Raw genomic sequence first — 71809 nt, forward strand, 5'->3', positions numbered from 1 at the left:
TGTTTTTTACTCTTTTTAATGCTCAGCAGTACCACAGTGTGGGCTCCAGTGCCCAGAGCTAGCAGCATCAGTCAGACAGATGGCACATTTGGAGCTCAGAGGAGGTGGCAATTGGTGTCCTCATCAGACTGCTTCTTAGTTTGATTTAGGACATTGTTCCTGACTGGTTAAAAAAAAAAATCTTGTGTCATGATTAGTCTCAAGAGCACATTGCTCAATAATTTTCAACGCTAAGAAATTATGCAAAATTTCCTCTGGGTACTGTCTTTTGTAACATTTAGACGCCAAAAGTACACAGTGTTTCTCCCATGTGAAGGAATGCTAGGATAACTCCTGATTGGTATGATCAAGATCAGTCTTTAATTTATCTTGTGTAAGCCTTAAAATTATTAAGAAAAAGCATCTTAATAAAGGGGCAGTAAGTGGATTCGAGTAAGCAAATAGACAAATGGGCAAAAATTCGTGAGAAATGTTTAATTTCGGAAACAAATGAAATGCAGATTTAAGATAGTTTTTATTCATTTGGGTTTAAAAAATAATTATAGTTAACATTCCTTTAGGCTCTGGCTTCTCTATTCTTCTACTTAAGTCATTTCTAATGATCTTATAATAGACTTGTACATTTGCATCTTCAAATGACACACTGAAGTCATCTTTGAAAAGAAATGCCAAGGGTCAAGGTATAGTTTTTTCCAATTTTGCTATCTAATAAAAAGAGGACAAGGCAGCATGGCACGTTATAATCTGGAGAACAATTGGAATAGCCTTCAGTGGGCATGGTGCTAATCCCAGAGGCAGGAAGGTTGCAAGTTCGAGTCCACACTGGACTACATAGTGAGACTCTGTCACAAGAGAGAGGATGGCATGGAGAAATGAACACTTTCCATCTGGGAATGTGGCTCTGTGTTTTTTTAGCATGCCTGGGCTCTGGGCTCAAGTCCAGAACCACCAATACAAAAATCAAGAATAGAAGCCTGGTCTGTAATCCAGGCTACTCCAGAGGCTCAGCAGGATGATTATATATTCAAAGCCAATCTGGGCAACTTAATGAGACTCCTATGTTATAATAAAAAGTAAAAAGCAGGGGTGGGGGGCTGTAGACATAACAATGTTTGAGACCTTGCTTAGCATGGTCACTTTGTAGACCAGGCTGGCCTCGAACTCACAGCGATCCGCCTGCCTCTGCCTCCCGAGTGCTGGGATTAAAGGCGTGCGCCACCACGCCCGGCTTGAAATGCATTGTTCTTTATTTGATCTTTCCGCCATTTCACACAGCTACTCCTGTGTCTACCAGGCTCAACCCTCTGAAGTGGTTCTCACACCTTCTGTGATTTCTGATCCCAAACTCCTGTTTGCTTACTGATTGGGCTCTTTCTTATTCCAGTTCTCATAATATTTTTCTGTGTGTGTGTGTGTGTGTGTGTGTGTGTGTGTGTGCGCGAGAGAGAGAGTGTGTTCGCATACACACATAATTATGTGCAGCTGCACAGACTCAAGAGTGTGCATGGATGTGGAGGGCCAGAGAACAGCCTCGGAGGCTGTTGTTCCAGGACTAACTACCTTGGCTTTTGAGGTAGGGTTCTCACCTGCCTGGAGGTTCTGCATAGCTTAGGTCAGGGTGGCTGGCCCCAGGGATCTCTCTGCCTCCTCAGAGCTGGGATGACAAGCATTCCGCCACATCTGGCTTTCTAGGTGGGTTTGGGGAATTGAATTCGGGTCCTTGCACTTACAGGGTGAGCTTTTTTTGTTGACTGAACTTGCTCCTTGGTCGTCTTGATTGGATCGAGGAGTGCCTAGCATATCTCTGAGTGTCCCTGTGAGAATATTTCCAGATTAATAAGGAAGGAAGGGCTGCCCTGGAGAGGAATAGCACTGTCTCACAGCCTGGGGTCTAGGTGGAATAAAGAGGGAACAGAAAAGCGCCTACTAGGTACAATCATCTTGCCTTGTATCCTGGCTGACCTGACACTAACTGCTCTAGGCTGTCCTGAGCACCCTCCACTGTGGTCTCAAACACGAGGCAAAATAAATCTCTCCTCCCTTACATTGCCAGGTATTCTGATGCAGTGAGAAATGAGACTGACACAGGCTGTGGAAGGGGCAGCTGAATTGGAAGATTATCCCTGTGTGGGATGAGGAGCCTTCATTGTCAGTGATTATGGGGCCCAGTGACCTGCAGCATGCCAGAGCTGCATCTCAAAAAAAAAAAAAAAAAAAAAAAAGGAGCAAGTTGTTTCATTCAACAGTCTTCCCTGTTTTGTGACTCTCTCTGGGTTCAGGGCTCTACTTGGGCACCCTATTCTCAGCCACTAACAGGATGAGCTGTAAAGCTCCTGGTTTTGAATGGAGCCCAGAAGGAGCTCTGCAGCAGATTCAGGCTACAGGGCTAGCAGTTGTCAGTTATGTCTCTAACAGAATTGAGCCAGTGTCCTAGGTGTATGTGGTGCATAAGGGTGAAGCTTGGGGTCTTCTGCAGGACTTTGGCAATAACTGCAGTGAAGACTCCTAAGGCTCTCACGTATGGGAATACCTTCCATGACAGAGGACAATTCTGCTCTGAAGACAGCTGAGCATGGCTAAAACCAATTCTATGCGCTGGGCGTGGTGGTTCACGCCTTTAATCCCAACACTCAGGAGGCAGAGGCAGGCGATCGCTGTGAGTTCGAGGCCAGCCTGGTCTACAAAGCAAGTCCAGGATAGCCAAGGCTACACAGAGAAACCCTGTCTTGAAAAACCAAAACCACAACCAACCAAACCAAACCAAACCAAACCAAACAAACAAAAAACAAATCTACTCAAACGGAGCTGTCCACTGTACTCTGCAAAGTCAGAAGCACTGAGGGCTGTGGTAAGGTAGGCTTTAGCAGCTCTAAGATGCTAGTGAGCAGCAGCAAGAGCTGATAAAGGTCAGCTACAGTGTTGGCTCGCTTACAGCACCCTGAAGGCTAGAAGCTCAGGGTCGACTACGTAGTACATGTTATGAACCAATGGTCATAAACGGCTTCACAGCTAGCCTTCCTGAGCCGAAGGACCAGCAGTATGACTTGTCCCTTTTGCCCCCATGGCGGTGGGACAGGACATGTGCTTTCTTTCCCTGTAAGTTTTCAGTTTACTTTTCTCTCTAGAGCTAGGGATCAAACCCAGACCCTATACCACTGAGCTACATCCCTGATCTCCAATTTAGGTTTTTCTTTTACATTTATTTGTGTTTGTAGGCAGGCGGTGTGCTACATTGCACATGTACAGATCAGAGGAGAAGCTGTAGGATTCAGTTATCTCCTTCCACCATGCAGGCTCCAGAGAGTAAACTCGGTCATCAGTCTTGAACGCAAGTGCCTTTACCCCTGAGCCACCTCACTGGCCCAGTTCAGGTTTTGCTAAGATATCCTGATTCACTGTGGGGTACGAGAAGCCTTCTACCAGGGAAATTATAATCTGATAGATACCTTAACCAGGTCCAGGCCATTTGGGTTTTTGGGAGTCAGTCAACCAAAATAACTTAGCACTTTGGCAGCACTGACTCAGGACAGGCAGCTCTGATAGGCGGTTACAAGAGGCTAGTGTTACTGCTGCACAGTTGAGGGCAGGGAGGGCTGTCTGGCAGCCATGGCACTCACTAGGATATCTTGGTACTTCCAGGCCAAGGCAACTGTAAATATGTGATTGCTGTGGCAACGGCCTAGAGTAACCAAGACTGTCTTTAAAACGAAGGTGGTGGGGATTCCATCAGTCAGTCTACATCGAAAGTGATGGCCAACGAAGGGACATTCACAAAGCGTGATTGAGACAATGACCACAGCTACAGCCCCAGGCCAGTTGTAGCAGCGTGCACCGTGGCTTGTTCCACTACCCCTCCTCTGCTGTTTTGCAGACTGTAGGTAGCCGCCACCTCGAAGGTGTTATTTAATGTGTGAAGGTTGGAGTTCTGCAGGGTACAGATGCAGACATGACAAACTTCTTGTGCCACCTTTACGTCCTCAGTCCTGTTGCTGCTAACACATACCACACTTGCTTTTTGCCCTAAGGGCCTTCTTCTTCCATGTATGATGAAACCAGCCAGTCACTCTGAAGCATGCCCACCTGGGACGTACACAGGTATTGTCTGGCTAACTCTTGATCACTGGGATAGGACATGTGCTCTTCCCATGTTTGAAGGGGAAATTCTGTGTACGTAGGTCTTCAGGATGTTATGGGGCCCACTACTCAGTAGCACACAGTGCTGGGCGTCTCCCTCCCGGCATTTCACTCTTGCCAGGCTTTTAGATTGGGACGTAAACTACCTGCACACAAGGCCTTCCAGGCTTTGCTATCTGTGGTATGAAGGTTAATGCTAGAACTGATGAGAGATTAGCTGTATATGCTTTCAAAGACCAAAGACCCGTGTGCAAGTCCGCCTGGAGAGCATGCCGTCCACCCAGAGCTCACGACTGCATTCCTTTGTGGATGAAACTGTCACCCTATCGCTTCAAAACTGACCTACAGAGCAGAGTGGTGGCTGTTTTTATTGGTGAATATTATATCTCCTCACTATAAAACAAAAATGGAGATCAGCATTCTAGCTGCTAACTCCCAGCTAGCTTTCATCGCAGGCTGCATTTCCAGCCTGTGCCCTTAGCTGTCATCCTTCTGTTCCTCAGCAATGACCTCTGTCCTCACTTTCTTACTCCAGGGGCGGCCGGGTCAGACAAACCCAGCAGGCCTTGCCCTTTCATGTTCCTGTTCGGCCTGCAGGCTCGGGAACTTCAGAGACCAACTCAGATGCCATCCCCCGCCACCCCCCAAACTTCCCAGAGAGAACTACTTATCAGCACTTCATTTCTCCAGTCTCTGTTGTGTGTTTCACAAGGTTGTTAACCTTCCACTGTGCTTACCAATAAGGCTGGGCCCACACAAGGGCTCTGGTATTTATTAGAGTCCAGACACTGAGCGCTCGGCCACTCAGTGAGCCACCAGACCTCTGCACACTGGGTCTCCAAGCGCTGTTCCCTCAGCACATGTACCCATTGGACACGGCTAACACTCATTTGCTGAATGACAGGTTAAGCAAATGAACGGATGCTTCTTCGTCAAGCTGGGCTCTTAGAAAGGATTCTACAACACCCAGCAAACACTGGCCTTCACTGTGATGCCCAGATGCCCAAAACATGCTGCTCTTGCTTCTGTTTTTAACGGATTAACATGCTTCAACAATAAGCCCAAGATTAAAAGAAACTGTTCAGTGCTTAATAGAAGGTTTATTTATGGAAGTATAGAGTCATCCTTGCCAAGCTTAATAGGAGATGTTAAATTTTCGGTCCAATTTTCCTTCCTGGATAAGTCTTTCCTTTCTGTCCTGTATAGATAAAAACAAAAACAGACAAAGTATTAAAAAGCAATGCATTTGGCATGGCCAAGGAATGACTCTGCAAAACAGGAATAAAAATTCTCAAAATGTAATTGCAACCCCATCCCCTAAGGCCACAGGACTCCAAGGAAGCAATAAGAAGCTAAAGGTAGGACAGTAAGAAAGCACCACCACTCAAGAAGGGCCTTGGCTGTTTTCAGGGATCGGAAAGGAATTGCCCCAGTTTGTTTTGAGGCAGATTTCCATCCTACAACCCAAGCTAGCCTGGAACTCAGTCCTTAGCCTAATTGGCCTCAAACTCATGGTGATCCTCTTACCTCAGCCTCCCCAGGGCTAGGATTACAGGCAGGAACCACCATGCCCAGCTTCAAAAGCAAACGGTGAGAACAAATGCAAACTCCTTCTGGAGAAGCACAGGTGACTGGCCAATCACAAGATAAGAGCTCGACAGAAGAAGAGCAGGTGGCTGGAGTGACGGAGACCGGTAAATGGCCTCCAGTCTAGATGGCTGCACAAGCTCCGGGGCTATGCCAGGAACCGAGAGCCTGAACCGGGCAGCCTTCCCTGTGATCACGCAGCCAGGCCTCTGAAGACAGTGAGCAGCAGACTGCTTCCGTTTCTGCTGTTAGGGTTTAGTGTGTCTGAAGAGGAGCTCAGCAACAGAGAGCATGCTAAGTGAGCCAAGAGCTCTGTTAACACTCAACCAACAAACATCGCCTCTGACAAACACACCAGCAAAACTAAAGAATGTCACCAGGACATCTGACTGTCAATCACAAAAGGTTAGTTCTAAGCCAGACACGGTGACTCATTCCTGTAATCCCAATGCTCAGGAGGCTAAGCCAGGAAGACCTTAAACTTGAGGCTGGCCGGGGGGTGGGGGTGGAGGGCGGGGGGGGGGGGGTTGGAGGGGGATGATGACACAGTAAGACTGTCTCAATTTGGTCGCAGTAATACAAGTGTCTATGCAACATCTAGTGATAAAATTAACTTAAAAAAAAAAAAGCTATCATGGTATTCATTTGCTAAATAATAACACTCTAATTTCTTTATATTATCTGGGGAAAACAGGAGAGCTTTCATGAACTATATTCTAATCTCAGAAATTTAAACTGACCATTACTTTTCAAAATGGCGGAGTAGACATTAAATTAAAATCTCAAAGACCCATAGGCTGCCGTGGCTTTTTTAAAAGTATCAAATAAAACTGAAAACCCAACTCTTCCCAGAAAGGAATAAAGACACAAGATTGCAAGACAGAAAGGGAAAAGAAAGAAGCGTTCCAGTGGGAGGGACACTGGGAGCAGTCACCACAAGGAACTGCAGCTGGCACCTGGTGCTCTCACACCAACGCTAAGCATCTGGCCCTAATACTTACCCTGTCTGTTTTGAAAACATAAAACCAGAAGATGAGGGGCCCAAGTGCCGCCACAGCTCCTATAAGTGAGTTCTTGGGAGTGGGTCTGAAATTAGGATAAACATTTGCTGATCTTGCATAGGTCCAACGAAGCAAGGCAGGATCTTCCTGAAATTAATACAAACAAAGAATTGTCAGCCTGAAGGAGGACGTGTTGAGGAAGGAATTCATCAGGGCTGTTGTGAGGGGCACAAGGAACACCTTGGACTCTGGCCTTTGACCTCTGCCTCCCCAAGTCTGCACCACCACTCCCACCTGACCGGTTTCTTGTACTCAAAAAACTTTTTTTCTTTCTCTCCTCCCTCATTTTTCCTTTTCCATTTTGATTTTGGTTTTGGCTTTTCTTTTCTTGCTCTGTGGCCCTGGCTAACCTCTAGGCCAAGCTGGCCTCAATCTTCCTGTGTCTCAGCTTCCCAAGTGCTGGGATCACAGGTGTGAGCCAGCATCAGATCAAAGCCTGTCTGGTGATCCTGTTCAAATCCTGGAAAACTTCAAGGACTCGTCTGTACCCCTCCGGCTCTCTACTTACCTACGATTTAAGATCCCTAACTTTAAACTGGCGGAGAAGCCACCTCTCCCCTCCATCACTTCACGCGTTACTTCTGAGACTTAGTCCTGCCCTCCTTGTCTCTCTCGCAAGTGCCCATCGGAACCACATCACAGCCCTGATGCAGAGCCACTACAGCTGGCCTCCCCCTGCCAAGTCAGTTGCAGGAAGATGAAAGCAGGCTTACTCTAACTCTGAATCATATGCTTTTGCTTTCTCGTGGGCCTGAAGATCAAACCAAGGGCATTGTGTAAAGTAGCCACAAACTCTACCATTGAGCTATACCTTTCACCATGAACTGTAAATTTCTAAAAGTAACTTGACTGATGTTTGGAAAACAAACTATTACCTTCCACGCTATTAAAAGTCATTCCCCTTCCTCCCCCAAAAAAGCTGTCAAAAAACAATCAGTTTATCTTGGTTAAGAAAAAATAATTTAATATACTTCCACTAAAATAATTTCCTAAGAATAGCAAATCTACCCCAAACACATAATTAAACTTAATTAGCTAAATCCCCAAGTGATTCTACAAAATTATTCTCTCCAATTAAGTGGCAGATTAAAATAAGCAAATAAAATCAGCTTTAGTCTTCAGGATGCAGCAGGAACAGCCAAGGTCTTAACCAACACCGCCCAGCCACGATGGGCAAGACTGAAATAGCTTCCACATTTACATTTCAAACTAGATGAATTATAGCAATTTGACCCTGAGCTGAGTGAGCTGTAGCTCCAAGGTAAGGAAACCCTGAGTGCAGGAGATGCTTCCAGAATTCTATCAGCTTGAAATTCCTCAACCCTGTGGACGATTGCTCGCTACCAGTCAGAAAGGCTAAAACTGACCTGCTGCTGCTCTGGAAACAGTTAATTATATCACCCAGGCTAAGGTGGAAGGTTCTGCAGTGCTGTTTATTATTCCATAGTGCAAATGGCAACAGCAGAGTGAGGCCAGGAGATGAAAGCATCGATCGGGGTGTCTGCTTTCCTGCTAAAGAACGTTTAACTGACTGCCACACTATGAGACTTCTCAACGCTCTACACCTTAACATCTTCCAGAGCTGCCTCCTGGAAACAGACATTTCATTTCACAAAAATACCAGGAACTTCATGATCAAAACCAGGGGAAGGAGGCTGGAGAGACGGCTCAGAGGTTAGGAGTAGTGAGTTGTTGCTCTTGAAAAGGACCCGGGCTCAGGCCCCAGCACCCACACGGCGGCTCACAACCATCTAACTCTATTCAGTGTCTACTTCTGGCATCTTCTGGTACACACACAGAAAAGCAGACGAACACTCATACCAGTAAGTTAAGTAAATAAAGGGGGAAGGGTACCTTTCTGGGACATGTTCGTGAAATGCCAGCAGCCGCCAGTAATGGTGAAGCCCTCAAAACTAGCTTGTGGGGTTTCCTGAGTCCACCTCCAAGAGGTTTTCCTCCTCTCTGCTCATTCTCTGTCTCTCTTGTTCTTTTCCTTCCATGTTCCCCCCAATCTTTTAACATTGGGCCTCAGCTTTTGCTGGGTTCTTTACTATATACTAAATACTACTATAGCCATTAAAGACCTCATCCAGTCACATGACTTTAAGCCTTATAGGCATAGCTGTCAACATTAGACCTCTAGCCCTCAACCTCCATGTTAGTATCTACCCACCTGAGCATGGGCCAACCGTCTCACAGGCACCCCTAAGCACCCCAAACCAACAGGTCACTATCCTTTCAATCCACCACCATGCGCGATCCTCTCGCATTCCTCTAGTGAGAGGAACGTGTTGTTGGCCTTGGAGTCACCCTCCACTTCTCTCTCATCTCTCAGAGCACATCCACCTGACGATGAACATGGCTGGATCTACTTTTGCTGCCTATCCAGTACTTGCCACGTCTAACCCTCTTACAACTACTGTCAGCAGGCATCAGCTGAGAGACTTAACTGCTGGGAAAGCGTCCTAGCTCATTCTTTCCTGTCCTCCCCTCCTTCCCAGGCAATCCTTGAAGAAATAAACAGAGATTTGGTTAAGATGGAAGTCTCCATTATGTGACTCCCTTTTCCGTAAAGAAAAAAAAAATCTTTACAATGCCATACAAGGCCTAGTGTGACCAAGCCCTAGAGACTTCTCTGACCTCATTTCGTTTTGTCACTCTGCCCTCATCTTTCACTGTTTTACGCATAGTGGTCTCTTCAAAAACAAAAGTGTATGCGTATGCCTATGAGGGCTTGAGAAGACTGCTCTGTGGCTCCGACTTGGCCCAGCCTCCACAGTCCTAGGACTGCTAACTGAATTAGCTCTCCGGTATATTTTGAAATATACTAACTACTAGAGCTGCCCAGCACAGGCCTGCCCTCACACTTACAATCTCTTCTAATGGGCGTCCTATTTCCCTCCCCCAAGCTAACTCCTTCACTTAAATGTCATGCTCCAAGGCTGGGATTGTAGCTCAGCGGCAGAGCACTTCCCTACTGTGTGAGATCATGGATTTGACCCCAAACACTACAAAACAAACAAATAAAAACAAAACGCCCAATGCCATGTTCCAAACAGGTGCTTCCGTCCCTATTACACACACATCGCTAATCCCGCCTTTACTTTCCATATGATTTATCACTATCTCACATGCAAAGTGGGTAAGATTGTTTAAACCTACTTAATATTTGTCATCCCCACTAGAAAGCCAGCTGGTCTACAAGGCCGAGACTTCAGCTGGCTTTACACTCTCACCCCAGCATCTTACACAGTCTCACAACAGACCCTGTGCAGTTATTCCTAAAGATTAGACAACGGGATTCACATGTTTTGGTTGGTAAATGAATAACGGAACAGCTAAAGACGCAAGTATTATTATCTCTACTAGAGATGAGAAACGGAAACTGCCCTGGGATAGAGATTAAGAAACAGACGATTGGAGCTTCAACTTCATGCCTGACTGAGGCCTCACTCTATTTTCTTTAAAAAAAAAAAAAAAAAAAGAAAGAAAGAAAAGAAAAGAAAAAAGAAAGAAAGAAAGAAAGAAAGAAAGACACAGCCTGGGTACATGCCTGTGGTACATGCCATAATCCCAGCACTCGGGAGGCAGAGGCAGACGGATCTCTGTGAGTTCAAGGCCAGCCTGGTCTACAGAGTGAGTTCCTATACAGCCAGGGCTATGCTGCTAATTAATTAATAACACCATACTATTTAGTGCCTCAAAAGCAACTATGTGTATAGTGTAGGACAGGTGCAGCTCTTTCACCCTGTAAACAAAGACCTGCTTGGACATACTCTATTCAACCAGGTAGAAGACAATGCTATGAGTCACTCAAACTGAGCACCGTGTATAATCTGGGTCTATCTGTATGCCCAATATGCCCTGTCCATTGTCTTCTCTTCTAGAAAGCCAAGAGAGTACCACAGCTTACTTCTGTAAGTGGTCGTGACCAAAAAAAAGAAAAAAAAATTTTTTTTTAAATGTGCTGGAGAGATGACTCAGAGGTTAAAAGCACTGGCTGTTCCTCCAGAGGTCCTGAGTTCAATTCCCAGCAACCACATGGTGGCTCACAACCATCTATTTGTTCTGCCGGGCAGGTATACATGCAGGCAGAACACTGTATACATAATAAAATAAAACCTTAAAAAAAAAAAAAAGTTTTTCAGGCCAGAAATAGGTTTCACATGGCAGGGGAGCCGTGGCTGGGGGACTTGGACTTGTGAGCCACTGGAGACTAAGTCTTAAACAAAACAAAGATTTAGTACCGTATCTGGCCACGTAGTGTAACTTTCTCTCGGTGTTTCCATAACTTTCAAAAATTACAGAGAATACCTATGCAATTGTTGGAAAGTCCTCATTTTTAGAAAAAAAAAATCCTATTTGAGATAATTAGACAGCTTTCGCAAAGGAAATTGTCTAAAAGCACATTTGTTAAAATGTCAGTTACTGACATGTGTTACTGATGCTACGTACTTTCTCATTTGACCTCACAACTCTGTGGCGAACACACGCCAATCCCAGGAGAACATTAATGAACTATATTTTAAGAGAGATTATGTACATTGCCCAGAGGTCATAGGTTGTTAGTATATGAGGCCATACGGTCTGATTACAAAGCCGAATGCTGCATCAAACTTCAGGCTCTGTAGCACACTTACTTTGAACAACCCTACATTCTCACGAGAAAGAAGTGTCCTTGGGAGTTATGAACCGAAAAGCTCAAATCAGCCTTTTATGCTGTACACTTGGTAGCACCGGGCCTGAACATGCCCTTTACAAGGAAGATACTGTGCTAGATCACGTGCTAATCCGCCTCAAAAGATACGGAGGGCCATATTATGGCAACGCTTCAGACAAATAAGCCGAGACTATGCAGAGTTTACCAATTTTCTCCAAATCAGGGGGTAAGTTGTCAAGCCAGGACGCCAAGACCACCTGGGTTTGCAGCCTCAGGCCAGCCCCTTGGCCAATGGACCCACAGCCGAGGTCAAAGGGCCAAGGGCTGTGTGGCGAGGGGCCCGTGTCCAGCCTACGGATCGGAGCTGGGCGGCCCCGCGTGTACCCACGCGAGATGCCCCGGCCCAGAGTCCCGCCCGGCCCCACTCACGATGAGCGTTTGGCGTTTGGGGTCGTTGTACTGAAGCAGATACTCCCGTTTTAGCCGGGCCCTTATGCTCGAGCGCTCGATCTGCGCCTTTCGGGTCTCCGGAGACAAGTCATACTCAGCCGGGTCGAGAGTACTGGGGAGAGTGGCCAAGGGAGCAGGCTTATACTTGGAACCCGACATCTTGCCTACCGGCACACATCTGCGCCTGCGCGCACAGGAAGACTGCCCTCTTCAGTTTGACCTTCAGGCGCAGGAAGTGCGCCTGCGCGCGCATAGCGAGCTCTACCCGGAAGGGGCGGAATGGGTGGGGCCAGGGGCGGGGTGGAACCTTCCTCCACGCCCCTCGTTACCCTAATTCCGAGCATACAGCCTTGTTATGTGTTAGCCACCTCTTTTACCGTGTTACACTCCTTTCTCTCTATGCTGCTGATTTCTTGCTGGTCTAGTTTCCTGAAGTTTTACAGACTAGGCGAGACTGGGAAACCGGGTTGGCCGTGGCTTTCAAAGTTCAGTGTTCGTTCATCCAAACTGGGTGACCTTGGGGAAATGACCTTGACTCGGCACTCCTAACAAAGTTTTGGGGTTTAAATGAGACAATGAAAAAACAAAAATGCAAGTGCTTTACAAACATTCTCTAGCTTCACCCCATCCCCCAAACAAGAAAGAGTATAAGCTTTTCAGCAGATTACCACATTAGAGCCAGTCGACTGTTAGCCCAAAGATGGGAGGAGAAATCGACTACGGACCCAAACCATCATGGGCAAATTAATTAGAGCAAGGCTTCCCTCCCCCTCCCCTGTGTACTCGGGTTGCCTGCCCTTAAGGCCGGGTTCAAGAAGTCAGCGCTGGATGAGAGGAAGGTTTTTATAGCTCGGGGGTAGGGGATCCCTAAATGGGGGATTTGGTGGGCAAGATAGGCGGGGTTACAGGAGAGGAACGAAGCATAAGAAATAGTCTTCTGAAATAAAGACAAGATTCCAAGGTGATATAACAACAGACAGTCCATAACAAGATATCTGTAACAGTCCTTCTGAAACAAATGATAGGGCTGCAAGATTGATATTAGCTTTTTGAAACAAAAATGTAATTGCCATTCTCAGAACTGGCAGCGCAGAATTCTTTGTAGTAAAGGTTACGGGTTTAACCATAAGCAGGAATGAACTTAGTTTGTCTTTACTATCTGATGGCTTGTAAGCGTAAGATGGAGGCAGATTGGTTCTTCACCACCTGAGTATAAGTCTATATTGAGTAGATGTGAAATACTGTTGAATAGGAGACTGGTGTTACAGGGCAAGTGTGACCTGGCTGTGGTGGATCAGAAAATAATGAAGACTGAAACTTCTGAAGAAACATCTTAGTTAAAATACAAAAGCAAAAACAACAACAAAGGGTATGGGCCATACCCATAAACCCAAGGCTGGGGAGGCCGGAGCTTTGAGCTCAGGGCCAGGCTGGGGTACACCACAAACCTCTGCTTCGAGAGAATAGAAACAGGAAAGATGATTTGGAAAGGCAGCACATGTAGCCCTCAGCATCTCTGCAACACTCTGCCCCATCCTCCACTATTAGTAAAGGGGAAAGCAACTTCAAGGCACACAGCAGGGTCTTTAAGTGCCCATAAAACACTCCTCAGGAGGCAACAACAGAAACAATACCATCATAATTCCAGCTAGAAAAGCTGAATCAAAAAGAAAAAAGAAAAAAAAGCTTCTTCCTGGCTCAAACTTCTGGGGACGTGTAGGTATGTGGGGGAAATGGTTGCTAGGCAGAGACAGGACTTAGAAAGTGTTGGCATCGAAGTGATGAGCAACAGCACTGCTGTCAAATTGATTCAACACTTTAATACTGTTTTAAAATATTTATTAAGCACCTCTGCATGGAGCATACCTCACCCCATTCAGTCTTAGTCAAATCTTCTGGGCTGCGGAGAGGAATTACACAAGAGATGGAAGTTGGAGCCTTGTTATTTTTTCCTCCCAGTAGCTGACAATCATGCAGAGAACAGACGGAGCAGAAAAAGTACTTCCATGTCCAAATGAATATAAAGTAAATTTGACCCATGAGAAAGCAGGCTTCAGGGAGGTAGAAAAAAACCCACTTACACTCAATTTCAATGGGGACGGGAAGGGAGAAGGGAAGGGAAAGGGAGAGAGGAGGAGAAGGAGGAAGAAAGTTGTTCTCAAAGATGTTTTAAAACAGAAGAAAATAAATCAGTGTGAAAAGCAGGTTCAGGATGTAAAATTCTAAATACTGCATAGATAACATTAAAAAAAAAACCTTTTAGGACTTCGATGTGTGAAGAGAAGAAGGTAAAAAGAATAAAGAAGTGCAGCTTACAAAGTTGAGAAGGTGTGTGGTGGGGGGCTTTATTGAAATGAAATATTGGCATGAGTTTAAGTAGTTCTTCCTATGCTTTTTTTAGTTATCATCAACACGACTGGAGATGCTTGCTAAATACATGACGTCCTGTTTTACAGGTACATAGAACTCACTGAGTGCTTACTGTGTCTCACGTGCTAATCTGTTTCACATATTTCGATCCACCAAATACTGACTATTCCCACTGATATCATAGTGGGATCCTTTTTCAGTTTCTCTGTTAACATCAATTATACATGATAATGGGTCTCACAGCAACAGATTCATACACGGATATAACATAGTTTGACGATGTTCCCCTACTGTCACTCTCTCTTGTGACCCCTCTATTCGCACTGATTCTTGTCCTCTTCCCAACTCATCCCCCTTCTGCTTCCCCGGTCTTTTTTTTTTTTTTTTTTTTTTGGTGTTCTAGTGAGTTTAATTAGGGATGCTTACCAGAGTAGTGGGGAGGGGTTGTTTGAAAGAGCACGGACAACCTACCAGTGGCTACGTCACTGAAGAGCATGTCTACTCTTCCCTCAGCAGCCATAGCTCATCTGAGAGAACAGGAGACTCATGAGTTGACCCCCTCCCCCAGCAGTAGTTGACCACCTATAGATCTTCAGGGAGAGATCGGGCCTCAAGAGTATTTCTCCAAGCCGTGCTAGAATGCTGACAGACGGGCCCAGTCTTGTACAGGCCTTGAGCTGGTGATCACAGCTTCTGAGCTCATGAGTGAAATGCCATTTCATGCCCAGAAGGCACTCTAGATCTTCCTCCAGCTCTTACCTTCCTCCCACCCTCTCCTCTGAGATGGTTCCTGAGCCTTTATGGGAGGATCATAGGTGTCCCATTTAGTGATGAGCATTCAGCAATCAGTAACATGCTGATGAGTTACAAGTCTCTACATTAACTACTACCCACTGGGGGTTGGGGGAGAGAAATAAATTTGAGGAGGAGGAAGAGGAAAAGGAAAAGGAGGAGGAAACAACTTCTCTAACCAAGGCTAAGAACAGCAGCACTTTATGATGATAAGCACCAATACTGAATTGAGAAGGCCCTCTGACAAGCACATGCCCGTTTAGTAGCTTTCCTCAGTATGGCCCATGACTCCTCAGGTCATGACCTTTTGACCGGGTTTACAATACCAGACCTCAAATCTGTAACAGTCAATCCAGTAGGACCCTGGTGGGCACATATTGCCAGCAAGGTCAGCTGGGTCAGTATTGGTAATACAGCTCCTGTCTTTTACCCTCCAGCAGCCTGCAGAGCACCTTGCAACACCATGAAAAGTGGCAGCAAAAGAGAAGCTGTCAGCCCAGGGCCGGTTTGATGGCTCTATATGCTACAACCAAAGGATGCGCTTCTGTGAGATCCTGCTATCTGGTCCTTGTGAGCACCAAGAGCAGAAGCAATAGCCTGTATTGTTTGGGGGTTCATGGGGACCTCTGTGGCCACCCTGACCAAAAAATATGAAGTCTCAAAGCTCCTGCCTTTGGAGATTCAGAATTGCTGAGTAGGGAAACTTAAAAAGCAGAATTATCCCAGTTTCCTGGAAAGGTTGTTATAAAATCTTGTGTGCTTGGGAAACAAAGAGGTGAGTATAAAATGGTTCTGGTACCTTGAATACTAGATTGCAGAATGACCTGAAAATCTCCTCTTTCATATCCTCCAGGATTTGGAATCCAGACTAGTGACGGTTTTCCCTTTCTTGTGTTCAGAAAGTGTGATGAACACTCAGAGCCATCCTGGAGCAGAATTTCCTTCCTCCAGGCAGCACCTGTGAGATCTCCTTTGCAGGCTCTGGGACCAGGATGGAGAGTAAGGTGTGACTGCTTCTTCCCTGGGACCCGCTGCTTTATCAGTGTCCAAACCTCTCATCTGATTTTGTTCTTCTTCTCTTTTGGATGAATTTTAGAGATTAGCTGCCAAGTTCCATAAAAAGGGATTGAGATCTAAGAATTCATTTGTAGCATGGAGTATCTTGCCATCCCCGATCACTCATGTCCCATGTCTCCGTTTCTGTTCTCAGATCGTGTTTGGTGGGGTTTTCCACAAAGAACCCTTTGTGCTAGGTTAATTCCTGCTCCATTATTGCTTTATTACCAATGTTTTCATTTCTACCTCACTGGTTGTTGTTAGAATGTAGGAGTATTATTAATTTATATGATGTCCCAGTATAAAGGGCTTCTTAAATCATGTTAGCTTTTCTATGCCTTTGTCTGGATTTTTATATGAGTCAGTCATATCTTGTGCAGGTAGCAGTATTGCCATTTTGTTCCCAAGTCACTGTTGTTGTCCTCTCCCCTCCCCCAGGCCCCCCTTCTGCCGCCGCCCTCACCTATAGCATTAGCTATGACTTTCAGTGTGATGTCAGGTAACAGCAGAGGGTGTCTCCCATATTGCTCTCAGCTCTAATAGCATCCCCAGGTGATCCATTATCCACTAGTAAGGTTTAACAGAGCCCATCGTCAGGTTAAGAAATGTCTCTTGTGTTTCTTGCCAAAATGACCTTTTAAATCATTAATGAATATTTAGTTGATCAATTGCTATTTCTATATTTTTGATATATTATCAGTGGGGTTCTCTCTGGCAGTCTATTAAAAAGACACACACACACACACACATACGTCCTTACTGACTGTTCCAAAGTAGAACTGATTTTTATTCCAGCATTAAGCCTATTTCAAAGTCATGCTGTGTATTTCTTAATATATGTGTAAATTAAATTAGCATTTTACTTTTAACTTTATCATTTATGTTCACAGATGAATTGGCTCTATAATTTTTGTCTTATTTTGTTGTTGCTACTTTGAGCTTATTTACGTGAAATAGATTTCATATATTTTTAAATTTTTTTAAAAGATTTATTTATTTATTATGTATACAATGTTTTGCCTGTCTGTACACCTGCAGGCCAGAAGAGGGCACCAGATCTCATTATAGATGGTTGTGAACTACCATGTGGTTGCTGGGAATTGAACTCAGGATATTTGGAAGAACTGACAGTACTCTTAACCTCTGAGCCATCTCTCCAGGCCTCAAGAGTTATTTATTTTATGTGTATGTGTGTGCGTGTGTGCATACAGATACCCACGGAGGCCAAAAAAGGGCGTCAGATGTCATTGAGTTAGAGCTACAGGCAGGTATGAGCTGCACACTTTGAGTGCTGGGAACCAAACCTGGGTCTTCTATAAGAGCTTCAGCTGCTCTGAACCACTGAGCCACTTCTCTAGCCCCTATTTCTATCTTTATTATTATGCTTTTAAGTTCTTCCAACAGTTTATGTAAGGTCTGCTTCTTGATAACTTAATAAATTATGCTGTATTACTGTCTGGGGTTTATGTCATTTTGGTGGAGGGGGAGAATTTTAGCTATCAACTTAGTTTTGATAATGGTTGTTGGCTTGGTAAGGTTTCTTCTAAGCAATTCTGATATCTACTTTTTCAAGACTCTTATTTTTAACATATTCTCTAACATATGGGAGATTCCAGTCTCATCCTAGGAATTTCAAATACGTGTCATCTTCATAATTAGCTTCTGTTTTTTACTTATGATTTTAATCATTTGTTGTTTCTTTTGTATTCTTTATCAGTCCTGCTACAATATTATCTACTTTGCCTATGAAAACATAAGACTCATTAAAAACAGATTTTATTTACAGTGCTTTTAAATCCACAGCAAAACAATAAGGAAAGTCCAAAGATTTTTTTTCATATACCACTTGCACCACCCCGACCCAGGCACAGCCACATCCATTATCCATGTCTTCCTCCAACACAGTGGTCCACAGGATCCAAGCGATGGAGCGATGCAATCACATGTGGTCCTCCGGATCCAAGTGATGGAGCGATGCAATCACATGTGGTCCACAGGATCCAAGTGATGGAGCGATGCAATCACATGTGGTCCACAGGATCCAAGTGATGGAGCGATGCAATCACATGTGGTCCTCCGGATCCAAGTGATGGAGCGATGCAATCACATGTGGTCCTCCGGATCCAAGTGATGGAGCGATGCAATCACATGTGGTCCTCCGGATCCAAGTGATGGAGCGATGCAATCACATGTGGTCTCTAGTTTGCATTAGGGTCCACTCTTGGTATTGTTAGTTCTGTTCTGTTTTGTTTTGTTTTTTACAAATTGTGATGCCATATTTCTATTATAATGTCATGCAGAATATTTTTACTGACCTATAAATCCTCTATATTCTGTTTTGTCTCCTAGCCACTACCCCTTGGCAGTTGCTGCCATAGTCTCACTATTTTATAGTTGGAATCATGATATTTTGTCCCTTTAGACTGACTTCTTTCCCCCCAGTCCTTCAGGCTCAATAGGTGTTTTTAGTACTGAATATTGTCCCATTATCTGAATGTACTGCCCTTTATTTCAGTTTATCCTTTCACCTGATGAAGAGCACCTTGCCTGTCTCTGAATTTTAGCATTATAAATAGAACTGTCATAGCCATCCATCTGTGAGTTTTTCGGCAGACACAAGCTTTCAAACCCTTTTGGGTAAATACCAAATATATCAGTTGCTGTGCTGCACGGCAAGAGAATGTTTAGTTTTGTAGGAAGCTGCCACTCTACCTTCCAGTGTGTCTGTATCCCTCCACTTTCCCACCAGTCATCAAAGAGCTTTCCCATCGCTCCAGCCCCTTGTGGTGCTGAGCATTGTGGGTGTACTATGTGTGTGGGGGGGCGGTGCATTGTTTAATATGCACTTTCTTGGTGGCATGAGGTGCTAGTGTTTTCATCTGCTCAATTTTTTTCCACCTGGGTGTCCTCTTTGATGAAATATCTGTTAAGCGTTTAGGCCCTGTTGTTTGGGTTTCATATTTTTTGCTTTTGTTGTTGGTTTGGTGTTTGGTTTTTTGAGATTGGGTTTCTCTGGGTAGCCTTGGCTGTCCTGGACTCACTTTGTAGACCAGGATGGCCTCAAATTCTGCCTCCCAAGTGCTGGGATTAAAGGTGTATACCACCACCACATGGCTTTGGGCCCAGTTTTAAATTTTAATTTTTTAGTGTATTATACTAAGTTACACAAAACCATTTTCATGCAAGCATATGAATGTCTGAGCATATACTCCCCACACCATCCCACTACCTTCCCTTTTCTATGGCTCACTTTTCGAGCAGACTGTGAGCTTTCCTGCTGAGTGTTAGTATTTTCCTATAGTCTAAGTAACTGGCATATATATTTTTTTTCAAACACGTTGTCACAGCCTTGTGTTTGTCTTCTTAGTCTCTTGGAATAGTTTTTTTTTTTTTTTTTTTTTTTTTTTTTTGAGAGCGGAAATTTGTGTTAAATTGAATCTATATCATCAGTTATTTATTTCAAACGTAATATCAGGTATTGGATAAAAACAGCCATTGCCACACTCAGGGCTATTTTGTCTTTTTCCTATACAGATCTTCTAGGACTTAATAATTTTGTGTTTGTTTATTTGTTTGTTTTTGGGGACAGGATCTCTCTATGTCACCCTACTCTCCCATAACTGGCTATATATATAGGCCAGGCTGGCTTGGAATTCACAAACTTCCACCTGCCTCTGTCCTGCAATGCTGGGTGTTGAGGCCTACTCTTTGACATAGCTGCCAACATTTCTGTATTCAGCTTATAAGGTGAAATTAAGTTCAAAAATTTAAAACTTTTAAACTCTGCTTCCTAGAATCAGTTATTCATAGCTGACCCTAACATTCCCTGCCAGAGGGTCAAGGTAGATGATTCAGTGATGTATTTTGTTATCTGCACACTTTAATACCCTCTGGATGCACTGGGCTGCACTTTTGTTATCTACACACCTGGCTACACTTTGGATGTACTCTCTGAAAGATCCTAACCCCTGCCTCACTTACCTCACTTGTGACCAATCAGCTTAAAGGTTAACTGATAATACTTTGTCTAGTTAGCCAAAAGATGAATATTGCTTTGTATGGTTAGCCAAAGTGTATCGCTGCCCGCCCTGCCCCACCCTTGTCTTCTGCTCTTGGTTTTCCTATGGAAGACCGCCCTAAGAACAGGTCAATGTCACAGTTAGACTCCTGGAGTCCTTGCTATGGCCCTGATGGGTCAGCTTGGAAAAGATGTTCAAATAAACGTTCAATCTCTCATTGAGATGGGTGCTTCAGTGGCTTGTGTGACAGTTCTTGCACTAGGACACTGGGATTAAAGGTGTCTGCCATCATTGCCTAGCTCAGTTCCGTGTTTTAAACTTAGGTTCATGATTCATTTCCAGTGTGCTTTAGTGGGCGGTATTTCTTTTGTGCTTTGCTTAAGGATCTCTAGCTGTTCCTGTGCTTATTGTTGAAAAGATTGTCCCTGCTGCCTTGTACATTGTATTTGCTCCTTTGCCAAAGGCCAACTGACTGTATTTATTACATAGGGACCTCCTATCCTGTTCCATTAATCTTTCACTAGCCTATCTGTCTGGTTGATTTCATCAGTACCATGCAGTTCTAATCGCTGGAGCTTTATAGCAAGCTTTGAAGGCAGATAGCGTCAGTCACCTAACTTTCCTCTCCTTCGAAGACACATCGTGTGTCCTGGGTTTGTTCTTAACCCCTCCAAATAAACTTAAGAATCAGATTGTCAGTGTCCACAAGAACCAGTTGCTGGAATTTTGATGGGGATTCCGTTTTTATTGTGCCTCGACCATCTGTAATCAGTAATTTTCCTTTTACTTACTTCTGTTTTTCTTTATCTTGCTCATATTTTTTTTCTAGCTTTAAAAAAAAAACATGTATATGAGTTTTGCCTACATATCTGCCTCTGTACCACTTGAGTGCCTGGTACTCTGAGGATCAGAAGAGAAGGTTGGAGCCACCACAAGTGACAGGAGGATGTTTTAAGGACAGAGGACAACCTGCAGGAGCCAGGCCTCTCTTTTCACCATGTAGGGCCCAGGAATTGAACTTGGGTCACCAAGCTTGGCAGCAACTGCCTTTACCCACAGAGCCATACCATTGGCCCCTAGAAATGCAGTATTTACTTTCAAAGTATGTTTTATTTTAATTATTTTTTGTTGTTAATTTCTAATTTAATTGCATTAATGTCAAAGGATTCATCCTTTGAAATTTGCTGAGATTGGAATATGTGGTCAGTTTTTGCTGTTTTGGTTTGGCTTGGTTTTTGTCGTGGTGGTGGTGGTTGGATTTTTTTTATTTCTATTTTTTGATTGGTTGGCTGTTTTTGAGACAGAGCCTTGCTATAGAATTTACAGATAGACAATGTGTGAATCACATTCTGGTCAATGAATTGTTGCAAAGTAGACACATTTTCTTACTCGTAGATATATTCAAACTTTATACTAAGTAGTTCTGTATGAATTTTAAAAAGATATGTATATAAATATGTGTGCACGGGCTTCACGGTTAGACAGAGTTTTCTGGTTGTGTACTTCAGCCCTCTCATGTCCTTATTCAGTTTTGTTTACTAGGTCTATTCCTAATACAGACTTTTATTATAATCTCTCCATGCGGTTATGGTTTGCTAAATTTTCTTTGAGCAAAATTAACGTGCCTGGGGTGAACTAGAGGTGATGGAATATTTTAATGTGCAGGTTTCTGTAGATGGTTTTTGCCACAAGATAAAGCAACTCACGCATAATGAGTTGCCTGCTCTATCCATTCAGTGTGCTGTATACAAACCAACAGGGGGCGGGAGGAAAATTTCTGCCTAAAATATACAGTAGACTCAGAAGCACATCTGTCACATAGACATATCCCAAAGCTTATGAATATTACATCTTGCATTCCTTTCTTTCACAGACAGCCTCTCTTCCCGGTGTTAGCATGTATCTGTTCTTATTGCTAAAGCCCCTTACATAAGCACATATTTGTGCTGGAAAGGAACACTGCCTCTCCCACCAAACGGAAGATGATGACATTTTCTTGCAAGTCGTTGATTTAGCATACAATAAGTTTAATCCTCTTAGCTCGGGCCACGTCCTGCTTTCTTTTTTGAGATAAACTATTGCCCATCTTCGTCTTTTGCTTGGGGACAGTCTCCCAGCTGGCTTTCTCACATACGTCTACTCTCCCGATTCTTTCCCATGCTTCAGCCAGGGTGACCTTTTTAAATATACATGATTCTGTCGTCTCTAATTAAGCCTCACATGAGTTATGGCTCTCAGTGCAGTCTGCTACCTACTTCCTCACGGCACTTAGCTCCACGCTCCTTAGCACTGTCTGCTCCGTCCTCACCAGCCTGTCCTTGGCTCATTTCTTCCACATTCTCTTTGCCCTATTTTTCTTGAACGATTTGCCTTAAGCATTACGTTCTATGGCAATGCTTCTACTCATCCGCCATCACTCGGCTCTTCTGCGGCTCCTTAACGAGTCAACGATATCAAGTCCCACCCGGACCTCTCATAGCACTACAGCGCAATCCTCCATAACACTGATTGGAACCCCACATTATACATTTTTGATTAGTTAATCCATGTCCTCCCAGCTGCCATCAGACCAGGACTTTTTAGAGACCAGGACCACGTCAGATGTGGCCCCTTCCAACATCCCAGCCACCAGCGCAGTGTTTGGGGCATCTCAGCAGTGGGGAATGGATGAGTAACAGCTGCTCCCCCTCACCTCAAGGGGAATGTGTGAACCTAACGCTTCTGTACCCCTCTCCCATTGCCCCCTCCCCCTCCCACATATCCCCTAGTAATACTCCAGGACTCTTGGCAATGCTCCCTACGCACAGATTCAGAATCTAAGGCAATGTAGACTCTTAGGTGAATAAAGTCGAGAAAAATCACATCACAGGGCAAATGCCTCGACATTTCAGGGCTAATGTCTCTTCTCTGCCCAGTTCTTCTTGAAAGATTTTTTTAAATTATTATTATTTTATGTGTGTGGGTGTTTTGCTTGCACAGAAGGACAGGAAGTGGAAGGCGGGACTTCCTGGATGGGAGAGGAAAGTTAGATTGTTGGAGAGGGAGGTTTTTTGGACAGTTGGAGAAGGACAGTGGGAACTTGAAGAGGACCGGCCCAGGGGTCATAGTGGCAAGTGCTTGGAATATATGTGTGTTATAAGGTTTAGAGTAGTTTGTTTAGTTTACGAGTAGATTAGAATCAGCTCAGACTCTGCCCGGGCGAAGTGCTGGCAGCTTTAAAGTATGTTTCAGTCTCCCTGAGTCAGTTATTTGCTTTGTAGGCCGAACAGATACAAAATACTGTAACAAAGAGGCCATTACATTCCCTGGAACTGGAGTTATGGGTAGTAGCAAGCTATCGTGTGTGTGTGTGTGTGTGTGTGTGTGTGTGTGTGTGTGTGTGTGTGTGTCTGCGCGCGTGCGCATGCTAGGAATCAAACCTGAGTCATCTGAAATGCCAACAAATGCTCTTAACCTCTGAGCCATCTTTCCAGGTCCCGCCCCTCGGGTCTTAACTTCTACAGCACTAGGAACTGTCTCATCTGACCCCCACCCCCCCCCCCACCCCTCCACCCCCCACCCCCACACACCTCTGCTGCCACAAGTCTGATCTGGGAGTTCCCCCCGCCAAGCAGCCTCCTCCTTCACGTCCGTACTAATTTCTCTCTAATGCAACGTGCATTGAGCCCTGCCACGTGCTCTGCATCCCTGGCCACGTTTCAGGGAGTATGCCCATCAAGAAACAAAACTTGCCCTTAAACAGAAGAGGGGAGAAGGCAACAGTAAGTTGACTGTAGTTCTAAGTAAGATAAGAGAAATAGGATGCATACTTGGGGAAAATAATCGTCTCTATTTGGGGGTTTTATGAAAAAGTTTCCAGTGTATCTAACCACTCAAGTGCACCTTGATGGCCGTAATATTTTAGTCAGCCACAAACAGCAAGGAGGGCAAAGGATGCCATTGATAGAGGGAGACTATCCTCAAGCAAAAGAAAAGATGACAAAAACCAACACTTAGGCTCCCAATTAAAAAATAAAAGAGAGAAAAGAAAAATCAAGTGGCCTTAGGAACTAAAGTCCCTAAGAGACATTGCTCGATGCTAGCTTTACCCCTCCTGTAACCCCAGCTCTGTGTGAAGACAGACCGGAGAACTGTCGGGACCTCCGGGCTGCCAGCCCAGCTCCAGGTTCAGTGAGAGACTCTGTCTCAAATGAATAATAAGGTGGAGAGGGATAGAGCAAGGCGCTCAGCAGGTGTGCACAAGCACGGGTTTTGGCACTTGGACACAGGCACGCACTCGTTTCCAGATTTCAGATTCCGAAGACCAGCGTTTCCGGTTCAGTATTGGCCTGAAGAAACCACTATCCCTGGCAGGGCGCTGGGTGGATAGCTCTTGTTTGAAAGTCCTGGGGAGCCATTCTGTGGCCAAGTAAGAAGTTGAAGTTTTCTCGTAGAGTAACTGGCTTTCTAAAATGCACCACTCCTCAGGACCATCGAGTAAAGAGTGTTCAGCCTGGTTAACTAGAATGAGGGCGGGGTGGATGGAGTGCTAATTGCTGGCAATCCCAACATGTGGTAAATAGAGGCCAGAGAATCAAGAGTTCATGGCTATCCTCTGCCAGCCTGGGCTAAATGAGACCTTTCTCAAAAACCAAAAGCCGGGTGATTCAGTGGGTAAAGGTACTTGCCACCAAGGCTGATGACCTAATATTGACCCCTGTCGCCCACGTGGTAGAAGGAGTGAACCACAGATACCAAATAAGGAATTAAATGTAACCTCCCCCAAATTAATTCACTATTGTGTTGTTGTTGTTGTTGTTATCATTATTATTATTATTAATGACTAAGGGGAAGACTAGTTAAAAAACTAGTGGTGATTTGGGTAAGAATGGCCCCCAAAGACCCGTATTGAATGTTTACAGAGTGGCATTAGGAAATGTGACCAGAAGTGTGTCACTGGGGGTGGGCTTTGGGGATTCAAATGACCAAGCCAGGCCCAGTGGCTCTCTCTTCCAGCTGCCTGCTGATCCAGATGTCAAAGTCCAGCGCCATTTTTGCCTGTATGGTGCCATGCTCCCCACCATGATGACAATGGACTGAACCTCTGGAACTGTAAGCCAGCCCCAATTAAAGGCTTTCCTTGGTAAGAGTTGCCTTGGCCATGGTGTCTCTTCACAGCAATAGAAACTCTAACTAAGACAGTGTATGAATTTAAGTTCCCGAGGTCCAGCTGGAAGACCTGTCACTAGAGAGCTATTGTTCACTCTCAGGAATGTGCTTGGGTTTCTGTGAACAGACCTCAGGGTTTTTATTTCTTCTGATTAAGCAGAGGGGAGGAGAGCCAAAGAGAGGTTTGTCTCAAGTGTCTGTGGTGGAGGGCATCACCTCTACGTCATACCTTGACTCACTCAGGTTTCCTACCAGGCGTTATTTCTGACATGAATTGCGAATATCTGTAGCTTCTGTTATGTCTGTACACATCTTCATTATCCAGATCAAATAAGAATTAAAGAGTGAAATGGAGTCATGTGAGTTTATTTTAAAGATATTGTTAATATTTTTATCCTTACTCCTAAAATGATAAGTTTCATTATAGGGGAAAATTAAACAGAATGAAAAATTAAGGTATTTTAGTAATATTTTATTTTATGACTTATAGAAGATCATATGACATTTTTTCTTCCAATCTTTTTGCATATAAAACTCTTAGAAAATCCCACCCATGGCTGAGGTGTTGCTCCATGTTAAAACAGTTTCCTCACATGTCTCAAGCCCTGGTTTCCACTCCCAGCATAGCAAAAATTAAACACTTTAAATAAATAAATTGATTAGTTAAATGTGATATTATATTTAAATATACATATATAAGTGACCATATATATATATATATATATATATATACTTATATGTGTGAAAATAATTAGAATTTATTTAACAATTCCTCTTCTTGTCCTTAAAGTTTGATTTTTTTCCCAAAAAAACAAAAACACAAATCAGTTTTTTTAAACACTTTTCCTATGCTTCCCAGGCACCTGGGCTACCCACCATGCTAGGCTGCAGCTGAACAGCCACCTGCTTCACTTGGTCTGTGAGCTCCTGTCACCATCCTGCCATCCCTGCGCACAGAAGATTGCTCTTCCTTTCTCCTGGTGTAGGACTGACCTAAGCAAGGCTTCTTTCCAGGGATCCCTTCCAGGGGGAGGCCATCTGTAAAGGACTTGTTCTTGGCCTGGCAAGCTGCCAGGAGCCACCCTATGAAGGCCGTGGAATGCACCAAACCTTGGAGGCAGACATGGAATTTGAAGCACTGTCGTTTTCTCAATACCCATGCAGTTTAAAAACATTGCCAGTCGACAAAAGGCCCAAGCCTCTAACTTTAGTCTCTTCATCTATGGACAGAGCTTCGGAGAAAAGAAACGAGGTCGTGTCTGCAAAGTCCCTGCTATGGAACCATGTGAGACATGGCAGGACATCTGTGCTTTCTCATGGAGCAGAGTGATGACAAAATGATCAATATTTTTTTTCTGTTGCAAAACTCAACTCCTAAAGCCCCCTCCACCACCACCCCCCCTTTTAAAAAATACCTCAACCACAAAATGTCAAATGGAGGGTCTCTAAGGATTGATTTTTAAACATGGCATTTCTATAAAGTGATGGGCCTCATCATATCACTTTTATAAGAACACATGCACCCACCTCCCCTCCCCTCTCCCCTCCCCTCTCGCTTTCCCCTTCCCCTCCCCTCTCCCCTCCCCTCTCGCTTTCCCCTTCCCCTCCCCTCTCCCCTCCCCTCTCGCTTTCCCCTTCCCCTCCCCTCTCCCCTCCCCTCTCGCTTTCCCCTTCCCCTCCCCTCTCCCCTCCCCTCTCGCTTTCCCCTTCCCCTCCCCTCCCTTCTCCTTTCAAGTCACATGAATCCCATTACCCCCCTCCACCCTCCGTACAGATCTCTTCCTCCTCCCTCAACCTCCCCTTTCTATTTTCATGACAAATTTAAATCTAGATTGTACATAGATTGAGAACATGTGGCATTTGGGTTTCTGAGTCCCGGGTTATTTTGCTTAACATAATGACTTCCAGTTCCTGCAAATGTCACAATTTTATTTTTCATTACAGCTGAAAGCAATTCCATTGTGCATCTATGTATCCCAACCATAGTTTCATTGGTCTTGTGTTTGTTGTTTTTTTAAAATACTTAAGTAATTCTTTCTTCTTATACAGCTAGCCAAAGAAGATTTTGTTAAGCATTCTTTCTAGTGGAAAACAACATAAAAAGGAACGCTGAGCTGTCAACACCTGCTCCACTCAGGGCTCGGGTCCCCCTTGCCCAAGATGGGGTGCAGAGGAGTGTACTCACCCTCCTTGATTCGCTCATCCTGGGGACTCTCAATGTCCCTCGTGAGCTTTGTTTGATATTTTTGTGCTGAAGAAGGAAGCATTCTGCAACAGTCTTCCTGCTCATCTGTTTCGCTCTCTCATTGTGCCCGGGTACCACGGGTTCCGTGTGCACATTCCACGCTCTTGTGGGGGTGGTCAGCACTTTGCATTGTCAAGTGACCATCTAGGTTATGCCCGGCCTCTTCAGAAGAAGGCCTGGCATCCCATCCCAACGCCTTTGTCTCCTCCTGGGCTCCTCAACCAAGCTGGAAAACACACTTTCAGGGCTGTTTTTTTCCTCCCACAGATGTTAAAGGCGCTGGCTAGTATGTTTTCCTGGGAATGGTGTGAAAATATCTGGGTAGCTTCTATTATTTCTTAATGGCGAAAAATTTCAAACTTATCAAAAATAGAGGAACCGGTATAATGAGCTCACATGTATGTCCCTCGACTTTTACAGTTTTCAATGTTTTGTTCCTCTCTTTCAAAATCTGCCTCCATATATGTGTGTGTACATATACACAATATGAAATATATGCACACACATATATATTTCTTACCCAATGTATCTTATCTGAAATCAGGTCTTGCCAGCATTTCATTTTATTAACTGCCTTGGCATGTATTTCTAGCAGTTAAAAAGGTTCCTTTCATGCCTAACCGCATGCCATTACCACACAGAAGTGCCAGGGCTCTCGGGAGCATTTTAAAAATAGGATTCTGGAAAAAGCAAGCCAAAGGAATGAGTAATACCGACTTCTCACTGCGGTGAGAGCTTCAGGAAGATGCTTTTGGCAAACGGGGCACTCTACTTCTCCAAGTGACATCATAGGCTGGCGGCACTTTCCCCCACACATCTGAAATTGGAATTACTTTCCTAACCTCTAAATGTGTTCCCTAGGTCAGTTTAGGGCATCAGCGTCTTCCCGGAAGATTACAGAAACCCAGAGTCCTCCCAGAGTGTTCCCTCCTCTTCTCCCTCACCGTTCGACATAACCTGTTTTGTTTTGTTTTTGTTTTTGTCAAGGTAAGAGCACTGGATGTGAAATCTGCCCTCAGGATAATTCCAGGGGTACAGAACATTACTTTGTACTATCTCAGATAGCTTCAGTATGGCACAACAGATGTCTAGAACTTATTTACTTCCCTGACTGTTTCCCTGGGTTAGTAACTCCCCATAATCCTTTCCGTCAGGCCCTGGCAAACCAAGGCTCTGTGAGTCTTCACACTCAGCTGTTTAGATAGTCATGCACATGGGATTATACAGTATGCCTTTCTATGGTTGGCCTATTTCACTTAGCGCAATGTCTTCGAGCATGGTCCTTGGTGCTACATGTTACGCAACCCCCTCTCTCTTTTAAGTTTCACACTATTCCAACAAGTGCACATCCACTCATCTGTTGAGGGACGGTTCGTTAGTTTTCATATCTTGGGAGCATCATCTCAGCATCTGGAACTTGCTTTTGGATGAGTACTCAGAAGTGGGATTATCAGGTCAAATGGTAGTCTTATCTTCTTTTACGTTTTTGGAGGAACTTGTATGCCGTTTCCAGGGCAGCCGTACCATTTTACATTCCCACCAACAGTGTGCCAGGGTTCCAGCTTTCCAGTGGAAAGCTCTGCGGATGATGCTCTGACCAGCCTTGCTTATTTACTTCAGGTGGACCGTCAAGTGATACGCCTAACTCGACACCTTGACACACTTTTTACAACTGGCCAACATTTAGAATGGACTTTTAAGTAACGATTTGTGAATAAGTCCTGTGTTTTTAATTAAAATCTTGTCTGTTTAGTGAACAGACTAGGAAAGGAAGTGGATTCTGGCTCAGATGGGCCCCACAGGTGCAGTCCTGTCCCTTCAATAGCTCTGCAGAGTCGTTCTGCCTACATATAGGCTAGCCTGGAACCTTCGGCGATTGCACCGGAGCTCCTGGTGGCGATGCCTTGTTCTCGGTAGAGGCACATTATTTAGGAATCGCAGAGTGATTTACAGGCTTATGTAACGTCCCAGTGAGTCAGCATGTTCATCAAGAGGGGGTGCAGCCGAGTGGGAAGAACAGGGCATTTGGTGCAGAGAACACCGGTTCAGTTCCTGTATCTCCTGCTTCCTGAGCTGACACAAGCTCCATCTCTCCCAGCCTGCCTTCTTCTGTCACACCCGGGTCTGTATGAAGGAGACTCAGTGAGATACGTTACTCCGTCTCCTTTCTGCATCCTCATGCCCTCCAACAGTGAGTTCTTAGACTCACTGGCCTCCTGTGAGTGGCATGGGCTGGCCTCCTGTGAGTGGCACGCTCTGATTTATCTCTGTCCGCTTTTAGCATCTGTGAATTTTAGACCAACGTCCAAAAGAGTTCTTTGTCAAGGAAAACTGCTTCTCCCATTCCCCTCTGGGCATAGCAGCCACTTTGCATGCGAAATTTATCGGTGCCAGTGCCAGCGGGGCCAGGATCTAGGAGGGAGGGGCACAGCCTGGTGCAGCCTGGACTGCGGTGGCAGTTCAGATCAATAGCTTACACACACACCGAAAACATGAGCGTGAGGATGCTGCCGTGCTGGCCTGAGCTGGTGCCAATTCTGGACTGCCTTTTCTCAAAAACACCTGAAAAAAAAAAAAAAAAATCTAACCCTGGTCAGCAAGGAGCGCTACTGCAAATGGTCCTCGCTGGCTGCCACAGTATTAGGGCAGGATTCGAAGCAAGAGCCTTTTCCAGAAGCTTTTCAGTTGGCACAATACATGTGAAGCAGTACAGGTCAGTGGGAAAAACATGCGTAACGTAGAGGTGACCGGTGGGCGTGCAAAGAGACCTATAAATAGGGGGGAAAATCAGCGAGACTACAAGGGGGATGGTCTTTTAGATCATGTCTTCATTCTAAGATGATTTTAAATGTTATTGAAAACAGCAAAATAGAGCAGCGTACCCCAGCTAGGGGTGAGCGCCACGCACTGTACAAGTGAAGAAGGCGGGGCTCAGAGAGTCGCCTGTCAAAACTGAGACCAGAACACAAATCTTCCTCTCTCTTATTATATGTGCGCGCAAGCGCGCGCGCGCGCACACACACACACACACACACACACACACACACACACACACACACAGTTTGCTATGGATCCCAGCGGACATTACACTTAGGGTGCTTCTGCCACAGCCTCCCTGGTTCTGTGAGCATACATGTGCAGCCGCTTCCAGATTCCAAACCTCCTGATTTTAAAGTTCCCCACGTTCATCTCAAAACTATGATTCACAGCGCCGCGCTCCCCCCCCCCCCACCATCCTCAATTGTTAAAGATAAAAGTTACCTCATCAAATAGTTTGCTAAAGGAAATAAGCAAGCCAGCAGCACTCAAATTAAACGCTGGCTCTGGGGGAGGACCCAGCTGTATCTTGCTTGTGTGTGGCAATCACGGAATCCAGAGCCAGGAGGAGTCAAGTGGAGGTGTGGAACAGCTGCAACAGCTTAGCAAACCGCCCCCACCCCCGCCCGAGTCCTACACCAGGCAGAGACTACAAGGAAGAGTTAGAGACAAGGTGGGGAGCAGACAGTGATGCCAACCCAAGGCCCTCCAACCATGGCACAAGCATTTCAGATTCCTGTTTTCACTTCCCTTCACTAAGACTTTTGACAGGTCACAACTGCTGTGGACTTCAATATTTTGGTGTGTGTGTGTGTGTGTGTGTGTGTGTGTGTGTATCTAATCGATGAGATAAGTCGTTACAGTTACCAGGTATTGCTAAAACCCTGTAATCTCAGCTCTCCAGAGACTATGGCTGGAGAATCAGGAGGAGTTCAAGGCCTGCGCTGTACAATTCCATAAAATGATAATGAACAACTAAAGTCGCGATTGATGGGTTTTCTGCTCTGCCCGCTCAAGCTCCCAAATATGACACAGAGAACTGTTACATTTATAATAAGCTTCAAGCACCATAACTGGGCAGATATTGATCTATTCTAACTCGATTATGTTAGCCTGGCCTACTTTCCAGCTACATGCCCTGTTAGCGTCCTCAAGTCTCACTCTGGCTGCCCCTGTTCCATCCTTGTCCTCCCCTCCCCTCCCCTCCCCTCCCCTTCCCTCCTCTTCTCTCTTCTTGTCTCTTCCTCCTCCCTCCCTCCCTCCCTTTGACTGACTCTCTCTCTCTCTCTCTCTCGCTCTCTCTCTCTCTCTCTCTCTCTCTCTCTCTCTCTCTGTCCTCCTGGGCCCTCATCCCCCCACCCCCCACCCCATGGGGATTAGAAATCTCATCTACTGTCTCCTCTGCCCAGTCATAGGCTCTTCAGCTTCTTTATTAACCAATCAGAGATAACTGGGGAGTATTATTTTTTAACACACCATTAAGACAGCAGATCCCGCCCTAGCAACGACAATACCAGAGTCCGTTAGCATTTAGCTCACTGCTGCTTCAGCAATAAACAATCAAACACGCAGAAACTCACCTTAATGCAATGCGAATGAAGGTCACCTCTACACACACAAGGCATTAAAAGTCCATAATCTACAGAATCCTGACACCGGCCTTCCTAGCAAGCAAGGCCAAGCTGCCACAGTGCCTTTTCTGTGTGCAGCAGAGGACTCAGTCCCCAAGGCTGGGAACTGGTTCCATGCTGCTCTGGGAAAGGAAGAAGAGCCCGCATGGCCAGGGCCACGGGGTGAAGGCGGCAGAAGGCAGCAGGGTCAGAGAGAAACAGGAGTCAGCCGGCTCAGTGGTGCTTATCATCCCACGCTTATCTGCCACTTTGTCCCCAGAGGTCCTGAAACTGCAAGATAAATAGCATTGGTGGGAGAAACAACTGTAAGGATGTAAGCCTAAATATTCACAGTGCTTCCTCTGTGCTGTTGGAGAAGCCTTGCCTTTCTCTGTATTCACATTTCCTGAACTCTGAAGCACACTGTGGTCTTACGTGTGCTACCCTCACTAAAAAGGAAGTCAGTGGGACAGAGGGGACTTGTCTTGTTTGTGCCTGCATTTCAACTGCCTAGAACAGTGTCTGGCATTTAGCAGGTAGGTGTTCATCAGATACTTCTCAAATGAATGAATGGGTGGGTACCTTGAAAGTTGGGGGAAAATTAAGATGCAGGTAACAAAGATCTTATCTCAAAACAGTAACTCTTGGTCTTTTGCCTCCACAACTCACACTAAAAATACTTTTAAAATTGTGCTATCACAGTACATAAATCAATTTACACATATATGATATATGATAAATATATATATAGAGAGAGAGAGCAACAACTTGACAAAATAATATTTGTTACTGCTTGTGATGCACTTTGATATTTTTATTTTTCCTTTATTTCACTTGTTGACCCACTAAAACTGTTTAACAGGCTTCAATTTGCAGGCTGAAAGAGCAGCAAGCGTAGGCACAGTTGTCCTGTGATAAAAGACACAGGGGAAGACCCTACATCAGTGTGTACCTATTCTTGAACAAGATGGAAACAAACACACAATTGACAGGTGTCAGATGACGTCATTATGGTCCGTTATGCCCCCGAGGGAGGCATGATGTCTTGAGTAGAATCAGTTAGCCAACTCCAGCCTGTACGTAAAGGGAATGACCCAGAAAAAGGAATTGTTACTGTGGGTCTTAAGGGGTAGATAGCTAGGACTAATAATCTAGGATTGGATACCAATCTCTAATGAATCGACCAAAGAGACAACTAACATTGAAAAACAGTGAAGGCTTCTTCAGTGAGCCCACATGGGGAAAAGGGACAAACAAAGAGGTTCAAAGATGACCCTCTGAGTCCAGTTTTCAGTCTTGACATGAAATTTAGGTTTAAAGAGAGGGAAATAAGTATATAAACCTAAATATTCTGGATGAAGGTGTGTGGGTCCCATCAACCACCAATTCATCCCCCTGGCTATTAGCTCCCGGTCTGTCCTGCGAGTCTGTACCATGGGACATCTTAGATTCTCCCCCCTATGGCTGCCACCAGCATCCAGCCTTTGCTTTGCTTTGCCCAGTGCAACTTTGTGGAGAAATTCCAATTCAACCTGCAGCCCGAGGGGAGGACTCTGTGCATCTACCTTTAGAACACCCTTGTCGTTCCTGCCAGGATGCTCAGAAGACGGCGTTTCCTCCATACCTACTTGCTGATTACACCCGGAGCCATCTTCTAGTCAGACCCCTTGGGCGTGTGAAGGACAAACGGACAACACAAGGACAAGCACGGAAGATTCCTCTCCCTACACTGGCTGATGCCGTGACCAAATGCTAACGGGGAGTTGACCGTGATACTAATCAAGGCCAAGAATAGTCCTGAAAATTGACAAGTGTATGAGTAAAGACAAACACAGCAACCTTCACCAAGCCCCTCATGGGTGCCAGACACCAAGCCAGGGTCTCCCATCTAGGAGCAGAGCGAACAGTTTAGAATGCAACATTCCAGGCATTTATTTGTATAAGGGATTCAGTCCATCATTTATTAGCGTCCTTTAAAATTCTTTTTTTTTTTGTACTTTACCGACCTAGATGTAGAGAGGTTTAGTAACTTTTTAAAGTAGCAGGTACTCAGTGTAGTTAGTGCCTGGCTTCGTCTCTGGTCCATAATGGGGGATCAATACACATTTACGCAGAGTCGCCAAACACGGTAACAAAAGTTTGTCCAGGTTTAAAGCCAGATTTGTCCCTGCTCCTAGATCAATCCTGCCGGTACTTGATCCATATAACGTATTCAAAACAATCGGTATTTACACAGTTGCTGTAGCTCTACAAGGCTGGGAATGCGGTGAGTCTCAGGGCCAATGGCCATTTGAACATCTAGCTACGTAATTAGCTCCCAAGTTCCTGCCTTCTGGATGAATCTATAATTAAGCAAGTTTGTAAGACACAGTTAGACATATTCCCTTGGTCCCTAGAATGCGTAACCTTTACCCAGAGGGCTAGACTTGGAGAAAAACACAGACCTGGAATATATTTCACCGTTCTCTAGAAGCATTTTTCTCCTTAGCCAACATAAACAATTACGGAACAAGATTTTTGCTTTGTTTTGTTTTAATCGATAGACACAAATTCTCAGAGGTCTGATCTTATACAGAGTTTCTTCACAATGCGTTTCAGAAACACCAACAAGAAGAAATTGATTTGATAGCGCACAGCGATATCAATGGATTGCCGTTTCTATCAAGCGATGGGATGGATGTAAGAAAAATGGGTATTCTGCAGTGGTAAAGATGCTTTCTCACGTGCCTGAGGCACAGCGCTGTTTATGCCTCTGGACATAGCAAGACAGGTCCGGTGGGTGGTTCTCACAAAGAGCAGACAAATAAGAAAAGTCCTCTTTTTCTAGGTCCTCTCAGGCACTTTGTATTGTGTTCCTGCTTAGGACGACAGTCACCCTGGGAGGCTTCCTAGACCTGTTTCTCCGTTGTTCCAGTCCACTCTTGTTTACTGAAGATTCTCACTGGCTGGGTCTCCGTAAGATGTTACAGGGACTCCTGTGGACATCATTATTAATTTTTTCATTTGTATTTATTGATTTGGAGCATGACTGAAGGAGGCCTGTATATGCCACAGAACACATGTGGCAGTCAGGGGGCAACTTGCTAGAGTCACTTCACTCTTTCTACCATCTGAGTCCTGTGTTGCCGGATATTTGATCCCATTATGATCCCTGAGATTGTAAACCGTAAAAAATCTGTCTTTTGTTTGGAGCGGTTGAGCCCTAGCACGCACCTTCACTTCAAGAGCTTTCTGTACTCAGGGTTTAATAAAGTTAACCCTAGGTCAAGAGGTGGAGCAAGAATCCAGCTGACTGGGATTAAAGAGTAGGAGGGACTTTGAGTATTGAAGACAGAGCGTAGAAGTAGAGGGTTTTTAGCTCTTGAGCTCCTCAGCTCCGTGGCCTTTGGCTTTTGGGCTTTTGGGGCTTTGAGCTAGCAAGCCTTTGGCCTTGGGTTTTTGGCCTTTTCTTCCTGGCCTGCCAGCTGAGTTAGTGAGCCTTTTGGACTTTTTCCATTGGGACATGAGCTAAGTAGGAAGGTTAGCTGGGTGCTTTCTCTGCCTCTCTGAGCTAGTAGGGTTTTTTTTTTTTTTTTTACCCCAGCATCTGGCTCCTGAGTCTTTATTGGTAAATAGAACATCTGGGATTTTCATTTAAAATAACGGTCCTGGATACTGAACTCAGGTGTCAGCCTTGACAGCAAGCACCGTATTTCAACAAGCTATCTGGCCAGGCTGCTATTATTATTGTTTCAAAAACAAGGTCTCACTCTATAGCCCAGGGCAACCTCAAACTCAGTTCTTTTTCCCCCAGCCTCCCCAGTTGCCATGGTACAGGTGAACATCACCCTACACCCACCCTTTTAATGGTGATAAAGATGGAATTGTGTGGCAGTCAGGGCCCTGGCAGCTGAGTTAGTCACTTATTCCCCCTCCTTCCTTCCTTCCTTCCCTCCTTCCTTCCTTCCCTTCTTCCTTCCTTTCTTCATCCCGTCTCACTTCCTGAGATCTTGTTACCAGAGCCTGAAGAATGTCATTCTCCCTTACTTACCTTTGCACAGGGGTCACCATGACGTCACCCATCCCTAGCCCTCCTGTATTGAGTAGAACAGCACCCGTTTACCACAGCCAGAAATGATGGGCGATGCAGGCTTTTTGCGTTTGTGTCAGGTAAAGAAGAGACAGAGTAATTTAGCATTGTGAACAATTTCCTTGCCTCCTATTTCATGTTTGGCTACCTCACTCTTCAGCCTACGTTAACTCTACCCTGTCCTCAGCCAAACTGTAGATTTCATTGAGGTTTAATGGCGAGTCGGTCCAGCTCTCCCAGAAGCCAAACGTCTTAGTTGCTACTCTATTGTTGTAAAGTGTCACAGTTATTTTTTTATAGTATGGCTTAATAAATGTTTATTATTAGGCTATAGTTATGATGATGACATCATCTAACCTGCGTTTACAATTAATGAAAACACAGGCACCTGTTGTATTTTAAAATAAGCCTTTACCTGGGGCAAGGCAGATATTACTTCCTAAGCTATTCGCTATCTGCCAGCCGCCATCCCATTCCATCTGCTTCTAATAGTTTTTATTTGGGCTACCTCCCATCCATAATCCCAAAATACTCGTTAATGTTGTCCATTTCGACTATTTCTAGTTCCTCCTCTGGGCCCACCTGGCTCTTCTCTTATCCCATGGCGATTCCTCTCCTTCTTCCTCCTCTGTCCCCTCTTCTCTCCCAAGATCCTCTCTGCCTTCAAAAGCCCTCAAACCTTAGCCACGCCTATCCTATTTGCCTGCCCAGATGTGTCGGCTTTCTATTGGTCGAATAGGAATAAGTTTTTCTGGCAAGGTTACATAGCAAAACTTGGGGCACATTAAAAGACAACAAGAAGTAATTTGCATCAAAATACATCAGAGCAACCTCCAGCAGTAAAGAGACACCCTGACCAAGGCACCTTATAGAAGAAAGCATAGAAGTGGGGGTGTGTATAATTTTAGAAGGTTTGTCCATTACCATCATGGCAGGGAATGCGGGGAAAGGCGGGGAGGCATGGTGCTGGAGAAGTAGTTGAGAGCTTTACATCCTGATCTGCGGGCAGCCAAACACCCCCACCGCAAACAGTATGAGTCTTTGAGTGACTTTGTTAGGCCCAGGACAGAGGCAAGCCACTGCAGCTTGCGGCACCCAGTGGGGGTAAGCAGGGACAGTCTTTCAACCAAGCTCTTCATCTATTCTGAGGAATTTTTATGTCAAGGACCTGGCTACTTGAACTGTAGTCTCTCAAAATCTATGAAGAACCTTGAACTATGATTCCTAGGGGGAAAGCAGAGGCTCAGAGTGGAAATTTATAGTCCCAAATAAACAGTTTGCAACCTTGGAACAGGGCTATCAGCCCCATAACTTCCCATTTCTGACTGAAGCCTGCCCCCTGCTGGCTATCAGCAGCAGGCACCCGTAGCCGGGGCAGCTGAGCGGGTTTCTTCTAAGCAGTTTAACCTGAGTAACACCTTAGAAAATGTTACAATCCGTTCAGTTATTGCGTGTGTGTGTGTGTGTGTGTGTGTGTGTGTGTGTGTGTGTGTGTGTGTGTGTGTGTGTGTGTTTGCCTTCAACAGAGGTAGAACTTGACTGGTTTCAGTTGTGAACCTTTCATTGACAATAAATAACTATTATTATTTGTACTATGCAGTGTCTGTCAAGGCCTGTTGTCAAGGCTCCTATGGACTCACAAGGCCCTAAAATCTTCTTCTATAGTGTCAATGGACAAGGGCTATTCAAGATGGGAGCTGGTATAATTTAGAGGCTGTCAGCTAGCCGGGAATTTTGTGAGGGTGTTTTGCAGACTGAATAGAGGATTCCTTTGAGATCTGCGGAATAAACTAGCTTTGCCAGGTCCCTGCAGGGTGTCAGGTGTGCTGGCATCCCATGAACACATGACAACACCTCCCCCCTCCCCACTCCCACCCCTGCCACACATCAGGGCCAGGTCCCTGTCCCTGCAAGCAGAACCAGAGCACAAGACAGGAGCGGAGGAGGAGGAGGCAGCCCTGGAAAGGAGTTTGTGTAAGCCAGAAGCTTGTGGGATGAGAAGAAACTGTGGAAGCTGGCAGAGAAAGGACAAAGGAAAGGTGGCCACCGAGGTCCTGAGGGAACTGGTCCCAGCAAGGTAGTGAACTAAAAAGGCTGTGAGGCTCTGGGTTAACAAAAGAAAGGAAATCCATCCGGTGTTCACCCAGAGCTTTTGTAAATGACCCCATGCTACCAACCTAAACAATGTTTTAGGAGCATTTTATTTTTGCCCTGAGAGAGGCACAGCTCTTTTTTAATGAAATAAAAACTTGCTTGTTTTGATTTGTTTTGAGACAGGTTCTCGTTATGTAGCCCAGGCTGGCCTCTGCCACTCTGCAGCTCCCGGTGAGTTGCTAATATTTTGAAGAGGGGGTTTGGGTTTGTAACCTCTGAAGAGAAGAGGTGGAGGTGGGGCACAAGAAGGTCTTTTCGGGGGGGGGGTGGAGCAAGCATCCCGGCCACGTCTGGAAATCTGCCCCCTCTTCCTTGTGATGCCCACGCCCACTGCCTGTAGCCCAGTGGGCTCTCCTGCGGACCCAAGTCAATAGCTGCCGGCGCCTTTATCCTGTTCCAGTTGCTCCAGAGCTGTAGGTCCTACTTCATCCCTTCCTCAGCCCCTACCCCGTGCCCCTGGACTTTTATTTTCCCAAACATAAAGCTAGCCTTTGTGTCCTTCAGGAAGGATTGCATTGTTTAACATCAGCGTTAAGCAGGCAGCGAGGGGGAGAAAGACCGAGACAGAAGGGAGCGGGGGGGGGGGGAAGGGGGGGAGAAGGGGTTCCTCCTCCCCCCGTTCCCCCCCCCCTCCTTGCAGATCTTCCTGTTTTCACAGAGCTGAAGACCTAGGGCTGAGGAGGAAGGCAAAGGGAGTCGGGTACGCGGTCGCTGCTGCTGCGAGCCGGATTCAGCTTAGGACTTATTTTGGATGGCCTCCGACCTAGACCTGGGCCGGCCCGCCCCACTAAGCAAAGAGGTCTTGTTTAATGCCAGCGTCACGTTTGAGGCAAGAAGATGAAAGTCCAGAAAATGCCCCCGCTCCCCCCACCCCGTTTCAGGCCTTTTCGCAGCACTTTTATTTGCGTGACACGCGTTCAAATAAATGTTTGCTCAGCCACCTTCCTGCATGCCCTCCCATTAACACGAGTCCTTCATAGCTGCCTCCTCTGGGCCTTAGGACCTTGGCAATCAGTTAGAGCATCCAAGCTCTGGCATTAGGCAGCAGGATTTGGAAAAGCCAAGACCTTGAAATGAAAAAAGAATGAATCTTAAGTGGTCAAAGTCAAGGTTACATAATCCTGTTCGTCTTGGGATCCGGATGGTGAAGTTCCTCAGGGTGGCCAGTAGGAGGAGCTCAGGCCGTTTATCAGAACTCCAGCGATCCAGTGGTCAGGAGCCAAGGCACAAAGAAAACAAAGATCCTTTGTGATTTCTCTTCGGCGCTTAATTCTGGAGAGGCTTCAACCAGGACCGTCTGATCCCTGGAGAACACAGCTAGATTCTCCCAGGATGTTGGGATGTTGTCTTAACAGGCTTTTCGGAGTTCGTAGAACCAAATTTCCTTTTTTTTTTTTTCCGCTCCACCTAAGTCTTGTGTCTGTTTCCCAGGCTCTCCCAGCCTCTGTGTGTAGCTTTTGTCTTCCTGACTTTCCTGTCTCTAAGTTTCTTTCCTGTTTCTCTGCACGATCCCGAGTCACTAGTAAATGCTATGAGGCGGGGGGGGGGGGGGGGGGGGGGGGGGGGGGGGATTTCACGTAGATAAACCCACCCACAGACAGAGTTCTGAAATACATCGGAGCCTGGCACTTTTAATAAAATCTAAAACATGTAAAGCAAAGATGGCGAAGTCGCCACCACGCGGCTGTGCGGCTGCATCTTTTAAGTCCTTGTCTTTGGATAAACTGCCTTTTTGCCGCCCTACAACCTTTCTGCTGTTAGGCGACTGCTTCTGGCCGCTGGTTTCCAATGGCTGCCTCCCGTCCTGACGCTGACAGCTTACACCGGCTAACTCGAGTAGCTGGCCTTCTGGTTTTTGACCATCTCCTGAATTCCAGGGCATAATGGAATGTTTAGAGTCAGGGACAGCAGTAGTATGAAGTAGAAAGACAGGGTCGCCTCTGCCTGAATTCCCCTTCACCTGTGACACTCAGGTTCTCTGAGTGGGCGTGGGCCTCAGTGCCAGAGTGACTTAGTTTTGACTTTTCTTTTTTGTTTGGAGATAAGGCCTCATATAGCCCAGGTTGGCCTCCTCAAAGTCACTATGTATGCAAGGATACACTTGCATTTCTGATTCTTCTGCCTTCTCCTAAATGCTAGGGTTAACAGCATACATTACATTCCAGGCCAAGTACCTTTCTGTATTTACAGAAAATTTCTCTTAGAGATAATGTTAAGATACTGCCCCAGTCTGCCTAGCAACCTGTGACATCATTGCTTGACACTGGGTGTCCCCTGCCCAGGACTATATAAAAGGACAAACCCACCTACCCCCCCCTCTCTCTTCCTCTCTTTTCTCCTTTCTTGTTTCTCTTTCTCTCTCTCATGACTTCAACAAGCTCCCAGGATCCCTTCTCCCTCCATGCTCATATACTAAACTTCACTTATCTGTTGTGTGGCACATATTGCATATTTCATATCTTATATTTCATTGGTATTTAAAAGATAACGTGCATGTATGTATATATCCTGAAGAAAAACAGGGATTACATTCTCTTTCTGGGCTTTTGGGCCCTAGGGAATCTAGGAACGTGTTTGGAAAGTGCCAGAAGATTGTATGATGCTTAGCTGGCCCCTCCAGCCCATGACAGAAAGCTGCTTTGCCTGGAGCTCAAAGAGGCACTGGGCATGGGGTCCTTTTTCAAATCCAATGCTGAGATGTTCTGGGTGGCTCACCCTCCTAATTTACATCTTTCATGACCCCGCCTCCCATCCCAATAGTAGTCAGGTGAGTCCCTGAGAGGAAGAAGCTAATTAGATCGGATGGGTCATGCTACTGGGCAGCCTAGGTATGTCAGCTTTCTCCAGGAGCTGAGGAGGGAAGCTGAGGTCTGGTCTAACCACGTCCTTGCGTTGCTGGGGGCTTGGTTGCTGCTCTCAGTTCCTAGTTCCGGAAGCTAATGGGGCCAAGTGTAAGGTCCAGGTAGGGAGTAGAGAGCAAACAAAGCGACTCAATCCAGCGTTAACAACTCCTGCCAGGCCTAGGCCATGTAGAAAGGCTGAGAGAGGTCTTCCCGAGAGTAACGGCTTCCATTGCATTCCCTCACCCAACTCCCAGTGTCTCTGAGGGGGGAAATAAGAAATAAAATGCTACAGAAAACCCTAGTGCTGCAAAACCATGAGCAGTCATCAGGCGGCTGCCTCTGCAGCACCATCCATAATCTCTCTGACTTCTAGAACAACAGAAATGAAGCTAAGTTGCTTTCTAAATTAAGCTTTGCACCACTCCAGAAACTAACAAAGCATTCCTTCCCACAGACACCACTCCTAAATTAAACAGTTTGTGCTGCTACAAGTGCCGGTGGATTCAAAGATGGAGACGTTTCTTCGATAGGAAAGAGAGGAGGGTCTCCAGAACAGAGATGGTCAAGCAGCAGACGTCACAGAGCAGTTGGGGGAAAGATGTAATCAGGCAGGCAAAATGGATAAAATGTGTTTCTAAAATGACTGGGTCTGGGTAAGTGTAGGGAGGGTAAGGGGGTGCTGCTTTCTGTACGGTCACGTGGGTCACACAGGGACTTCCAAGCAGAGACTTTAAAGAGGTACTTCTCCTGTCTTTAATCAGTAGGAACCACCAGAGGAAAGAAGTGGAAAACTGCCAAAGGCGGGGGTGGTGGGGCGGTGGTAAAGGTCAGTGGGGAGGCCGCCTTCCAGGTCATAGAGACTAGCCTGCCACCTTCCTGCCTCTGGGGGTACTTATTAAAGAACGGAATCTTCATGTTCTGAAACACTGCAGGTAACACCCCTCACAGAGACAGGGAAGGAAAGGAGGGAGGTGCAGGGAGGGAGAGAGGAAAAGAGTGGGGGTAGGAGTGCGGGGGGGGTGGGGGGGGGGGTGCACGACCTCAACAAGCTCTCAGGATCCCTTCTAGACTGGAAAGCAAAAGAAGCCAGAAGACAAGAGCTGGAGAGAACCGGGCAGAGGAAGGCCGCGTCCTCGCTTGCCCACCTCCGGCCAGCTCACCAGAGATGCTCTCGGACTGCCATCATTTGTTCCACAAGCTTGTATCTACATCTCCCTTACAGAAACTCCATTTCCACTGTTCAGACCGACTCTTAAGCCTCTCATTTCCCCACACAACGCTGTCCCCAGCTCATCTCTGAGTCTCACTCGCAGGGTCATCAATTGTGTGGTATTGATGTAACTTCAAATGGGAGCCATTCCTTCCGCCCACCCCTCCCCCACTCCCACCCTCCCCCTCAGGAGTCAGCTGGAAGTGAGGAGGTCCAGAACTCTGGGCGCAGTTGGCATTGTACTGTCTGTGAGGCGGAGGGAGGAAGGGGTCTTTCCCATCTGCTACCATGGGTTCACAGAGGCAGAAAGATGGACTGCGTGCTTTGGGGCTGTCTGTCCTACAGCCTGGAGAACAAGTCTGAGAAGGCTTTTTCCTCTGGTCTTGGCTCTCTCCCAGCTTAGCTGTCTGTTCCTGGACTTCTTCCCAGTCTCGATTTCACTGTTTGCGAGTGGAAAATATCAGACACCTCTAAGGCTTAAGAGAGCCCTATATTTTGCCATTCTTTCTGGCCCCGTGCTTTGGTTTTAAGCATTGTCCTCACTAGGTTCCTACAGCTGTGATAAATGTCAAGGCCAAAAGGAGCTTGGGGAGGAAAGGGTTTATTTCAGCTTACAGTTTATAGGCCACCCTGAAGGGAAGTCAGAGCAGGAATTCAAGGTAGGAACCTGGAGGTAGGAACCTGGAGGCAGGAACCTGGAGGCAGGAACTGGAGCCAAGACCGTGGAGGAGTGCTGTTTGTTGGGTTGATTTCCATTGCTTGCTCAACCTGCTTGCTTGCTCGCTTGCTTTAAAAAGTTATTTTCATTTCACGTGTATGGGTCCTTCACCTGCCCAGGCTGTACGTCATGCATACAGTGAGTTAGAGATGGTTGTCCCCCGTCCTGTCAGGTGCTGGGATTTGAACCCAGGTCCTTTGGAATAACACCTTGATAAGAATGCTATTAACTGTTGAGCCATCTCTTCACCTCCTCAGCCTGCCTTCTCAGGAAACCTAGGACCACCTCCCCAGGCTTGGCACGATCCACGGTGGGCTGAGCCCTCCCACATCGATCATTAATCAATAAAATGCCCCACAGACTTGCCTACAGGCCAGACTGACGGAGGCTTCTCTCAATTGAGGTTCCCTGTCCCAGATGACCCTAGCTTGTGTCGAGTTGACTAAATAAATAAATAAATAACAAAACAAACCAATAAGCACAAATATTAATTTTCTTTATGGAGTTTTGTTGTTTATTTATTTATTTATTTAGGTTTTGTTTTGTTTGAAGTATTAGGGGTCTGACTTGCGGCTTCTCATGTGTAAGCAAGCACTCCACCACTGGAATATATCCTCATACTTTTTCAGTACCGTGTTTTCATTAATTCTTTGACAATTTCACACGCATAGTGTGCTTTGATCATATTAATTCCCCACTCCTACAACCCCTCCCTGATCTACCTTTCACTGCCTCTCAACTTCATGTCCTCTTTTTTTTTTTTTTTTTCAAACTCACCAAGTCCAATTTGTGCTCATGTACCGGGGCCACACCCTTAAAGAGAACCGATTCCTCCTCCTCCTACACACACACACACACACACACACACACACACACACACACCGCAGCTATTACCTGTCAGTAACTCCTCAGACCTTTAAAAATGTTTTTGTTTTTTTTTTTTTAATTTTGAAGTAGGGTCTTGTTTTGTTTTGTTTCGTTGGTTTTTCGAGACAGGGTTTCTCTGTGTAGCCTTGGCTGTCTTGGTCTCGCACTGTAGACCAGGCTGGCCTCGAACTCACAGGGATCCCCCTGCCTCTGCCTCCAGAGTTCTGGGATTAAAGGCGTGCACCACCAAGCCCAGCTCTGAAGTAGGGTCTTCTTAATCTACCCATGCTGACCTTGAACTAACTTTCTAACACTGGCGGACCTTGATCTCATAACCCTCAGGCCTCTGACTCCCAAGCATCTGGGCTATCTGGGACTAAAAGCCTGAGCCACCAGGTTGTATCATTATGCCTGATAAAATAATTTCATAACTACTCTACAAGATAAACATAACAACACTATCCCACTCCACTCCACCCCACCCTCGCCCCTGTCCAACCCCACTCCACCCCACCCCACTCCCATCCCAGTCTCCATCCCCATTTTGGAGATGAGGAAAATAAGAGTTAATGGTGCAACTAGCATAAGCCCTTGGGCAGCAGAAGAAAGACACACAGACACATATACAGCACAACTGAGATCAGGGATTCTTTTATGGCTATAGCCACTTAGAACCTCAGTGTGTTTATTGGCTACAGCATGGGGCAGGGGGGAATCAGCCGGGCCATGTAGGAGTTCTCTGTATGCAAATGGTCCCAGGCTGTAAGCACTGAGCAGGAGGAAGCTGCAGTTGCTAGTCTCTGCACACACCGATCAGCCATTCATAAAGATGCATACTCTGACCCTGGAGAAAAGCTTCGTCATTTCTCTTGAGCCTGGCCCAAACTGCTTTGCCAATTTCCCACAGGCCAATTGGTCTCAGTGTCTTGACAGGCCATGCCCATGTCAAAATACACATGCACTCAAGACGTCACACACTCTCGGGACCTCCTCTGTTCTCACAGGTTACAGTGGTTGGGCAATTTTTTTTTTTTTTTTAATTTATTATCAGATAGGTATAAAGTAGAAATCCAGGGTTTTAGTCAGGGTCTTGTAACTAGAGCTCAGCTCTTCACGCACTTTGAGGGTGAAAGGTCCACTACGACTTTGAAATAAGAAAAGTCTGGGTCTTCCATAAAGACAAGCTAACTTGCTTCAATGCAGAATCTCCATGGGCTCTAGGGTAAAAGCCACCCTGCTGCTCCGTGAGCATTTGCAAATGTGTGTGCGGTGTTCTCTGACCCGATTGCCAACTCCTTAAGAGGTTCTGTCTCTTGTTTTCTCTCCCTTTCCATCTCTTTCAGCAGGTATCATAGGGTCCAGTGCCTCAAAGAGCTATTTCACTGCCAGGAAGTGGGACAGCAAAGCAGGTATGTGACGCGCACAGGTAAGCAAACTGGCCTGCTCTCAGCAACTTAGCAGCAGCTTACATCATCACCTGCCACTGCCGGGTGCCAACTGTGTGCTGTGCATAAAAGGAGCCCCCCAGCACTCAGATCCCTCTCTCCTCGTTCCCTCTCTCGTGCCTCTCTCTCATCTCTCACAATTCGTCCCCTGTCATCTCTCAGTCTCTCTTGTGCCTCTGCCTCTCACGTTTTGTGTCTCTAGTCCTCCCCCCTCCCCTCTCATCTCTCCCTTTCCCCCCTCTCTATCTGACTCCCTGTCTGTATGCCGACCTGGCTACATCTATTCTCCCTCATGTCCCCACTCCAAGAAGGCCTTTCGTTCTCCCCTCCCCCAATAAACCTCTTAGGTCTGTTGCCTGGCGTAATTTCTCAGGGGTATGTACACCTTGGCACGGGCCACGGAAGGTAACCCACCTCTGGCTGTGTTTTAGTCTGTCAACACAGATCGTTGGAACAGACATGTTTTCATGTTTGACCACTTGTTCTGCCATGGTTGGCATCATTATTCATGCCTGCTTGCCACGCTGTTCCCAGCCCTTAGAATACAGTGTAGTTCCCAATGGTGGTAAGCAGCGGCAGCCATGATGTCCTTCTCTACCTTAGCCTGCTTCTTCAGGTACTAAACGGGCTCGCAGGCACAGAAAGGTGATGGCTTTCCAAGTGTCTAGCCTAAGCACCTGAGGCAGGAACTAAAGGGAGAGGCTACTGTGGCTTTCAAAATAGTACTGCAGGGAAGAAAAGGCAGGCATGTCCTAACAAGACTGCCCAGGACAGCTAAGTGGCCACTGACAGTGGGAGGAGAGGGGAGCCAACAGAATGCACCAATAAGGCCGAGTCTGGGCCCTGAATGGCTTCTCTGACCCCTCGCACACATCTGGCTGTGTTTCAAGACAGTCTTGCTTCATCTCCCTGGCCTCCACTGTCATCAACCGCTAGGACATTAGTCCTTTCATGAGAAACTGCAAGGAGAGAATAGCACTGATGACCTAGGCGCAAGGACAATTGACCTAATAAGTAGAGATGGCTCTAATACAAGTCTTTAGCCCATTTCTGCCTTGCCCTCTCTCCATCACGTTTTCCAAGGGCTTACTTTCACAGATGGGGTGGAGAAGGGAAAAGGATCCAAGATAACGGTAAGTAGGGCCACTCCTAACAAAATGACCCCTCCTATGCCTCAGGGACTGACTCAACTGAACTCCTTTGGCTAAACACACCATTACATCCCCACTTCTAAGAAGATTATGAGTCCCAGTCTGGCGTGTGTAGGAGGTGCGGGTCCCGTTTCCTGCTTTGTAGAGGCTCACGAGGCCACTGTGAGGAGGAAATGAGGGCGACAGAACGCTGGAGTCAGCAATATCAGATTAGTATGGCTGCAACACCCTCATGGCTAGGCTGTGGGAACTTCGGGTTCTGACGCACAGCCACAGCCACCCTGCAAGGCAGGGAAAGAATTTGTGCTAGAACACAGACGCCCTCACTGAACACCAATTTCTTACTCACCCCTGGTCCTTAGATGCCTGAGGTTTCCAACTCGGGCAAGCCTGGACAGCCAAGGGAGGCATGTGTGAATGCCTAACGCCCCTTTCTGAAGCAGCTGCTCTTGAGATCACCTCCTTGTGTTGCAGCCAGCCCTAGGGTCTGTCCCTTCCTCTCTGCAGCTGGACCCTTTAGCTGCTAAAACCAGTTCCTGATCTTATCCTGAGGAGTGTCAGTTCTGGCACTTCCTCCTGGAGGGGTCAGGGTGCCCCATCAGGTGGGAGGTAGAAATGGGGCTTCTTATCCAAAGATGTCATAGCCCAACCCTGCCCCCCCTGAAGCAATTGGTAAACTCCTTGACCACACCGTTAGCTCACCACTCCAAAGGCACTTGCATCCAACCTGTGAACCCGATCAATTCAAATGCATCCACATGCACCATCTAGGGAGCTACTACTGGGCAGACCATACGGCAGTACTGAGCTGTGGATGAAAACAAGGCCGAGTCTTTGCCTCGGAAGAACCCACAAGTGTGTCCGGGAAGGCCAGGAAAAACTGCACCACACCAAGGTGACTATGGCAGAGCAGAGTGATGAGCACATCTGTGATGCAACAAGTGACTATTTGCACAAGCGTCACAAAAGAAGGTCATGAGGGCAGCAGGGACCCGGAAGGGAAGATTGGAGGTGAACAGGCCAGGAACACTTGTGCAAGAGGCAAAATATGATGAGGATGTTAAAAAAAAAAAAAAAAGTTGCAGAGAGAAAGCCAGAGTATTTCAGGAATTGGTAACTGAGAAAGGGCACAGCGCTGGAAACCTCTAAGCCAATAGGAAGGCAGAGGTGAGCACAGAGCTCTTGACAGTTACCAAGTCTATTCTGAATTCCTAGTATTTAGTTGATCCCTCAACTCAGTGTACTCCTCTTATTATCCTCCTGCTACTGAGGACACTAAAGCACAGAGAAGTTTAAGGAACTTGGCAGAGAACCAGGCGTGGTGGCACAGACCTTTAATCCCAGCACTCAGGTGGCAGAGGCAGGTGGATCTCTGTGAGTTCGAGGACAGCCTCTGCATAGTGAGTGCTAAGCCAGTCAGGGTACATAGGGAGACCCTCCCCCTGTCCCCCCATCCCCCACCAAAACAAGATAGAAAGGAAAGAAGGAAGGAAAAACAAAAGAAGGAAAGAAAGAATGAATGAATGAAAAAAGGCTGAAGACACAGCCTGTGTTGACTTGAGCAAAGCTGTGAGTCTTGAGCCTCTGCTTAACACAGCCGTCTCGCCTTGAGTAGTGAAGTTGACTTGAGAGACTTGTTGGGTACAAATTCTAAGCATCTTGAACATTATGTTCATTAAGTTGGACTTGACGTTTCGGGTGCTAGGAGACCCATCCCTGATTCCCAAGCAAATGGATCATGATTAACTTGCAATACACACAGGGAGAAGAATCCAAGAGATGCACTCACATAGAAAAGAATACAGAGGAATTTATCATCACATATTATATGTAAGACATAATATTGATCACCTTGTTTCCCATCAAATGTTTTGTCTGGAACTACCTCTGCCAGCTTCTCAGACTTTGAGCTGCAAGGTGCTTGATTGGTGGCAAAGTGGAAGCTACCGGGAAGTAAGAGGCCTTAGTTGGGCCCACGAAGGTGCTTCAGAGGCAGAGGCAGAGCCAGGCTTGGAGAATGCTGCATATGCAAAGATGGCAGATACATGAGAGTGGGAAGGAGTAGAGAGGGTATGCGTGAGGCCAAAAAATGGCTTGGAACTGTGGTGTGTAATTCAGTAACCTCTTAAGCAGGACTGAATCGAAGCTTCTGGAAGAAAAAAACCAATTTATTGCTGTGATTGCCTGGTAATTGTAGATAATGTCTTTTTATTTCTTATCCTCTTTTTGCATGCTAAAATGGAATTTTTTTTCCTCGTGTACCAAATGCTTTTCTTTTCTCTCTAAGATTGAATCTTGCTGATACATGCCATCAAGGGCTATAAAGGATGGGTTTGTTCTTTCCACAGTTGCCCACTGTGTATGCTCCTCCACCATAATGAATGTGGGTCAGATGAAGTAATAAGACCTCTGAAAGGGTCATAATTGAAATGAGAGCTTTGGGGGAAAAAAGCATTTCCAGGCACTCACAGTATGGACAAAGAAGCCCACTAAACCCATTGGCGCAAACAGGTCAAGAGATAGCAATGGTGAGATGCGATTAGATGGTTGTCTTCCATGGGAGTTTGAGAACAGAGTGACTAGAGAGGCGAGGCGCTCTCCCATCCAGCCGGTCAGCAGGGAGTATCATGTTTATGTGAACACAGTTTGGCCTCTCAGTCACAAAGCTTGGGGCGTAGGGCTGAGCTCAGTCTGGCCCTTCCAGCAGAACCCAGAAAGGATGGACTTACTCTTGTAAATCGCAGTATTGGGTACCTCCCTCACCCTGCTGTTGGAAGTGACCCTCAGATCTGAGTTCCAAAGAGCTGCTTTGTGCCCACCCAGAGGGAACCAAGAGATAACTGGGGGAGGGGGAGGGGTCGCGGGAGGCAGGGGATGCTGCTAGCAACATTCCAATCTGGTTCTAACACATAATTTTGTGGGAATGATGATTTGACTAGTTATGCCAAAACAAGGTAAGAAACTCAAGTGCTGCTCAGCAGACTTCCACTCAGGCTCGTGTCTGGTGCTGATGAACCGAGGCTGCTGGTCTCGGGTGCTTTTGTTCTCTGTTGCAATGTGAAACCCGCTTTTTTTTTTTTTTAAAATGGGGCTATGAATGAGGAATTTTAAGTCGCAGGCCCAAGGCTCCAGTTCCAGGGAGAAAGTTAATTCTTTCAGGCTCCTGTGAAACTTTTAATTCTTCCCTTCCAGCCAGATCTGGGCTCTTAAGCACCAAGAGTAAGTCTGCTGTTTCAGTCAGTCCGTTTTCTCTCGCTGGGACAAAATCCCTGAGAGGAATTGATCTACAGAGAGAAAAGGGTTACTTTGGCTCATGGTTTCAGCACACAGTCCAGCATGTATGTGGCAGTAGAGATATATGCATTTTATAGTGGTGGGAAAGTAAAGAGAGGTGAAGGGGCATCCATCTTGATATGCCCTTCATGGACGACTGAACTTCTCTCCGCTAGGCCCTGCTCAGTAGTGTTTCATCTAATTCCCAGTAGGACCTTCATCTCATGACCTGGACATTAATTCATGATCTTTGGGGGACATTCACGATCCAATGTATAGTGCTTGGGTATTCACGTGGCCTACAGTGACGGCTAGCTCTGGTTTGGTGCTCACCGTGTGTTGGCTCCAGTTCCTGGAGCCAGTTTACACCCTGGTTTTCTCTCTCAAGCTTTAACTCAGTGTCTCACCTGGAACTCCAAACTTCTCTGTTCTTGTCCCATATCATCTATACTATCCCCTCTCCCGGATCTTTCTGCTATGGCAAGCGCGGTAGGACAGGGCACATCTGCCTTGTGGGGCCCTCAGAGGAGTCCTGCTCAGTCAGTTCAGAGCCACCGAAACAGCATGGCACCACTCCGCAGGGGGTCATACTGGACACTTGAAGAGGTACTTTTGATTATCACAGTTCTCAGTAGTGACAGTGATGGCATTTACTACGAGAGGACCAAGGACATTAGTTGTTCTGTCATGTCCAGCTCGGGTACCACAGCCAAGAAATGTCATGTATCCCCCTTATAACTTCAAAAGTCACACAGATCTGACTCTGAAAACATTGATTATAATTTCCTGGGTATGAAATTCCACCCCATTTTATTTGGACACGTAAATTACTTTTGTAAAGTTCTAATGTAGAATTTTGCAGTAAATGCCCTTTCAACATTTCTAAAGCAAGAGAGTGTACTTCGTTTGATTTAAAACTTTACCAACGGCAGCCTTGGTTTCAGAAAACACTTCCCTGGAAGCAGTACCACTCCTGGCATTTTCGGTGCCCGCCCACCTGTCCCTAGCTACATTAGTCTCTGGCACGTTCATCCTGTTCTCAAATTATGCCTTCTCATTACCCACCCCCACGTATTAGCATGCTTCAGCGCATGCTATTATATTACAAATTATTCCTTTTCGCCAGTATTTTCTTTATTTTTAAGAGTATTGGGTTTTTTTTTTGTTTGTTTGTTTTGTTTTAGAATATTGGGTTTTTTAAAAATAGGAATGAGTGGGAAGTTGTATTATTTATGAGTTCAATAGTTGAGAGGAAGTAATTGAAACATCATGGAAGAACTGGGTCTGATAGTCAGTGTTCACAGTCAATGACTTAAGTGAGAACTGTAGGACTCACTCTTGACCTCACAAAGGGCCCAGGACAATGCTTTGTTTTTGGGGAAATGGCTATGCTGCTTATCAAAAGGACTGGTGGGTGGTATCCCTTTTAGAACTGACCCCTTTGCACTTTCTGACATTTTTCTTCACCAGGGACCTCAGAAACGTCCAAAGTAGAATCCAGGGCCGCTCAAACCAGTGACATCTCTGGGTCTCACCTCACAGTCAATTCACCAATTTACTAGGAGATGTTTCTTGCCAGGGTCTTGGAAGCTGGTGTCCGTTTGTTCAGAGCACACACAGGAGGGCAACAGTAGGTGGTGATCACGAACGCTGTGCCAGGGCACTTGGGTGCGAGCGAGAGCCCGGTGCAGCCGCAGCTGTCCCAGGATAGAGCATTCTCCTGCAACCACAAGGGCACGGGCCGGGGTCTCTTCCACACGGTGCTTGGAAAGGCACTGCCATGTTACAGTTCTTTGGACTTTTTGTTTCCTGTAACCTAACCTTACTACCAGCTGCCACCACCACTGTGTGGACATGGTCTACTGCTAAGCAGCGTGTGTACAATACAACTGACTAAAATCCTCTAAAGGACATTCGCACTCTAGACCTGTTTCCCTCTGATTACACCTGCATCTCCTACCTTGACTGTGGGTTTGTTTGCTCTGCCCGTTTCAGACAGTCTTCCATCTATCCAACAGATAGTTGGCCACCTTCGTCGGGTATGAATTTCATGAGTAAAACTCAGAAGGTGACCTCATGTGCAACCTCACGTCTCTGATCTTCAAATTTGGGGAGCTTCCAAATTTGAGGTGCTCCCCATTGGTACTTCCATATTCTTTCAAAGATGATGTCAGAAAGAGAGCTGAGACAGCTTCAGACGCCTTTCCTGTCTTGGCATCAGTCTCTGATGCTGGACAATTTTCTCAGTCGAGTGTGTGTCCATGTTCACATGCCTGTGTGTAGCTGTACATGTAGAGGCCAGGGTCAACTATGGGTGGTGTTCCTCAGGAACCACGCACCTTGCTTTTGAGACAGGGTATCTCAGTGGGGTGCAGGGCTTGCAGATGAGGTTAGAATGCCTCGCCAGAGAGTCCCAGAGCCCCCCTGTCTCCATCTCCCAACCCTGGGATTATAAGCGTTTACCACAACATCTGGCTCATTTCACGTAGGTGCTGGATACTGAGCTCCAGGCCTCATGTTTTTCCAGAAAACACTTGATTGAGAGACCCTTCTCCTCACCCATTTTCCTGATTCACCTCTCAGGAGGGTAAAGCAGAGTTCTAGTTCACTCCAACTCCTACAAAACCTGCATTAAGCAAATGAGATGGATCCCAAATAGAAATGTTCTTTGCCACTTACGGATACATCTGACAACCAATAACAGTATGTGGTCAGGGTCCTTCTGAAATTCTGTCCCTAGCAGCGCACAGAAGTAAATGAAAATAGATAGCACAGGAAAGCCAGTATCACGTGATACTCAGAAGAGCTTGGACTTCCAAATGCCTTTAAAGTCAGAATACAGTTGTGATGACAGGCGGTTTCGAAAACATTTTGACACCTTTGGTGATGGTATGCTATGTCCTTAATTAAAATGTGCTTTTGCTCTTACCGAGTAGCTCTGGATGGCACTTGGGGCCCTGAATCCAGTCTTCAGCACTGATGCCCACAACCCAAGGAGCAGACAATTATTTTGTCTGCTGGTTATCAGTCTTAACCTTAAAAATGCCCACCCATATATATAAAAAAAAAAAAAAAAAATTAAGAACATTAAGGCGCTCTACATGAGAATCATTCCTTTCCTGTCCTTCAAGCTCGGCTGTTGGTGATGGTCACCCGCTCTTCTGTGTAGGTCCCAGGGCCCTGTTGGTGTATAAGATGAGGTCAAATGGGCCTCGCTGAGCATTTGAAGTGCTGCAAAAGGAAGCTTATTTAGCTAGGCACCTTGGGAGGTTTGAAGAGATTCGACTTGTAAAAGGAATGGTCATGAGAGTTGGAAATGCTGCACTATTAAACATGAGCTAAGAATAATGCACTAAAAAAACAAAACCTGTATCAAGTAGGATTGAGTAGGATTTGGGTGGTTTAGAAGGGAAGCGTTGTGGGGGGGGGGGGAGGGGTGGGGGAGGGTAGGGGTAGGGGGAGCATGGCTGTCTTCTGCACTCTTTCTTAAGACATTACAGATTGAAACAGTGTTTCTTCCAGCTTCTTAGCTCAGGCAGCGGACTGTTCTCAGTTCCTATTACTGGTCTCTGTTCTCTCAGCATTGAAGCTTCCATGGCTTTTTTTTTTTTTTTTTTTTTTTTTTTTTTTTTTTTAAGTAAGAAACCACCTACGTCAGCTGCCTGCAGCACCAGATCACCTTGGAGCACCAATGAAGTTCACTGACTGAGTGTGAAGATGCATGAGGGCATCTTCTGGGGCTGGTGACTAGGGGCAGGGGTGGTGGGGGTCAGGGTTTGACGTATGACAACACTGGTAATAAGTTCGCTGTTTGTTTCCTTCGATTTAAACTTCAGGCTGAACCCTAAGCTACCAAAACCCTCGATGTGGGCTTCATTGTACACAGAGTTCCAGACAAAGCACCTCTAGCCCTAGCTTGAAAGCAAGGCCGGCTCTCTAAGGCTCTGAGGGAGCGAATCAACACCTTTCTTCCCTCTATTCACTCCCACTCAGCCGATGAGAGATCCCACAGTGGCATGGAAGTGTCAGCAACAGTGACAGCAGAGACTTCAGGGGTCTGACCTATGGATGAAGTGCCCACCTCTCTTCTGAGGAGGACATGTTCTCCTCAGAGGATGGGTGCAGCCACAGTTTCGTTTTCTTCAATCTGCCTGCTTGCTTCTTGGCTTTAGACATCAGTGTCTTTTGGGGGGGGGAGGGAGTATATGCAAGAGAGTAAATAAAAATAGCCATAATTTCCATGCTGGGAAATAAAAAAGAAGCCCAAGGATTAAGAAAAAAATTCTGAGGAGATTGTTTTCAGGGAGTTGAGGAATGCAGCCTTGTGAAGTTGCTCCTGGTCTCTGTTTCCAAGTGGCATGTGCAAGGACCTGGCCCCAAACAGCATGCTATTAACTATAAACACTGAAACACAGAATGGATAGATCCTTGCTGAGATCCCTGATGAGCTACTGATAGTACACATGCATGCAACAAAGATTTGAATAACACTGGATAAGTTTGAAATTAGAAATCACTTTTAAATCCCAGAAGGCCAGATGGAATTTATACCTGAGCCCAGCTAGGTTGATGGCTCATTAAATTGAAACAAATATCCAGAATCCCACGGCAATTAAAGGTTCTGGATGTGATATCAAATTATTGGCATTTGGAGAGCTATAGAAATTATAGCGTAGGAAAAGACTACCACAAGATGCCCATGCTAAAATGGTACACACATCTATACTATCTGATGAAATGCAAGAAGTAAGGGCAGACACTCTTGAAATATGAAAAGTCAGAGAGTCTCAATAAATTAAAGACATAAAGAAGAAACAAAGGGAAAATTTACAAGTGAAAATATAAAATCTAGGACAAATACTTATTATGTGCATGTGGTTGAGTGTGTGTGTGTGTGTGTTTGAGTGTATATGTATGCGCACAGTATGCATGCAGGTGACCAAGGAAGCCAAAAGAGGAGAGCTGATCCTCTGGAACTGGAGTTACAAGAGGTTGACCTACCCGAGATAGGTGTTGGGGACTGAACCCAGGCCCGCTGGGAGAGAGCTGCAAGTGCTCTTAACTGCTGAGCCCCGGAGAAGAGTTTTTTTTTGTTTTTGTTTTTGTTTTTTTTAAAGGAATACAACTTCATAAACATATAAATACACCACCAAAGCAGCCTGCTAATCCCATGTTGGCTCAATATTTGAAAAATCATTAAACACAATCCCATATTAATAGTAAGAGAAAACGTATATCAAGAAAATGAGAAAATGACCAGAGAGAGATGACTCAGAGCTGAGGGTGCTTGCTGCACAAGCTGAGAGACCTGAGTTCAAGATCAGGATCCCCTGGTAAGAGAAAACATACTCTGAAAGTTGTTCTCTGACCTCCACATGCAAGAGTACAACACACACACACACACATACACACACCACCACCATCACTACTACTACTACTACTAATAATAATAATAGCAAGAAAAAGCTACAAATCAAGCAAATGACAGAAAGAAAATATTTGCAAACAAAAATGTGTATCGACAAAGGATTTGTATCTAGACTATATAAAAATTTCCCAAGACTTGACAAAGATAAATTGGACAAAAGATTCGAACAGACATTTTACCAAAGAAGATATATTAACAGCTCAAAAGCACATGAAGCAAAGCCCAGCATCTGTACTACTCAGGGAAATGTAAATCAGGCCTACAAATGGCCCTCTAGAGCGACTGGAGTTGAAAAGTGTTGGCAGTTGCTGTGCAATGCAAGCCTTGGCCAATGCTGAACAACTGGAACTTTTAATGCATTGCAAGTAGGCATACAAAATTATAGTCACTTAGAAATCTGTTTGGAATTTGTTTTCTAAATGTTAAATATGCACTCACCATTCGTAGGTAAATAGTCAAGAAAAACAAAGATAGGTCCATACAAAGTTTGTACACAAGTAGTCATAGCAGAAGCATCCTTATGTTTTTGTTTTTCAATATTTTATTTTAATTTATGTGCATTGGTGTGAGGGTGTCGGGTCACCTGGAACTGGAATTAGACAGTTGCGAGCTGCCATGTGGTTGCTGGGAATTGAACCGAGGTACTTTGGAAGAGCAGGCAGTGCTCTTAAGCACTGAGCCATCTCTCCAGCCCAGCGAAACTTTCTTAAAGGTAAAATCACACACACACACACACACACACACACACACACACCACACACACACACACACACACACACCCCACTATCCATGTTGCTAAAATTCCTTCCTGGGAGGAGATGTTACAATGTCTCCCACCTCCTAAGGTCTCAATCACAAACATGATTCCGCCAAAGTTTACTCTGAGAAACCAGTGATTTTATTGAGCTTCCCTACAGAGCATAGATGAGGGGCCACTACTGGAGTGTGTACAGCTGCTCCCCCACCAAAGCCACGTGGAAAATCTTTACCCAGCGCGCTATAAACTCCATCCCCACCCCCCAAGGCCATGGGCCATTAGGATAGAGTTGCACACTGGTGGTTGGGAGCAGCTGGCTGCTGGGCTGCGGCTTTCCGGAGCTTCACTGCTCCCCTCTGAGGGAATGCAACTGAGCAAAGCTGACACCCACCATGGCAGTTGTTTTACTCAGGGAGCCCTGTTCTACAGTCTGCCATCTAGTGAACGAGTAATCAAAATATGGTGTATCTGCGCCAAAACAAACTCGTTGCGGCAGGCAGTGGTGGTAGTGGCTGTTTGAGGGGCTGTGGATGCCTTGAGCATGCTAGGCAGGACTCTTAGTCCTGAGCTGCTGCTTTTCCGGGCTACTCAGTACTTTAGAGGAAGGAACTGCAAACGGATCTCGGAAACTGAATGCTAAGCAAAAGAAACCAGTCACAGAAGGCTTGGCTTGGAATGCTGAGAGGGACCAGGTGACTGCACCTTGCACCTCACTCAGCTCAGTGGGTCCCCGGGGCAAGGATTAACAGTGAAATGGTGGAAAGGAATTTACACAGAGAGATGAGATCCTGGTGAATCTAGATAGTGGGGGCAGTAACTATGCGCGAACACCCCCTCCCCCAACTCATCAAACACCCCCCTTCCCCCAACTCATCAAACACCCCCCTTCCCCCAACTCATCAAACACCCCCCCCCCCCAACTCATCAAACACCCCCTCCCCCCAACTCATCAAACACCCCTCCCCAACTCATCAAACACCCCTCCCCCAACTCATCAAACACTCCTCCCCCAACTCATCAAACACCCCTCCCCCAACTCATCAAACACATCAAACACCCCTCCCCCAACTCATCAAACACCCCTCCCCCAACTCATCAAACACCCCTCCCCCAATTCGTCAAACACCCCTCCCCCGAACTCGTCAAACACCCCTCCCCCCAACTTATCAAGCTTCACATTAAAACGGGTGGATTTTGTTTTATGCAAATCATCCTATGGTACTGATGGTAAAACTTAAAAAGTTAAGTTTAAGGCGTTTTCAGACAAATAAAACTTTAAAGGAGCCACTGCCAGCAGCAGAGACCCAGAAGGAACACTAGGGAGTGGGTGGGGCTGGAGGAGAAGGCACTCACTCACAGCCTGGACAGGCCTTTGTGAGAAGTAAACACGTGACTCCATGTAGTAGCTGACCAGCTGTGAACAGCGGAAGTGAATGCACTCTCTGGTATTAGAGTGGAGGCCATCACAGAGTCCATTGCAGAGGGCCTTGCTGTAGTCAAGAAGCAGTAAGCTCCAAATTGCTCAGGGGAGGTAGAGCTGTACTGCACAGAAGAGATACATACTGTCATCTCTATGGTAACTACAGGAAGAATTGTATAAGAATGTACAACCGAAGAGCAAATAAAGGAATAATTAAAAGTACTTTCATAATATATATAAAAAACGCAAGAAATGGAAAGAAAAGAAGCCATACCCAAGAGCAAGATGTTACATTAAGTGTGTGCTTAATTACTTTAAATATATCTGCAATCGAATGAAAAGACACAAATCTGTCTGCCTGATTAAAAAGTAAGACCCACCTATCCATGCCTCTCCAGTTACAAATTAGAGAAAGGTTCAAAATAAAAAGCTGATTTTCTAGTACAGATAACTAAGTGGATTTAATGTGGTAAAATTAATAGCAGCCAAAGTAGACATTGAGACAAGACAGCTTCCTAGAGATGAAAAGAGACATCTAATAATCATGGAAATATATTTAAAAGATCACTTCTACCATCCTTTCTCATGTTAAGCACTATAATTATCTAATAATAGAATGACACCCTTCTGGAAATAGGATGATTCCAAAATGTCTTGTCACTCAAATTTAAAAGCACGACAAAATGGATCTTTTATTTTTTAAATTATTGCCTGTTTATGCATGGCAGCAGACTTCCCAGAGAGATGCCCTTGACATGTTAGGACTCTTGTTTGCTGAGCATGAAAGGTCCTATTCCTTCTGATAGAATTAATACGTGAGCTGTGCTGTTTAATATGCAGCTTCTAGTTCCCCTTCATTGTCCTGACATTTTGTGATGAGTCATGCGGAAAGCAGAGTCTAGCTGGCTCTGTCAGAGAGCGTCTCACCAGCTGGATGAGGTAGGAGTTCAGTCATTACCCTGTCTTTTTTGCCCCCCTTAGACAGGGTTTCTCTGTGTAGACTTAGCTGTCCTGGGCTGGCTCTGTAGACCAGGCTAGCCTCCTCCTGCCTCTGCCTCCCTGAGTGCCATTACCCTGTCTCTTAAAAGATAACTTTACTGTTCATCATGTTTGGGTTGTTTTTTCTTTTCTTTTCCTGGATGCACATCCACCTCCTAATTTATCCTTAAATAGAAAGTAATGAAAAGTAAAGCTATAGAATTTTATACAAATGTCAGCTTGTTATTTTTTTTCCCCTCGACTCTGAATGTCATCTTTCAGAAACCGCATATGGCCCAGCGGGGATGCTTCTGGTCCCCAAACCCTCTGCTTCCCTTGGTGAGTAGGAAGTCGAATCAGAGACACTCCCAACATTGAACCAACTGGACAGAACATCAGGGGAGAATCAAGACACGTCTGTCCATTTTCAACAATTTTACTTAAGTTAGAAGCAGCAGCATGGAGGAGAGTTTGTCTCTAAGCCTGGAGATCTTCCAAGCTGGGCCGACTCAAATGCAGCATAAATTGACTGCAAACTCAAACTGGGGCTCTGAGGAGGTGTAGGTGGCCTAGAGTAAGCCTTCTGTGTGGGGAGCAAAGAGTGACAAGAAGTAGAGCAGGAAGGAACTGCAGGGAGCACTCACACTCTGATCTCAGGCACCTCTGCCGTCTGACTCCCTGCCAGGAGTCTCCACCCGCCAAACACAACAGGAAGCAGAGGAAGGTAAGTTAGGCCAGCTTCCGTGGACACAAAGGATGATGAAGAAAGATGCAAAGGAAATGGGGAGGGGCTCAGGGAAGCTACCTAGCACAGGACATCACCGCTACCGTCTAGAACAGACTTTATGGCATCTCTGCTGTCAACTGTGTGCTGTAGGGCTCTGTGCACACCATTGAACTACTCAGAGCCACAGTGCCCCTGTATGCTAAAGGGGGGGGGGGCAGTTAACATCCTCTTTACAGATCTACTATAAGGGTAAAGTTAGCGTGTGTCGCAAGTACCCAGGTGCTTGGGACACAATGATAGTTCGGTAAGCCAAAATTACCTTTTGGTTTTTTTGTTTGTTTTTGACATAAAAGTTATTCTCTGCATGCCTCTTTCAACCGAAGCCAAGATATTGTCCTTCTTTTTCAGTGTTGGCACACAGTAGAAAAATCCTCTTATTCCTATAGGCCCTGGGAGAGCATCAGGATCATCCCAATAATGGATATATTATGGAAATAATTGCCTTAAGTCAGGAAAGTATTTAGGGAGAAAAACATTTTTTTTTTCCCCTTCAGAAATCCTGCATGTACCACAGGGACCAATTTGGCCCTTAGCAAATACTCTAGCATAAATTTCCTCCATTGACCAGAGGCAGCAGTTTATCTCCTAGACAGCTAGACACTGACATCGGCTGCTCCTTACCTATTCCTTGCTAGTGACAGTGTACTCAGCCTGCAGGATGCTTTCTTGGGATCGACATTTGGCAAAGCTCAGAAGATTTGCTCTAAGCCAATTGCCCACTCCAACAATTAGAGCAGTTTTTGTTGTGGAATCACACACCAATTTGCAATGCTATTTCCCTGTTTTGATGGAAAGTCTTTAATGTATTCCTGTAACCATCTTATGTTTAATCCATTATTCCCCCCGCCCCCCCAGACTGGAATGTTTTCTGCTATTCCCTTTGCTCAAAGTAGTTCCAAAATAGTAATCACTGCACTGCTATTTGGGTTTCCAGAAGAGTCTGGGCCACACCTAGGCTGCAGACTTTCCCCAGGGGTGCTCTGATGATGGGGAGAAGGAAAAATAGAGGTTATCGAGCACTGTACTGAGAAAGGCTCACGGAGGGGTAGCCATGCTCTCAGGAGCATCTCCTTCCACTGCCCTAACCTCACAGCCATCCTATGGACAAGGATAATTAGCCCCTTGCTCATTATAATCTGTGAACCGACTCTAAAAGATGTTCTGTAGCTTGTGCAAGACTACCCAGCAACTCAAGTTGGCCCAAGGCTTGGAATGGTGGTCTGTAGTCCTAAAGGATGTGTCCAAGAGTAAAAAGATTTACATACTTAATCTCCTATATTCACCTGCTGACTGCATGTTGTTTGCAAAAGAACAAAACCTACCAGACTTTTAACATAATTTAAAAAACAAAAACCAGATTGCAGAGTAGGGCGTGGATGAAGTCTTGAGTGAATGCATATTATTGACATGAGCACAGCCATGTCAAAGACCCCAGTGCCTCAGACTCATGGGAATGACAAAGCCTTACCCAGGTCTGTGTGGATGATGACAGTGTGTGTGCAGAAAGCATGGACCACAGCTTCTTCTCCCCAGATGCTTACAGCCTGAGGCTGATCCCTGATGGAGACCTCCTACTGAGATTAACTAAGCCTGCATCCCAGTTCAGCAGTGTACAATAAACTCAGTTCTTCTAATCAGATGCATAAAATAAGCCCATTGAGTTTCTGGGCTGCTGGTGAGTCTCCATCAGAGCTCACGGTCCACCCTATCCTAATTTGTGTATATATGTCTGTCCTTTCTTCACTTCCTTATTGGTCCAGTCCCAAAGATATGAGGAAAAAGACCACTTTCCCAAATTATCATGACCAAATTAATTAAAGCAAGCCTTTTTTAAAAAAAAAAAGTATACATGGTCTGACTCCCTATAAGGCAGTGTTCAAGAGTTTAGCTTTGGACATGAAGAAGATGAAGTTTTTATAGCTTGGGGTAAGGGGCTTCCAAATGGGAGATTTGGCAGGCAAGATGAGTGGGATTACAGGAGCATAGTGTAAGCATAATACATTAGTCGTAATGACCTCCTAAAACAAACACATGATTGCAAGGTAGTCATAACAACAGGCAGTCACAACAACAGGTAGACATAAGGACCTTCTGAAACAAAAGCATGGTTGCTGTTTCCTGGGACAGGCAGTACAGAACCATTTGTAGTTAAGGTTACAAACTGGGCATAGCCAATCCCTGAGAAACAGAAATTTAATCATAAACAGAAATAAACCTAATTTTTCTTTACTATAAGATGGCTTTAAGTTTAGGATGGAGGAAGGTTGGTTCTTCACCCAAAGCCATGCAAGTCATCAAGCATTTAAGAGTTTATGTCTATGAAAAGAAGACACAGTGAATTAACAAAATTCACTGACTGTTTTACTAAGGGAAAGATTCATGTTGGCTACTTATGATGACTCAGGCAGCAGGGAAAGTTTCTCCTGCTGAGGACTCCCTTTGTAAACTTTGTATAGTTTGTAAACTTTGTAAACCCTCAAGGCAGAAGAGTGGCCAGACCCCTGCCTAAGGAACTCCAGCAGCCAGGCCCCACCCCGAGACTTCCGTAAAGCCCTTACCTCAGGGCTATAACTATCATTTCCAGTCTAGATCCCACCCTACAAGAAAAATCCTACCAATCAACAGCAAAACCCACTAATTCCAGGCTCCACCTGTGCCCCCCTCCCGCTCCCCACCCCACACAGCTCAGGACTTTTAATCCTACCCATCTTCACCCTGGAAATCTCTGACCTGGAATGCTCCAGCCCCTAAGAAATCCTATATAAACCTTGCCTACTCTTAAGGTCCCTGCTGTCTTCTCTCCAGAGCAGAGGCAGCCACCTCTGCATTTGTGTCTCCCAATAAATCTCTTTTGTGAGATATCCGGCCTGGCATGACTCTCTCATTGGAAGAAACAAAGAAGTGGAGCCGAACTGAGGCTCCTGAGCTCCTAAGCTCAGCCCTTCCCCTGGGAGCTGCAACACTGAAGAGGATGAGTGACAAAGGGGAGAAGTTACACTGTAGCTAGCACTCTAGCTCAATTGGGGATACCCTCCCTTGGGATCTGCAGTGCTGCTGCTAAGGAGCCTTCCTCTTAGAGCTGTGTAGTTCCTGGACTCTGTGTCTCAGGATACCCTTCCATTAAGCACGGTCCCACCTCAGAGCTGTGTGGTGGTCTCCCAAGTCCCAGGAAAGCTTTCTATCCAAGCAAGAAGGCCAACAATTCAAAATTCTGAACTGACTTAGAAAGGAGTTGGGGAGTTAGTATTAGTTCTGTCCTTTTTTAAAAAGTGTGTGTATTGGAAACTAATGCTCTGGAAAGGACAGAGTCCCACACTAAATCTTACCTGATTGGTCAAAGCAAGTCCTGGTGGTTCATTCATCTGCAGAGTCTTCAGGCCTGGTGAGGGTTGCAGGAGGGGATCCCTCATTAGCTTCAGGAGGCTGTAATAGTCAAGCACAGCGTACAGTTTTGATTTTTTTTTTTTTTTTTTTTTTTTGAGACAGGGTTTCTCCATGTAAATGCTCTGGCTGTCCTGTAACTCACTCAGTAATCCAGGCTGGCCTTGAACTCACGGAGATCCACGTGCCTCTGCCTCCCATGTGCTGGGATAAAGGCATGTGCCACCACTCCCCAGGCAGTTTTGATCAGAATCACCTTGAAGACTTAACTAGAGGCAGGGTTCAGTAGGCAGTTGCCTCTGACTTGCATTTCCAGGTGCTAAATGGTACCATGTAGCTGGTCCAGAGGCTGTGATCTGAGAAGCACCATCCTAAACATGTAATGGTACCAATGGCTGAGTATCCAATGACTCCGCCATATCCAGGAAGGACGGTGTTGTCCTTGGACAGTCACCGCCATGTTCCACTTACAGAAGATCTTCCTTTGCTTTCAACAGTAGTTCTCAGGACAGAGAACTGTTCCTATGGAAGGTGAAAAAGTATAAAGATACCACGGCATCTAAACTCAACACAACTGCATGTTCTTTCTCTGTTTCTATCCCTTCCTTGGGCGGGAATCAATATTAAATTACTTGGTTTGCCCTTTTAGAAAGAGGATACCATCTGTTGACTCAACTTCAGCACATTTAGAGTTTTCTTTTAATTACCTTGCCTTCTCTGATCGATATCTACATTTTCCCACACTCGTTACCCTCCCCCATTCTATTTTGCTTGGCTTGCGATCAGATTGATTTCTGCTAAGGCTCCGTCTTACAACTTTGCAAGCTGCACTGTTTCTCTGTAAGAGCCCAGTGCTCTGACCCCACCCATCCTTTGCAGAGCTCCAGCCTCCTCTCCACCGCAGTTGCTTGTGGACTTTCCAGTGAGGTGATGGACGGACGAGCAGGGGGACCCAAGTACAGGACTTTGTTTCCAGGCCCTGATCATGACAGGTGTTCAGTGAAAGTTGGCTAGATTCTGTGCATGGGTTTGATGCAGATGTACCTCAGCTGATTAAAAACTTAATTCAAGTAAGTGAAGTTCGTGTTCTTTGGAATATATTTCTAAGTTATGGTTTCTCTACAGTGCAAACATGGACACAGAAGCATTTCTTAGAGCCCTTCAGTGTAGTCTCAATTTTCTTTTTTTTTTTTTTTTTTTTTTTTTTTTTTTTTTTTTTTAATTTTCGAGACAGGGTTTCTCTGTGTAGCCTTGGCTGTCCTGGACTCGCTTTGTAGACCAGGCTGGCCTTGAACTCACAGCGATCCGCCTGCCTCTGCCTCCCTTGTGCTGGGATTAAAGGCGTGCGCCACCACGCCCGGCTAGCCTCAATTTTCTTAACCAATATATTTTATTACAACTTATTAACTGAGCATACGTCACTTGTAACCCGACTAACCAAAACAATAGGAAACGAGGATTAAAGAACACAATGACACCATAAGGATATCAGTTCCAAGAAACGATTCTCCTGGTGTTAATCAGCAGGATTTCTTCTGCTGGAACCTGGAGTGACCAGAACCTGGAACCTCAGCAGGAGCCCTGAAGCCTTCCCTCAAGCGGTTCTCGCTAGGAGTGTCTCGAAGTGGAGCGATGAACAGCCAAAACTATCCCAAGTCTCCAAAAGCCCCGCCTCCAGTTCTGGGCTCATTTATATATCTCCTCCCAGAGTCTGTTCACTGGATCTTCTCAGCTGGCAATAATCAAGCTCCCGCACAAGGTGGTTGGTCTTCTAGTGGATTAACCTCACCTGTTCTCTCACAAGACCTTTCTGATCTCACACTTGGATTCATAACAAAAACAGGTTTATCTGTCCTTCACCTTCAGGGCTAACCTTGAGTGGTACAGTTTGAGTATACGGCAATTCGATTTTCAGTTTCTTTGAGGAAGTTCTTCGCTGATGTCCATAGCGGCTGCGCTGACGTAGACCCCATTGGTCGTAGGTAAAGGTGCCTCTTTCCACACACCCTCTCCAGCATGTGTTGTCGGTTTTCTTTTTCTTCTTCTTCATAGTGATAGCCATTAAGAAGTGTAATCTCAAAGCAGTTTTAATTTTCATCTCCCCGATTACTGAAGATGCTCAACATGTTTTGAAACGTTTACTGGCCATATGTATTTCTTCCTTTGAGAACTGTCTGTTAAGTTCATTAGCTTGTTTTCTGATGAGATGACTTTTGACATTTAACTTTTAGAGTTCTCAATAAAGTTTAATAACAGCAATAAAACTTGACATTAATCTCCTGTCAGATATATATTGGCAAAGATTTTCTCCTATCCTGGAATACAGTCACCCCACCCTACCCCACTTCTCTCTCTCTCTCTCCTCTCCTCGCTCTCTCTCCCCCTCCTCTCGCCTCTCCCTCTCTCTCTCTCTCTTCTCTCTCCTCGCTCTCGCTCTCCTCTCTCCTCCTCTCCGTCCTCTCTCTCCCTCTCTCTCTCTCTCTCTCTCTCTCTCTCTCTGTGTGTGTATGTGTGTGTGTGTGTGTTTGTCTGTCTGTTCTCTCTCTCCCTCCCTCCCTCTGTCTCTCTCTCCTCCTCTTCCTCCCCTTCTCCCACTCCCTCTCTCTTTCTCTTTCCTTATCTTCTCTTCTTTTTCACTGAACCACTGAGAGGCAGCTCCCAGTGTGCTATCTTATTCTGAAGACTTAAAAGCTTTATAGTTTCATGTTTTATGCTTATATCCTTGACCCAAACTATGTCACTTTTGGGTATGGCTTGAGGTTCATTTTCATGTTTAAGAACATCCAATTATCCAATTATTTCTGCATCATTTGATGTAAAGGGCATTCTTCTTTAAATTGCATTTGTACTTTTACAAAATTCAGTTGGCAATATTTGCTGGGTTTGGAGTCTATTTTGTTTCACTCCTGTATGTACCTTTTTGCTAAAGCCATACAGTTTTTTTTGTTTGTTTGTTTGTTTTTTAGCCATACAGTTTTGATTACTATAACTTTTTAGTAGTTCTGGGAGTCAACTAATATTAATCTTGGAACACTGTTATTCTTTTAAACATTATTTTAACTAATTTGTTTTCTTTTTGAATAAGCTGTGACTATCTACAAAACAATTCTATTAGCCAATTTTTAATTTGCAGTGTTCATTTTGGCTGGCCATGGTTCTTAAACTTTAATGCACTTAAGAATTATAAGAATGTATGTACTTAGGCTCAATGGTGAGTATTCTTACTTAGTAGTTCTTCTCTTTTGTTTTTGTTTTGGCTTTGGTTTTTTGGTTTTTGTTGTTGTTAGTTTTTTGTTTGTTTGTTTGGTTGGTTGGTTGGTTGTTTTTTTTTTTGTTTTGTTTTTGTTTTTGTTTTTGTTTTTGTTTTTGTTTTTTTTAGATAGGGTTTCTCTTGGCTGTCCTGGACTCACTTTGATTACCAGCCTTGCCTCAGACTCAAAGAGATCCATATGTCTCTGCCTCCCTCCTCATGCCCAGCTGACTTAGTAGTTCTTAAAGTGACATATCCATTTTAGAGACTGTTCCTAAAGGGATCTGATATGGGTGGTCACAGAACATGATCTGATGGAGAAACTTGCCCCTTCACTTCTTTGGAATGCTCACAGGCTGTGAAAGCTCTATAAACATTGCACTGATGGGAGGAACCGCATTAGGCATGGTTAGCTCTAAAAGCTGGCACACCATGCCGCCTAATATAATGGCAAGTCAAGATTGTCCAAACAGTGCTAGCTCACAAAACAGACACCATAGGTGACTAACCACTGCAGTCTAGACCATGAGAGAAAATGGTGTAGATTTCCAGTTCCCATGGCAACCTTCTGATAACTATCCCCATGGATCAGTTTTTTTTTTTACTAAGAGCAGAATTTTTAAGCCATTCACAAACAAAACTTATTGGAGAGATTAACAAGGTAGAGGGGAGGTGAGAAAGGAAGAGGGAGGGAGAGAAAGAGAGAGAGAAACATTAATCAAACGAATAAGTCCTCTAGAGAAAAATCCGATTTATGAGCATAAATATTAACCTTGTTTTCTACTGAAATATGGATTGGCCAGTTTGCTCAGGGAATTAAACATTCCTTTTAATTTAATTTTCTGGGCAGTGGGAGATAGAAGGTTAACTGAAAAAAACTTTCCAGTTTAAAAAAAAAAAAAAAAACCAACTCTCTAAAATTGATTATTTCCTTTCCATCTTAATTTATTCCTAAGTGCTCACAGCTCTGTTTGTTTCCTAAGGGTAGAAGACAACAATTTAGAAAAGATGAAAGTGAATTAAAAGGCCTCTTCCAGGTTTCTGGCCAAGAGACTCTTGGAATAGTCTCAGCAAACAGGCAAGAAAACAGAAATTAATTTTTGTAGGTTGCAAATGGGGGAGGTGACTCCCCCCTCCCCTTTTCTGGTGTTAATTGCTCTGTGAAGAGGCCATGTCTGTTTAGAAAGAGTGAGAGAATGGCAACACCAAGTATGAGCAACCCACAGACTCCAAAGAACCTTCTCAGAGGCAGGAACTGGAGGATAGCAGTGTTAGCTACCATTGGGGAAGATAGTGGGAGACGCCACCTAGCAAAAACTCACCTTTGGCTTAAGTTGTGTCTACTCAGCCCAGGTAGGGAAACAACAACAGACCAAAGTAAGGATACCACCCGTAGGCATAAGGTTATTTTTAAATTCAAATACAGATTTCTGCACCCTCTCCTCCCCTGCCCAATCTCATTACAATACTTGTTCTGAGAATCTCCTGTCTCAATGTTGGGTAAACACTGCTCCCCAACTGTCCCCTAATGTGCCAATAGAGCATCTTACAGCCAATCGCTGAGCAGGGGGAAGAACAGGGCTAGACTTCCTGTCAGCCAGGGGAGGCGGAGCTAGAGGAGGAAGTATGGGATTGAGCCACAGGAGAGGGCTAGGAGACATCAGGAGAAGGAACTGGAGCGGAAAAGCTACAAAGTGCAAGTGTCTCTGCAATGTATGCTGGGAGAAAACCAGATTAGCTTAGATGCTTAGATTAGCTTATATTAGCTTAGATGCTTAGATGCTTAGATTAGCTCTGATGCTGCTCAGGGAACATTACAGGGGGAGGACAAACTGCACCAACTCTCTTGGCTCTTCTACTTAAAAGTTGTGCCCTTGGGTGAGCAGGAAGATTGTTGACATGAAAAGGAGGCTTGGATGATGTGACTAGTATATTTTTCCTCTCAACATTGATTTCTAATACCCAAATGACAGGCTCCCGACAAAGCAAAGAGTCTCCTACATGTTAGGAAAATTAGTGGAAGTGGGAGTGGGTGAGAATGCTTTCGAGGTGACAATGGGGCTTCACATGAAGTCAGGAGGAAGGACAGAGTCAAGAAGAAACTTCTAAATCCATAAGTGGGAGTCAACATAAGAGGCATAGAAGAATGGTTCTTCTGGGGAGAAGGAGAACTCCAGTGATTCCGAGAAAATAATACAGAACTGGGCTGGCAGTAATTTGCGTGTCTCGATTGTTTATTCTTCAGTGTGCAATATATAACACAGCGTAACTGAGGTTTGGCTTTCAAAAAACAAAACCAAACAAACAAACAAACAAGCAAACAAACAAAAAAACAACCCAAGTGGATTGTTCCATGCTGGGTCTTCTAAGAAGCAAGGTCCAAGAGAGAGATTTATACACAGTAAATCCATTAGGCAGTGGTCTTGGGACAGAGATCCGTGGAGGGGAAGGGAAGAGGCAGGACTGGGCAGAGGGGGAAATAAAGTTGGCAGGCAGCTGAAGGGCTGACTCTGCTGAGCTGTCCTGAATTGTGGCAAGAGGGGTCACTTAGCCTAAACTCTCACATCCACCAGTCAACCATTGGATGAGGACTCCCCTGTAAGGTCATAGCTCTGGGGCCTGAGGACACCGTCTCCATCTGTCACCTACCTCTCCAAAGGGCCTGAAGTTAGAGGCCAGCCGCAGGGTGTTCAAGGTAGCTGGAGTAACAGCTTCTACAAATTCCTTTAGAGGAATAGTTTATGAACTGTAGCACTGACCACACAGATGAAATATGATTTCTTACATGTAGAAAAATAGAACCGTAGCATTGACCACATAGATAAAATATGATTTAAGTGAATAGAACATTTCAGTGGTATGTGTCTTTCAGTATTAGACAGATCTGATTTAAAAAGCAGGCATAGAGTACCACCATGTGTCAAAACTAAACCATGGAATCCAGGCACATAGCATGTGGAGAGAATTAAACAAGACCGAGGGAGTGCTGGCATTCGTGGGAACGTGCTAAGAATGCCAGGCTAAACAGAGACGCCGGGAGATGCCTTTGGAGAGCACGTGGTAAAAATGTCACAGAGGAAATATGGGATACTGATGTGTTGCTTCAACGTTTTAGACATCTGCTCTAAATCTCTACAACAATCTTAGAGTTTAATACGTTCCAGACTTGACTCCCTGGTGACTCCATTCCTCAAAAGGTTCAAGGTAAAATGACAGAGCCATGGCGATGACTCAGAGGGGACAGACACTTGGCGACCTGACCACAGTCCCCTGAAAAGCAGTAGGTGGGGCGGATGTGCCCCACAAAATTGTTCCCTAACCCTCACATGTGTTGTAGCATTTGTGCCCACTCAAACACACATCATGCATACATACACATTTTAATTTTTAAAAATTATAGAAAATGTTACTCCACACCCAGTTTTAATTGGCGGGTCTTGTTGGGAACAGTTATACAACAGGAATTTTCACCTCAGCAAACGCGTGAAATCAAATGTAATCCTTGCCTCCCTGAAGATGAAAGCGGTCATATCATACCAGATTTTGCACTAGGAAAGAAAAGGACAATAAGATGCCTACTTGAGGCCTTCAGCAAACAAATCCACTAAAATACAAATATGACCAAAAGGCCAGAGACAATAAAAATAAACTTATTTTTTAACTGTAAAATTAAAAAAAATTAAACTTCATACATAACTATCCACGCAGAGGCCAAGCTGATGCTCTGTGGTGTTTTATGATTAAATCACATGCCCATAAAATGAGAGCGAACACAACCCAAGTGCTACAAATCCTCTAAGAGAGTGAGAAGACACAGCAGTCAAAGTCTGAGGTGAGGAGGGTAAAATAAGGAGGACTCCAGGAAGAGCTTTGAAAATGCGCACACGGCTTGGGGCAAGAACAGGAAGGAGAGGGATAAACCCCGGCAGTGCCGAGAAGGCCCTGTTCAACGGTAACAGAGAGAACACAGATCCATTCAAATGCCTCTTTCTTCTCCAGCAAGGAACACGATCCTCAAGCTGTCCAGACTAACCCAGATTGCACAGGGAGTAAATTGAAGTGAGGAGTGTCAGGGCAAAGTCGGTGCCCAGGCTCTGCCGACTGCATGAAAGAATACAGACCTCGGAAGCATTGCCTCTCATCTCACAGAAATTGAAACTGGGGGTGAGCGCCAGGAATCAGAGTCAGGCAAGAACACAGATTGATTTTTATTTTTTATTTTCTGAGAATGGGTTTGGAATCCATAGCACGAACTTAGCATCAGTTTCTGCAGCATTCTGGAAGGTGCGTTGGGAGCCAACTGTCAAGTTACACTATCTTCATGTCATTTTCCCATAAAGCTAGAAGACAGATAGAATATGGAAACACTAGATGCAGCGAGTCTTTTATTTTTACCAGCTCAGCGTTTTACAAAGACGCCTGTAATATTTCTTTGAACAAGCTAGAGAGTCTTTGCTCGGTTGGCTGACTGGTTAGGGGCATCTGATACCTGCTAGGAATAACTTTATTCAATTCTTTGTTAGCAGGTCCATGTCCGTCATAGAACAATGCCCCTAAAACTATTTAAGGCTCTGGATATGTTCCTGTTTTAGACGTGTATATGGAAGACAATAAGAAGTGTACTGGGAAGGGCCGGAGAAACGGCTCAAAGGATAAAAGTCCTTGCAGCTCTTCCAGGAAATGCAGGTTCCATTCCCAGCACCCACACGGAGGCTCACAAATCTGAAACTCTAATTGCAGGGCATCTGGGGCCCTCTTCTGGCCCATGTGGGTCACATACACTTGTATCCCCAGGCACACTCACATGCGTTAGAGCACAGGGCCAGTGATACAGTCAAAAGGGTAAGCTGTTCTTTGACTAGGAGATAGATGAGGCTCAGCTTCATTAATAACTCAGTAATGCAAATTAGTAGGTACTGCAGCTAGGGGTAATCAATATTACTGAGGGTGTGGGGAAATGCTATCTTCAGGCACGCTGCTATGGCCATTTGCAAGACAGTTTTAGTAATAATTATTTTAAAAGCATATATTTTTCAAATAGTCATTCCATTTCCAAGGATTCAACATAGGGAAATGCCTTCTATGTGTGCAAAAACTTGTGCACAGGATGTTCATTGAAAATACTTTGTTAGTAATAAACATTAAAAAAACAGAAAACAAAACAGCAGCATTTTTCAGCTGGGCGTGGTGGCACATGCCTTTAATCCTAGCACTCAGGAGGCAGAAGGCAGATGGATCTCTATGAGTGTACAAAAGCATGTCCAGGATAGCCAGGACTATTACACAGAGAAACCTTGTCTCAAACAAAACAAAACAAAACCTAAAAAGCAAACAAACAAACAAAAAACAGCCTTTTTCTTCTGTCCACAGAAAGTTAAATCAATTATAGGTTCTCCATTAATTTCACGGGGGCCACATTCTTATGAACTTGTCATAAATTGACGATGTCATGTCATGTCACACAGCACATTCAGTATAGCACAAGATGAAAAGTCTCCTTTAAACATGTGGGGTTGTTTGGTGGTAGTGGTGGGCTTGTCGTTGTTGTTTTGTTTAATGAAAGAGAGTGTGGCTCAGCAGCCATCTGAGGATGTGCCCCTTTCCCAGGCCTTCACTGGCTAGTACGTTAGTCACTGTCTTGAATATCGATGGACTCTCTCACTGGTAAGAAAGGAGCAGCCACTGCCTGGAGGCTTTATTTACTCATCTCTATCTCTCTGTGTGCAATTCTCTCCACCTACTGCTCTTCAAGGGACTGTGGCTGTGCTCAGGTTACCAAGTATCTGTCCCCTCAGAGTTATCTCGATGGCTCCATCATTTTTCCTTGGACCTTTTGAAAAATGGCATCCCCTGGAAGGCTGTGCTTCTGTGTGCATGTAGAGGTCAGAGGTTGATGTCGGGTGTCTTTATTGTCACCTTCCACTTTATTATTGTTATTGTTATTATTATTATTACTGTTATTAATATATAATTATAAAATGAGGCTGTCGCTGAACTTGGAGCTCACTGCCTGGAAAACGGCTGGACAGGGTCCTCCTTTCTCTGCCTACTCAGCAGGGGGGAGCCAAGTGCGCACCACCATGCCTGGCGCTTTGTGTGTGCATGCTTGCCTAGCATGCCCCTTATTGG

General features: G+C 45.3%; 1 protein-coding gene and 1 non-coding gene across 2 annotated transcripts; both read right to left on the reverse strand.

The window, feature by feature from the left end:
* Positions 1-5214: 5214 nt before the first annotated feature.
* Ndufb4 (NADH:ubiquinone oxidoreductase subunit B4) lies at positions 5215-12066 on the reverse strand. Its single transcript, XM_051149893.1, has 3 exons — positions 11872-12066; positions 6723-6869; positions 5215-5332 (listed from the first exon to the last, which is right to left on the reverse strand). Exons 1-3 carry the CDS (start codon positions 12049-12051, stop codon positions 5270-5272), a joined length of 390 nt encoding a protein of 129 aa, XP_051005850.1. The 5' UTR covers positions 12052-12066; the 3' UTR covers positions 5215-5269.
* Positions 12067-15964: 3898 nt separating this feature from the next.
* On the reverse strand, positions 15965-16081 carry LOC127193536 (small nucleolar RNA SNORD22). Its single transcript, XR_007831171.1, has one exon. It is a non-coding gene; the product is annotated as a small nucleolar RNA SNORD22 (small nucleolar RNA).
* Between the last annotated feature and the right edge of the window lie 55728 nt (positions 16082-71809).

Source organism: Acomys russatus, chromosome 8 (genome assembly GCF_903995435.1).
Source record: "Acomys russatus chromosome 8, mAcoRus1.1, whole genome shotgun sequence".
NCBI classification, from domain to species: Eukaryota; Metazoa; Chordata; class Mammalia; order Rodentia; family Muridae; genus Acomys; species Acomys russatus.

Excerpts from the sequence above, each read along its gene's own strand:
- Ndufb4 (XM_051149893.1), bottom strand. The coding sequence starts at position 12,051 with ATGTCGGGTTCCAAGTATAAGCCTGCTCCCTTGGCCACTCTCCCCAGT. Across the intron at positions 6,870-11,871 it reads CCAAACGCCAAACGCTCATC|GAAGATCCTGCCTTGCTTCG; the intron begins GTGAGTGGGGCC and ends TATTAATTTCAG. Across the intron at positions 5,333-6,722 it reads ATGTTTTCAAAACAGACAGG|GACAGAAAGGAAAGACTTAT; the intron begins GTAAGTATTAGG and ends TTATCTATACAG.